General features: G+C 37.4%; 2 protein-coding genes and 1 long non-coding RNA gene across 3 annotated transcripts; 1 reads left to right on the top strand and 2 right to left on the bottom strand.

Annotated features, from left to right (window-relative positions):
- Positions 1-652: 652 nt before the first annotated feature.
- On the top strand, positions 653-10953 carry LOC580144 (NF-kappa-B inhibitor-interacting Ras-like protein 2). The gene is made up of 8 exons (XM_780216.5): positions 653-711; positions 2780-2897; positions 4228-4326; positions 5419-5466; positions 6703-6804; positions 8107-8200; positions 9887-9973; positions 10736-10953. Exons 2-8 carry the CDS (start codon positions 2799-2801, stop codon positions 10804-10806), a joined length of 600 nt encoding a protein of 199 aa, XP_785309.3. The 5' UTR covers positions 653-711; positions 2780-2798; the 3' UTR covers positions 10807-10953.
- A 10779-nt stretch (positions 10954-21732) lies between these two features.
- On the bottom strand, positions 21733-51183 carry LOC580208 (transcriptional enhancer factor TEF-1; the record flags this gene model as incomplete). The annotated part of the gene is made up of 13 exons (XM_030988251.1): positions 21733-22453; positions 23282-23434; positions 24471-24552; positions 25053-25111; positions 25875-25982; positions 26408-26470; positions 27759-27942; positions 28824-28867; positions 31447-31494; positions 36881-37045; positions 39754-39816; positions 41217-41279; positions 51097-51183. Coding segments are annotated over 13 exons (1233 nt in total), but the record flags the coding sequence as incomplete, so codon positions are not given.
- Positions 51184-53202: 2019 nt separating this feature from the next.
- LOC115924924 lies at positions 53203-55077 on the bottom strand. Its single transcript, XR_004064478.1, has 2 exons — positions 54206-55077; positions 53203-53943 (listed from the first exon to the last, which is right to left on the bottom strand). It is a non-coding gene; the product is annotated as an uncharacterized LOC115924924 (long non-coding RNA).
- Between the last annotated feature and the right edge of the window lie 17012 nt (positions 55078-72089).

Here is a 72089-nt window from a genome sequence, read left to right as displayed (position 1 = left end):
TCAGAAGCTCAGGGGTTTATACATCAATTTATCGTCAGGTGAGCATAATTTTATACCTTATTTGTGACACTGGCAGGTCACGAATTGGCGTGGGGTCCAGGGGGCGGAGCCCCCAGAAGCTCAGGAGTTTTAGGAATTTTATAACGGTCAGACAAGCATGCAGGGGCCCGCCTTAGTGCCCCTGGTTTGGTCGAGGAGGTGGAGCCCGGAAACTTATGGATTTTAGGCATTTAATTATGGTAAGATGAGCATATTTTGATACCTTTGATATCTTAACCCTTTTATTTCCTTCTTTTTTTTTTTCCTTCTTTTTTTTTCTTCTTTTTTTTCCCTTTTTTTTTGCCAGGGGGGGGGGGCCGGGCCCCCCTGTATCCGCCACTGCATGCACCCCCAATTAGTTTTATTTAGGGTACGCGTATATCGTATGCATGTTCCCTCCCTTTGAAAGAAAGCACCCCACCCCCATCCCAAGTCCGGTGTGTAAAGTCAATACGGGCCGATTTGTTGTGTATTAGGAGCCGGACTTTGTTGTGTGAAAATTACCCATTTACAGGAGATTTTGAGAACATGAATACGGAGAAGATCGAGGGCCGCCCCCGCCTCCCTCCCCCGCCTCCCTCCAGCTCCCCCTTGTACGCTCGGCGTACCGGTACCGGAAGTAGATCTCTGATACATCAACAAGGAGTGAGGCTGTGAAGTCCTAATGTGTTGGTACGTAACTGCCCAATTTTGTTTTGATTTGCTGAACACATATCTGACATGAAATTTAGAATTAAGTACGGTAGTTTCATTATATATCTATCTTAGACATAAAATGTGTTAATTGTTTACTGAAAATGTTATGAATGTCGGGTTTGCGGAGCTGATTAAAACTGGCGATGGCACTGAGCTGAGTGAGTGTGCTCGTGCGGATAGAGCACAGGCACAGCTTACTCACGGGATGGGACAGGCTCGGCGATATTGACGTGCGCCTGCCCTCTCTAGGTATGAGGGAAGCGAGCTTGGCGTTAGTGTACTTTCTTATCCATTTTGACCCGTAACTCCAGCGTGGAGATACCCTACTAAATCATACCCAAAAACCAACTTACCCCTTATCTTCATCAATTGTCCAAATAATGGTCTAGATATAAGGTCGTTAATTGTTATATTTCTAAACCTTTCTTGTGACAATTTTCTTACTTTCTTGGAGAATTTTTCCTAAAACCTAAGAGTAGTCTAAGACAATATTTACTTTCTCACAGATTTCACAGCAAACTGCTGCACAATTACACCGTACCGACGAAGGGGCGCGTGAGCGTGCATGAAACTATCGATTGGGAAGCTATTATCATGTCTAAAGTAATGTAGATCTATTACTGCGGTCCTACATTTTGCCTGATGCTGAACCAGAAAAAATAACCTGCAATGACTTCTGTTATCATTTATTTTAAAATCTATTTTAATATCTAGATCTATATGGGCCAAATATATTTGAAGAGCAAATGTTGATGATTTAATGAGAGAATTGGATCATAGATATATTGCTACTAAAGAAAGTACTAACACCAGGGAGCTCCGATTCAAACGGCAGGTTGGTTCACAGTTTTTCACAATGTAAAGAGGAAGTCGTTACAATTTTGACTTACAATGTTTTTCAACTCCTCTGGCCATCTTTCCAACCACTTGAGATTAAAATTTGAAGAAGTCTTCAATAGGAAAAAAGGGTGATTCTTCAACCTATTCCTAACCGGACGATTCATCATTCATCCATGTTGTATCGTCAATTCAACATGGCGAAGAGAAGGTACGCATGCACCGTAGTGGCGCAGCAATTATGAACAATCATATTATAGAGCGTTGTTCACTTCGAAAGTGCTGAATATGCATGAATCAACCTTCTCAACCTCTTGCATATTCAGTAATTTCTAGCAAACTTCACTCTATATCATGAATATTCATATTTGCTCCGCCACTACCGCACATGCGTACTTTCTCTTCGCCATGTTGAATCAACGATAAAACATGGATGAATCATTGGGTAGTACTAGTAGACTAGACTCTTATTAAGTTTGATAGACTAGGTTCTATCTAGTACTCATTTTCAGGCCTGATGAAAATCTGATTTACTGGTAAATCGGTTTCCTGATTTTGTTTTGGATTTTTTTTCCCGATTATAAAAAAAAAAAACTCCCTATTTTCTTTTTCTTCACGATTTTCCTGATTTTCGCCTGAGTTTCTATATTCTTCCTGATTTTTCCCTATTATTTCCCAATTTTTCTTACTCAAAATGGAGGGAATGTTGTTAGATGCCATTTTTTTTTTTTGCCTCTTTTTTACTCAAGGGGGGATGTTATCATAAGTGGGAAATATGAGCAAAGTTAACTTTAGGCCTAATAGTCAGCCTTAGATTTGTATTCATTAGAACCTGTTTATTTTGTTGAATATCAACTCAAATTGAAATGTGCATGATTGTCATGTGTCTGGCCAGTTTTCTCTACAATTTGAATTCCTATAAATACCTACACTTTACCAGTATGCAGAACCAATGAAAACAATGTACAGTATAAAATTTGCCTTATAGACCGAATTACATATACATTTATGAATATACCTTGAATATAGTCCACACCTCGCCATCGTGGTGATGAAGATCCCGTAGATAGTGTGGTGGGGCAGGGTTAAGGGGGTCCCATAGGACCCATTTAAAAACCCATGTAATTTATAAGCCTTTGAAAATAAAGAGTGTAGCTCATGACCCCTCCCCTATCATAATGCAAGTTTTCTTTTCTTTTCTTTCCAGACTTGAACTTGCATTGATCATGGGCAAGATATGCAAAGTCGTGGTGTGCGGGTCAGCGGGAGTGGGGAAGACTGCCGTCTTGGAGCAGGTCATCTATGGAACACACCGTGTCGGACAGGTAAGTATCCACCACGACTATTATTGCGATCATTTCATTATTGTTAAAGCATTTTATCATTATTATTAACATTAAAGGTAGAGACCAGTTTTGGAAATGCCCCCCTCTCAAAAAATGAAATGGAAGCTCTTATTACCAATCATGTGAAAGAATATGTTTTGACTGATACGTGATGATACAAATTTTGCCGGGAAACAGCCTACTAATTGATATATTTGGTAAATTATTACATCTATCAGGACTGGGTAGATAAAGAGTGGTCCCATATACATCTTTCTGTGTACAGTGGTTGTAACTTTACCAAGACTGGGCCAAATTTCTTATCATCTTGATGATTCCAGAACCTTGCAGAACCAATAGTTATATGCTAGATGATCAACCTTTTCTGATCAATTCCACAACGTTTCTTTCACAATGCAATCACATGACCAGAACTGGTTTATACCTGTAATATCGCTATCATCACCATCACTGTCATCGTACGCTCATCATCATCATTACATCATCCTCATTATATCGTCAGCATCAATATCATACCATCAATAATCGTCATCACTATCATCTTCATGTCATCATCTTCAAATCATCACCATCAGTGATCATCATCATCACTGTCATTATCATCATCATCATCATCATCATCATCAACATCATCATATCATCAACATCATCATCAACAACATCATACCATAATCATCACCATCACTCTCATAACATCATCATCATTACATCGTCATCATCATTATCATCGCCTTTTTATCTTTATCATAGGGGTTTTCATTAATCTATATACGGAGTCACTTTGAGGAGATAACCAATTTATCTAATTGTTTGAACATTTCTGTCAGCAATCTCTGACTAAGGATGTTTTGAAGCACATACTTTGTGCAAATATCAACACAAGGATTTGCGAATCAATTCAGCTTTGCTGAGTTTAATCTGGCCCCAGCTCCAAGTTAACAAATCCTTTGACAAATAATAATATGCCATACTTATATGGCGCGTATGGCTCGTATGTCCGTATGCAGTGTAGTGGAGAGAACGAAAATAAAAAAATAATATTGGGAAGAGTGAGACACTCAGCACACTCCCTGAAGTCCTTGTTAATAATTGGATATTTACTACAAAGAAATGTTCACAATTTTTAATATTTTCTGGCAATTTATGTCAAAGCTCTGCTGATTCAACCTGAAACGTGCGTGACCCAAACTTTGTGCTTAATTGAGGGGTAGTTAGGAGAGACTTTTGCGAGGAGCTGTAAGTTTTTGGTTGATTCTGTGAGAAATTTCAGAACAAACGATGAAACCATTTTTTAATATTTTTTTTATAGGAAACTACTTGTCCTACGATTGAAGACATTTACGTAGCCAACATTGAGACGAATAGAGGAAGCAGAGAAAGAGTCAGGTTTTACGACACCAAGGGCTTGGTAAGATACATGTACATGTATGCCACGCTGATTTTATGTCTAAACGAATGAAAACTGTTGGCAAGAAAAGTCCTCCGCATTTTCACAACTCTGTGTTATAAGATACAAAAATTTGAAGCATATTACAATTACATCATGATAAACCAGAATGAGGTTATAGGCTTTATTGTTGGCAGATCTTGCAAATTAAAAAATGAATTATTCCAATTTTATGATTATTTTTAAAACTCATGATTGTTTTTAAATAAATATTGAGAGAAGTTCTGAGGGTAGAATTGCATTTCAATAGAAACTGGCTAAATATTATTGTGATTTGATATGCAGTGGTTTGGATAGATCTGCAAAATTCTAACAAAAATATAGTGAAACACTAATGAAAAGTTGCCAGAAAATTTGCCAGATCTATCACGCAGAGTGGCAATGTTTCTTGCTGTATGACATGTCATTGTTGAATTCCTGAAGTTGAAATGTGTGTTGTGAAATCATATACCTTTGGTGCATTTGTTGTCATTTTGTTTTTTGATCTTGTTCTAGCCTTTGCCATGAACAGCATTATCGATAACGTCATTGACTGTGTCGTCCGAAATATTTCACTGCATTGACAATGTGGATGATAGTGCCATTATCAGTGTCATTACCTTTTGAATTGTCTTGTCATTCAAATCATAATAATAATAATTATAATATTCCGCATTTAATATCATAATAATAATAATAATATTCCGCATTTAATATAGCTTAATATATCGATGATGTCTCTAAGCGCTGTACAGATATATCATTACCCCAGTCATCGGATTCAGGCTTGCCCGCAAACATTGTTTTCACATTTTCCACTCCTTGGGGAGCATTCAAGCCAGGCACCATTTTACACATGCTCACATTGCTGAGCAAACTACAGTAACCTTCGCATCCTATCAGGTACCCATTTAAAACCTGGGTGGAGAGTGGCAAATGTAGATTAATGTCTTGCCAAAGGACGTTAGTGCCGGGCTGGGATACCATTGTTGATATGCAATATCACCCTTGTCATTGTTAATCACAGTGTCATTGCTATCTTCATTGTTATTGCCATTTTCTTTTTTTCTCCAGACTTCAATCAATCCAGATCTCCCCAAGCAGTATCTCAGCATGGCAGATGTAAGTTATACAGTGAAACCTGTTTATAAAGACCGCTCAAGGGAAACATGAAAAGCGGTCTTTATGAGCAGGTGGTCTTTATGTACAGGTTCCTATAATACAGGTGTCAATGAGAAACTATATTAGAGGGAAACAAAAAATGCAGTCTTTTAAAGACAGGTGGTCACTAAAGCAGGTTTGGCTGTTCTTCTGCTCTTTAACATGTCTCATATATTAACCCTTTGGATACATCCGTTACACTTTATGCAGAATCGTTTAGATATGTGTTAGGACAAAAATATGTGCAGTGAACAGATGACATAAAACTTTTGGAGAATATGCATTCAATATATTTTTCTGGCAGGATGTGGTGATGGTAGTGATTAGAGTTACAATTTGGATGTAGATTATGTGTGCCTACCGGTAAATATAAGTGATGGAAGTAGAAAGAGGGGTAGACCAACTAGGACACGTGATGATAACATCAAGCAGTGGATGGGTATGTCATTTGAGCAGCTAACTAAATCAGCTGAAAACCTGTGTCTCGAAGTCTATAGAGTACCGAAGCTGTGACGTCACAGGAGCCAGAGCATATAACAATGAGTTCCCATAGGACATATATTTATTCAGATGGTCATATGTCAGCCAATACTTAACATATTAAATTCTTTTTCGACATTTGGACATTATTTTTGGTGCTCTTTAGGAAAATGAAGACAAAATTGAGAATTTCTAAAAATAGATTTTGTTATGAGATCACACTTCACCACTCTATTTCTTTTGTTGCCCCAACAATGGCCTCCAAGCTATGGAACATAGATAGAAATCTAAGTCTAGACCCACCCCAGCCCCATGTCACATTTTGACCATGGTTCATCCATACAGAACATGAGAATTTAAACCCACATGCCCTACTACAATATTTGTGTGGAGATCCATGTAAATTGAGCTTTTGTTTTAACAATCTAATGGTAGCTTTTTGATACAAATGTCTCTTCCAAAATATGGGGGTCGTTTAAAGCCCCATTGTACCTCTTGTAGCTACTTGCTTCCTGTATATAGAAAACAATGCCTAATCGGTGACCATTGGTCCCCCATGATCCTCTTTTTCTTATATTAATTGAGAGCCGAGTTGATGAGATAGCCACCTGTCAGTGACCACCCTGGGTGGTCTAATTCCTCCTAGCCAAACTAATACCGTCGGCTTTTAAAGCTGTATGTCTTAACTTGGTTTCTCTGTGAATTATCTTGTTGCAGGGGTTCTTATTGGTATACAGCACTACCAGTCAGGAGTCCTTCAAGATGCTTGAACACATCAAGAAAGAGATTGATAAGCTCAAAGACAAGGACAAGAAGGAGGTATGTATTACATTTAAAGGGAAAGTCCACCGTGGTATTCTTTTGGTTTTAATAGAAGCATTTTAATAGAATATTGTCGAGAGCCATTTTTAGCCTTCAAAAACAAAATAAGTATTTTAGACTTTTCATAAGTTACACAGCAAGAACATGAAATCTCCTTGATATAGAAAATTTGAATGATTTGAATTAACATGTTATGCCTTTTAAAATAACTTTTACAAAATATTTTCAAAGATGCTAACGGCTTTTTACTATTGTACAAAACCTGAAATTCGGCTTTCGAGCCGCGATTGATTTTTATTTCAATCAACCATTACTACTACTTTCCGTAATTTTTCAGTCCAACTTAGAGTTAAGTTCAATTTAGGATATTTGTGAAACACCCCCCTGGGATGAAAATTCCAACAGTGTCTAACTTCAGACATGTAAAACCTGTGGGGGTTGTCAGAATCCAACACACATGCTATCGCTAAACGAAGAGCTGAGATTGTTGCATGGGGTCCTAGTGTATAGTTCTGATCTGGGCCCCGTCTTATAAAGAAGTGTGATTGATCCAAATCAATAGCAAATCCGCTTGTCAATCGCAAGTATACAGTTCCCTATCTCTTATGTACATAGTTGCGATTAATATCAACTCTTTATAAGACAAGGTCTGTGTGTTCTTTTCTGATATTTACTACAAAATTCACAGGAAATCATGGATGAAATATGAAATTATCTTGCACATGTAGATGTTGATACAAGAGAAAATGACGAGGCTAAATTTGACATGTTTCATGCCGATTTTTCTTTTTGACTCCTAAACTGTATATTGAGCACCTCTGGGATGCTGGAACACCATATATTTATAGGTGTCGTAGTCGAGTGGTTTAAGCACTTGCCTTGAAATGCAAAGCTTGTGGGTTCGATCCCCTACACTGCACTACTTTCCTTTGGCAAGGTATTAATCTACATTTGCCACTCCATACCCAGGAGAGAAATACTGTAATTGCCATATGCCCTCACAGTGTCATATGGTTAGAATACTCCCCAGGGAGTGGAGTTGGTGCTAATTGTGCGTGAGTGAATCCGATGACTGGGATAATGATATCTGTAAAGCACTTAGAGACAAATTATATTTTGCTATATAAATCCATCTTATTATCATTATTTTCCCCTCCATTTGCATCAATGGTCAACAATATCCCACAAAAAATCTGGCACAAGATCAAGACAAAACACAAAATCCCACCAAAGTATTGAATATATTTGGTTTCTGTCTCTCTCTCTCTCTCTCTCCCTCTCCCTCCCTCTCTCTCTTAGATATCGGTGGTGATGATTGGTAATAAAGTCGACCTAAATCATCAGAGGCAAGTAGAGTTCAGAACAGCCAGTGACTGGGCCGTCAAAGAAAAAAGTAAGTTAACCCTTTACATGCCACACGAGTAATCTACCTGTGCCACATTGTTTTGATCATTTTCCTATTTTTATTTCCTTGTTTTCTCATTTCTTAACTTTGTAAGTTGTCATTCCATAGAATTCAATGTGCCTGGCAGGACATACACCCAGTCAAAATGTTCATGTTTTTTTGTTTTTTTAATTTTATAATGAGATAGGGTAAGAAATTGTTGAGAAGTGTCACTGTAAACAATTTAGATGATGTTTGGTTAGTAGATTTTGTCTAAATCAGTAAATACTTCAACAACAAAAAATATATACCGTAAATCTCTGTGTATAAGACACACTTTTTTTCTGCCCGAAAAAATTTAAAGCTCGGGGGTGATCTTATACACAGGTACAGGATATTTTGAGTCCTCAAAATGCTACTTTTTAGTGGTTTTTTCGAAAATCTCTGTGTCTCGACATGAATTACATAATGCGAAATAAAGAATAGGATCTACTATTTGAAGTTTAAAGGGAAGAGAGTTTGTTTGATTTTGTTTTTTTCAGTCTCGATAAATTATGCCCCTACGCATAGCACTTTGTCGGCCGAAGCTCTCCCGTGTCTTCAGCTCACTCACCCGTATCATGCAGCTCACTTACACGGAGGAAATCGACTCACCACTCGAAATCTAGCCTGTCCAAATTTCTATTTAGACTCGGAGCAAAATTTCTCTTTAATTTTTAGTAGTTTTACTAGGCGTGTCTTCATCATCTCGAGATTGCCAAATAGCCCGCTATTTCTGATTTGGAAAATAATCCTGAAGTTACAAATCGCGTCTCCATCAGCTCGCGATTTGACCTCGAAAGCTCAAGATATTTTGCTCAGCATTCACGCATAGTGCAAGTCTTTGGTCTGGTGAAGACGCACCGGACAAATAGCTGGATATTTTGCCAAATAGTGGGATATTTTGCAAACTATCCCAAGATATCTTGGGATGACAATCCCGACCAAATATCCTGCTAATTGCAACTTCGGGCTGATGAAGATGCAAATTAGCTGGATAGTTTAGAATCAGGATAGTTCAAATAGCGGGATATTTGGCAATCTCGAGCTAGTTAGGACAGGCCTACTGTTATCCCAGCTTTACTGCTGTTGACCTAATAGCCCAGAAGACGATGGTCGAATGTTGCGTAACACTTGTCAAAATGACAACTATCGTACAACAACCAATTTTTGTTTCTGGTGGTGGGAGGGGGTATACATAGGTCCTGACAGTTTGAGGAGCTGAAAGCGCTCAAGAAAAAAATTCAGAAAATCACAGACTACGCCTGGGTGGAGAGTGGCAAATGTAGATTAATATCTTGCAAAGGGACATTAGTAGCAGGCTTAGACTTGAACCACGAGAAGTGTGATCCACCGTTCAGTGCGTTATCTATCAGACCATGACACCTCAAAACGTATACCATCTCAGGAACCCTTTTAAAGCCCCACTGCACTACTTGCGCCCTCTATATCAGAAACAATGCCTAAGCGGTGACCATTGGTCCCCCAAGGTCCCCTTTTTCTTATGTTAATTGAGAGCTGATTTGATGAGATAACCACCTGTCACTGACCTTGCAGGGAGGTCTAATCCCTCCGGGTCAAACTAGTGCAGAGGGGATTTAAAAGATTTTTATTGATGTGATTTTCATTTCCTTTTTCCTTCTATTTTGAATGCAGTCCAATTCTATGAGGTGACGGTAGCCAATAGGAGTAGTCTTGTGCAGCCGATCGTCTCTCTTACATCTAAGCTCACTATCCCTCCAAGTAAGTGGATTTGTGTTGTTTATTGCTCATGATAAGTAACCAAATCACCATTCACGTTGTGTGTTTGTGATTCTATGCTGGTATTTAAAATATCAGCTATACACCTGTAAGACCTGGGGCCCTCCAGGCTCGTACAAATCATGGTCACAAATCTACAGAATTTACATTTTTTGGACAATTCATTATGGAAGGAAAAAATATTATCTTAAGATCATAATAATGAGAGCAAACAGTGGAATGAACGGCCTGCCATATTTAAGTCCAACGTAAAGTCAATCTTAGTCTCTGTGAAACACTCCCCTGATGTACTAAAACGCTAAGAAGCTCATCTGTACTTCGGTATGATAATGAGCGCCAACTCGTGGCTACTAGCAGACAACTGGAATTCTTGATTACTGCTGACCTGAAAATCAGAGAGGAGGGCGATCTGTTTTGCCAATTATGACCTGGATTTTTTTCTCTTCCATTGTCCATAAAAGTAGGTAGGGTCGATATATGCTTTGGAACTTGTTTTACAAAGAGTTTGTTTAAAATTTATTTGATTATTTTGATTGCATTGCTCTTATTCATCAAAGGCATCTTGGACAACAACAGAAATGGATGCAATTTTCAGCGAATTTTACACTTTCTGCTTGTGTACAATTTGTAATTTAGAGCATTCTGGATCAAAAATTACAATATGATGTCACTATAAGGTGAGGTGTTTTAAAATTGTTGGTGGTTTCTCATTTTTTTCTCTTTCAATTTTGTTTTGCTCTACAGCCAAATCAACCTTCTCAATATCAGTGCGGAATTTCAAGCCGAAACAACTGCAGAGCTTTGGCGATTCATGACCACTGTCCCACCCCTTCATTTTGATGTCATGAAAGAGGAATCTGAAGCAAGAACACACTCACATATGTGTGTAAGGTTATAGATAGATAACTTTGCACATCTTACGTCTGTTTCGCTGTGACTACCTACGAGGCGAGTGTGCGTTCTTGATCATGATTGAGAGTTTGCAAATGAGTAAGATTGCCGGCCAAAACCACTTAAAATTCTAATTGATCAAAGTAATAGCAGTCCAGTTGTGTGGAAATAGGATATTTTATCATTCTACAGTGTAAAAGGCAAGTAATGTCTGAAAAACTTGTAGATTATTGTGGCAAAGATACTTCCTTGGCTTTGATGCGGAATGTGACGGAAAGTGACACAGCCCAACATGGGGATAGATCTATATTGAAGTGGAACAAGACTAGTGGTGTTTTAGTTAGCTCCATTCGTCCTGGCTCTAAAACTTCCACAGCACAAGCATGGAAGCAAGACCAGGACTAGAAAGAAGTCCTGGGCCCCCGTCTTATAAATAGTTGTGATTAAGCGCAACATATTTGCGATTTATATCAATTGCAACTATGTACTTAAAGGTAATACAAAGTTTTGGTATGGGGCAATGAATTTGGTTCAAATTAACATATTGGAAGCATATGCGATCTTACAATATTCAGTGATCGTTGTCGCGGTTGAAATCAAGTCTTAACTTATGAAATTGTAAATAATAAACTCTTTATGTTGTATAGCTCCCTCTCAAGGTCAAGATATTAATTAAGCTATAAAAAATGTATCTTGACTGAAAACGACCGATTAGCTATTCCCGTTTCAGAATTATATATCACAACTACACGTTCTGAAATGTTCATGGTCGCAGCTACCATCGTATGGCCGTAGGCGCTATTTGAAATTTATCAAAATTTACTGGGAGCACCAGTAAATTTGTATACTAAATTTTTCTCGAAAGCAGAAGTGTTTTAAGGGCTAAGTTTTCTAGAGCTTATAATACATCCACAGGGGCATCCAAATATATTAAAATTGTAAAGAATCACTATCCACCAAATTTTCAAAATTTCCCAAAACTTTGTATTACCTTTAAAGGGATCCGGTAACTTTGTCTCAGATTCTGAAACAAAATTCTGGATTTAGCTCATGGTGCAATGATAATTATAAACCTTTAGGTCAGTCAGGAACCCCATGACTTTTACAAGCCGATCGCCTGTCTGATTATCAACATATTTATGATTGGAATTACAAATTTTGAAAACCGTTCGCCTGACGGTTTTCATAACACTACAGTCTATTGGGGAAAACGAGTATGGTAAAACCGGTCACTCAAAGGTTTTTACTTTTTTGAGGCACTTCTTGATCATTTTGAAGCGCAATTTTTTTAGGGCTTCAATTTTACACCATATCACAGACACTGATAACACGTAGGGCCGTGTATCTCAGATTTAACATTGTTAAACGATCCCTTTAAGACTAGAGATAGGAGTCTGCAAACTTGCGATTGATTTGGATCAATGGTAACTCTTTGTAAGACGGGGTCTTGGTTTAACTGTGGACCAGATGTAACAGATCTCCTCAGTATTTTTTGCCTAGTGCAGAAAATAAAGACAAGGGATTCCTAGACCTGCTTTGGGGGCAAAAAGAATATATCCAAGATATACATATACACACACATGGGGCCTGGGCTATGCTGGACTTGGCCTGGACCAGACTTCTGCTCATTCATAGACTAAATTATATAGATGTGAGCAGTATAAACTGTTCAATCACCCAAAAATAGACTTTATATAAAACCTGTACTTATTGGAGAAGTATCAAAAATCATGTTTCAAGTACTGGTATAACCATTTGTTTTCCAGATTTTGTGTTTGTTTGAATATATAGTGAAAATAATTTACAGGTGGCAACTTCTCTAAAAATGACACACTTGTGGTGAGAGTTCCGTAAAGAAATAAAAAACCTGTCATAACATTTTACATACTCTTTTCTGGGAGGGGGGGGGCATCATCATAGCCTTTTGGCTTTTGATAGCCTTTATCTGTTGCTATCTTCAAAGTTTTTTTGAAGAAACCCTTGTTTTCAGGGGCGTTTGAATCGTTTTGTATTGTACGTTTGTAAAGTAGCACTGTTGTTTTCATCACAAGTTTACAAATTTATCTAATTATTATTTAAAATTATAAAATGGGCCTCCTACATAGTCACTTACGTCCACAGTAACTCTTATCACAAGGTTCCTCAAGTAAGGTCCAGAACCATGATATCACCAACACCACATGTATGAAATGCACTTCTTATTGTCCGACTAGGTTTGCAGTCAACTCTTGATATCGATTACTTCCTTTTTGTTTCTGTTCGGTTAAAAGTTTGTTGTCATAGTTGTAGAACATTCCCAAACCACTGCCAAAACCATTCCTCTACAAGCTCGGTCGATTGACATGGAACAGAGGCTTTGACCATATGTATGTATCAATCCAGTCAGATCAATATATCGGCCTCATCCCCCCCCCCCCCCCTCCCTCCCCCATCAAGAACATGCTTTCTTCTAAAAATGTCTCTTTAAAATTTGTTGTTGTATATATACTGTGCAATTGTAAACAATAGCCTTTCATACATTTACAGATAGGTAGTTGTTGACTGATGTTATATATCACTGATCTACATTATTTGATTTAGTTTTAGATTCACTATTATTTTTGGTGAAAAATTTACAACAAATAAAAGAGGTCATTTAACAGTTCCGTCCTGAAAAGCAAGTGACTCAAAAAGATTCAAATTACATTTTTTTTCTTCTTCAAAATGGTAATTTTGTATTGTTTTTCATCAATTTACCATAATAACCACCCTCTCTAGTCAAAGTAGGGAAGTGCAGTAAATACTTCATGAAAAATTGAAAATTAATCATTTTTGACAAAAACTACAAGAGATTAGTTAATTAACTATTTTGGGTGAAAAATTGAAACATTTAAAAAAAGGGTCGCTAAACAGTTCGATGCTGAAAGGTTTCTAGTAATGTTCCTCTGTGATATAACCGTTGCTTTCTTTGTTGGTCAAAATGTTCCAATTGATGTATGTTTAGTCCATTCTTGCCAAGACTGTATTCAATATGATTAAAAATTCACATTAAAAATATATGAATATCAAGCATATTAGGCAGTGTTTTACATATAGTTAACACAACTAAATTATTCATTCCCTTTGTAAATTTGAGGTTTTTTGTGTTTTTCATAACTCAAGAATGAAAGGTTGACACAATGAATTAGGACCTATGTTGAATACTTATAGGTGTAATCTTGAAGATGTAACATTAAGAAACTTTCACTTATGTACTTAAAAAAATTACATAACTTGGTAAGGGTATGAATAATTTAGTTAATCACAGTGATGACTTACTTTCACAATTTTATATCTTTGCTACTGACTTATGAAAACCATGTATTCACTTCACTACCCTTCATTTTGTGTACTTACAATTATATTATATTTGCTTGTAATATCTTGTTTGTGTTTGTATATTTTCACAATAAAATATTCTATAACGAGGTAGACAACAAAAGCGAGACGAAAGTTTTATTTTGTGTATTTCTGCAAACTTTTTTTTCTTTTATTTGTACAAAAGATGAATGAAAAGCATAATCTTTTGCAGTCTTTTTTTTTTGTACACTACATGGTACAAAAATTCACAAAAAACACAAAAGACTCACCAATGACAAACAAAAGCTATTATCTCAATTATTCCCCCAAACACATCATTCGGGCAACTTAAAAGAAACAAAATAAGAAATAACATATAATTTGTTGTTAAAAAATGTCTTAATTCCATAGTAAATCTTTGTCTCTTTTCAATTCTAACATATAGGCACTTGTGAGTCTTTTTGTCTTTTCCTTCCCTAAATAGAGCTTTTCTAAATTACATTTGAAGACACTGAATTTGAATTCACATTAGTCTAGCCTATGAATATTCATGAGGCAGTTCGAATTTGCATACTGGTCCATAATTCTTATGACATTATATGCACATCTGGTTCAATTTTCCTATTCATATTCATCACTTTAAAATATTAAATTGCCTATTAATGCCAACAATGACTCAAACAACAATTTAAACTTTGGTATCTTAAAGAAAAGATGTCAAATTTGAGAAGAAAATGGTAATTTTCTCTCAACCACATATTCAAAATGTATGTGCTATTCTCTGAGTTTGCGCCAGAAGCAATTCCTGTGAGAGCATACTAAGTCAATGGATGACGACTAACAATCATAAATTAGAAGTGAATACAATTAAAATCTGGTATTGCCTCTCCTCTACATAAAACCTACAGGTCATATAACAACTTTTGGGTCCTATTTTCCCTCGTTCATCTATCCATTTTAAATAAGATTACGTTCATTTACAGGTACTAAAATCCTTTTAAAATCCTACTTCCAAGAATACAAAGCATTTTCAATTCAGCTTGAAAAAAAAATTGGGCAGCGAAGAGTTTTTCTGTTTACTTTCATATTCCAAAGTATATATATTGTCAACTAAATAATTATTATAAGTAATGGGGAGAAAAACACTTACATCTTTTGTATAAACCAGTTTGATTGATCTTTTGAATTAAAGAAAAGAGTTGTCATCTTTTTATTGTTCATAAGCAATATATGAAGACCTTCATTTGGCAAGGTAAACCTCCATTCTGAATCTGTAATATATTAAATCTTTAAATTGGCATCTCTCCCGTACTTATCTGCTTCAAATATTTAGACTTTTGCTGCGAAAACACAGTAGTCCCATGAGATCAGGGACCCGTTTCACAAAGCCTTTTTTCAATGACAAATGACAATAATCAGTGACAAATCTGCTGATAACCAATCAGAAGCAAGGATTTCAGTAGCTTATAACAACAGCTGTCATTTATCACTGATGACAAGTTTTGTGAAACGGGGCCCAGAATCCTTCAAAAGATACCAGTTCACACCACCAATACATTAGTTGGTGTTAAAGAGAGATTTTTTTTAAATAAACAAATTGCATAATTTTAAATTGGCAACATCTTATTTTTGTGCAGCCATAAGGGCGTCGACCTGCATACTCTAGGACAGAGCCGACGCCCTTGTAGTTCCAAAGACATTACATTTGATTTTCAAACAAAAAACTCCCAATATGTCATCAAGACAGGTGTTTCTATAGTGTTTCTGTCAATCCAGAAACTTTGCAAACTAAAATAATAATTCTGAAATGAAAATTGAGATGTAAAATGCGATATCCTCATAATTCTAAAGGCAACTTTTGAGAAAAAATCAAACCATATATTTCAATATCTGATTCATGCAAGTGCTTCTGTACACTCTACAGTCAATTTAAAAGGCAATTTCAGTTCTGGCACTATGTGTAAATTAAATGGCGATTTGACATTTGTACAAAACCTGCTCTGGCAATAACGTCTTCATGGTCATTATCTTCTAGCACTCAGCAGTACAAACATTGTACAATCGTATTGTTTTTGCAGGGGGCCCCGACTCTTTATTTAGACCACCATCAAACGTTACTCTCCATGAATGCAAAGAGCTAGAAGGGCATTGCCTCTTCATGTATGTATATATACAGTCAAACCTGCTTTAGTGACCACCTGTCTACAAAGACCAAAATGTTTTGTTCCCCTTTAAAATGGTTTCTCATTGAAACAATTACTAAAGGAACCTGTCTGCAAAGACCACCTTTTGCGTTTTTCCTTGGGCGGTCACTACAGACAGGTTTGGCTGTAGTTATAAAAAGTTAAACAGTATGACAATTCGCCTGATGGTGGCCTGTACTGCAACTGAAGAAGAAGATCAACTTGCTGGCACTCGGCATAGATGGTTTTGTAGAACCTGTCTAGAAAGGCCACATGACTTCACTGGCAATTAGTTTTCTCAGATGTGACTGTACAGCACTTTCAGAATTGTGTATTGGTTCAAAGTGGGACACTTCAAAAAGAACCACAAAGTCACCCTTTTTTATTTTTGTTTTTCTTCACATTTCTTTTGAATTTTTTTTTTCTTTAAAGATCTTTGGTTGAATACTTTATTTCATAGTTAAACCAGTCGATCTTCTATGTATGACCACCCATGGAAAACAGAACAAAGTGGCAACTCTAGACTAGACTGGTGGTTTTTCTAGACAGGTTTTACAACACTCATTTTTTCATAGTGAAGACGATATAGGTGGCCATTATTAAGAGGTGGCCACTAAGACAGGTTGACTTCCTGTTACCTTTGAATATACTTTTTTTTTCATTTCAAACCATGACTTGAACATGAAAACTTTAATGTGAACCCAACAACTGAGGTTGCCTAAATTAAGGAAAACTTGCTTGACTTAATGACTACGATACAGTGTTTGGTCCCATGTTGCAGTGCATGCCATATACAAACACATCCACCCGAAAAAGAAAAAAAAATCATCCCTTAAAAACTTAACTGAACTTATTAGACGAAACGTACTTGCAAGCTCACAGGCAGTAAGTAGAAGATGAAACAATCAGGAAATCAAATAAAAGCATGAAATGGTTCTGTGACGACAATACTAAAACACTGTCATTGCATGCAAACTACACAACACATATAAACTAGTGGCTCTATAACACGTATAGAAAAAAACAACCCACAAATTTCAGAAAATATGCCATGTTCTTACACAAGTCCCAAGTAAAATTATATAAAGTCTCGCTTTACAAAAGCTTTGTAAAAAGTTTCTCTGGTAAAATATCTTACATTCTGTACAAGGTTTTTTCTTATTTTTTTTTTCTAAGAAAACAAATGAAGCATTTAGCACCGATGCGGTTTGAAATGATAAATGAAAAAAAAATGTACATTCTTTTAAAATCGAACTCCTCGTGATTACAGTATCGACAGGATTTTAAAAAGAGAATGAAGGATCTCGCGTCAGTACATATACGTAAGTACATTCAGAGGTTCTACGCTCGTTTCCAGGTTTAAAGAGAGGCCGCACAGAAAGGTCACCGTCCGTTTCCTACATATACTCCCACAATGCATCAATGATGATGTCATCAACATGTTCACACTGTATTTTCTCGAGTTCACTTGGTGATTATAAGACGAGCGATCATCGTCATGTCGATGAGGGCTCCCTTTAACGGATCCGAGATAACATTTACGAAAAAAAAGTACTTTAAGGAAAGTTACGAGTCGGTGTACTGAGAAGCAAGAAATTTCACCTTAACACAGAACGACACAGATGGCAGTATACATACACACGACAAAATTGTTTCACTGTGAATAATTACCAAACTAAAATGTGGAACTAAACGTGCCCCTGCATGCATCTCAGCCAACAAGGGTTGTCCACTATGCTGCCCTCTATGTCATGAAAGAGACAGTTTGAAAATGCCTCTTTGAGAGACAACATGCATGGATGTGGCGAAATAAAAACTTAAACTGCATTTTGAGTTTTTTTTAAAGTTGTGCCAAAGAGACAGGAGATGCTTATTTGAGTTACGTTTGTGCTTCACCAAAACATACAAATTAAAACCAACTTTGATTAGCACAAGGAAATGTCAGAATATTCCCAAACTTACTTGACAAATCGTCAAAGTAAGAACTAGAAAAGCTTGTATTCGGGTGAGGGCAAGTACTTATAGATATTTCTTCAAATTTCGGCTCTGAAAATCAAAACCCAGGGCTATATTTTGACGATTTCTCCCTCAAAAGGATGTAAAGAGGATAACTTTTGTTCACTTCTTGTTGAAACTTGTGTCAATATTAATATCTTTTGAAGTTCGCAGATATAATTTACAAGTTCTACTTCCTCAGAAACTTCAATCCCAGATTCAGAACATCAAAATATCTTTATTATAGATAGACCCACAAAATAATAGCAGCAATCAGAAAATTTGTCACACCAATGTCTTAAAGCCCGTCTGCACTAGTTTGGCCAGGGGGGATTAGACCTCCCTGCAAGGTCACTGACAGGTGGTAATCTCATCGATTACCATAAGAAAAAGAGGATCATGGGGGACCAACAGGCACCGATAAGGCATTGTTTGCTAAATAGAGGGCGCAAGTAGCTAAAAGTAGTGCAGTTGGGCTTTAAAGATGGATACAATGATTTATGCCTCTGTAAAATATAATCTGATTCTTATTATGACTTTTATTTGGGACATGCTTTCAATCATCTATATCATCAGTCTATATGACATATCTTTTTTTTACGTCACAGGTCCAAAAAGAAGAAATGACTAAAGAGTAAGACAGCATTTTTTGTTTCATTTGAAGATACCGTACACACAAACAACAATAAATAGTAAATATGGAATAGTATTCTTTGTACAAAAACATAAACAAACTTTACAACATCACCTCTTTGTAAGAAAAACGCATAAAGAGCAAACAGGACAAAATAGTAAAAATGTGAGAAAAACGTAGAAATAGTCCTCTGTATTCACAACTCTATACCTTTTTCACCAGTTTTTTGTATCAAAAATGTTTCTGCAAAGACACTACTTTCCCTTGTACGAACCCGTCAATAAAAGCTCCTTATTACAAAGGCCGAAGAGCAACCAAAAAAAAAGTCAGAACACCATCGCATTCTTATTTGGCTTAAGTACAACTATAAAAGTTAGCTTTGGCATTTCTGTGATGTAAAAGTTTAACAATATAAAACATCAACAGGCATAGTTATGGTGTATAAAAAATGAGAGAGAGAAAATTATTTTGGTAGTAGAAAATGAACATGTTGCTTGGGAGAATTGGTCAGTAATTTAAGTTTCTTTTAAAACCCTAGATAAGTGTCGGGGATCGGGAGAGAGATAGTTTCTTTAAGAGAATAATTTTTGGTGATAGAAAAATACTTGGGAGAACTGACTGGCCCTTGAAAACTCATTAAGAATCCACATCGACCTTTGAACTCAAAAAGGTCATAATTCCAACAACAACAATTCATAACCTGCAGTTCCTATATGCTGGCTATATTTGGTAGAAATGGCTTTTCAACAGATTTGTGTATCACGTCTTTCTGACCAACAGTGATTCCTTGTAAATTTTCGCATTTTCATATTTTGGCCCTAGTAACCATAAACCATTATGTTTAATATCAAGGCACATCTAGAAACCACACTAAGATATTAAAGGATAAATTGATTTAATTTCTCATAGAAATATATTAACATTTACATTGCATCATATCAATCATATCAATAATTTTATAATTTAATTAAGAAAGTTATTAGTCAACATTATGATACGAAAATAAGTCTGATTTTTGCAGTGATCGATACTGAACCGAATTTCTCATGTAAGGCATGATTTTTTGTGATAAATTAATAAGACTTAATCAGATTGAATTTAAATTATTTGTATTTGTAATCAATGAGGTATAAGAGAATCTATATTGATTCCCAAGATATTTTTAATTAGGGGCTCAGCATTCTTTTTAACATAAAACCAAGTTGTAGTTTAGGGGTACTTTTACTTTAGCGGCATAGAATATTTCTACGTGATATGTCATTTGCGCCGAGTGACTTGTTCCTATACAGTGTATATCTAGAAATATCTCGATATTGATCTAGAAATATCTCGATATTGATCTAGAAATATCTCGATATTGATCTAGAATTATCTCAATAATGATATATAAAATAAATGAACCAGATCAATGAGTGAGTAATGAACACACAATGCAGCAAACTTGTGTGTATGTGCTGTAAAAACTGCATTCAAAAGGCATATAAAAAGGGGGGACAAATAAAAGAAAACCTATCAAGATGAATCAAAATCATTTTTTTTTTCCTATAAAAAAAAGACAATGCCTCATTCGGGATAATACTGTCAACAGTAGATCAATAAAAGGCACTTAGCTTGAGGGCTAAAGAAAATAAAATGAGGATATTTTTGGTAAAATTTCTTTTATAATCATTGATGGAGAACGAAAAGAGAGAAAGAGTTATTGAAGACGTTGTATTAATGCATTTCAATAAGGAAAATTAGAACAGACTTCTTTGACATTTTCAATGACGTTTCTTTCCTAGAGTGACGTTTTCAATGAAGTTTCTTAAGTGTTGATAATAGTTTCATAAATAAATACGGTTCTGCGGACAATAGTCATTCACTCTCCTCATATAATTCACTTCCCCATGAAGTCTAAATGAGAATAAAAACTGCACTTTCAGATTTTATTTCTTACACAGATACAACCTGAAATGGCGCGGAATAATGAATACTAGCTGTACGCTTAAATCATGTGATTTTGTAATAATAACCATGGATTTCTCTGACCCTACATGACAAAACGCCATTTTGTGACCATCCATGTTGCTATCAATAATCAAAGAAATTATTACCTCTGATTGAACCCTTGTAAAGTGCGTTTGTGACTGTTAACTCTGAATACAAAGCCGTTCTTAATTAGGGCTGGGGGTATGATGAAAATGTGTGTTATACCCACATCACAGCCCCGTTTCACAAAACTCGTCATCAAATAACAAGTAGCATTAACTGTTACAAGCTACTGAAATCAATGCATTTGATTGGCCGAGAGCAAATTTGTCGTAGAATCTCAGCATTTGTTATCAATAATAAGTTTGATGAAACAGGGTACTGCTCCTCTCAATGGGTTAGGTTGTGATGTTGTCTGAAAGTACACACAGGTAAACAGTTTCAAAGAATACATTGCTTAGTTTTTTTATACGATAAGGCTCCATGTACGAAAAAAATGCCCTTGCATTGTTTAACAATCCTTTGCCTCAGAAATGACCCCCATTAAATATCTAGAATGTTGAACGATGAAGGAGACCACATCTTTTTGAAGAGTTCAAGAGAAGCGTCTCGTAGGCTCCACGGCATTGTTTCACGATCCTATCGAAACGCGAGTTAAATTTAATACAGGTGTTTCAATGGTTGACAGTGAACTTATGATGCTTGGTGGAACGCTGCCCTGTTCTCACTGAAGCAGAATAGGTCGCGAAAAGGCCTCGATGGCTATTTGGATAATAGCTCCACAGTATGTTGCAACGCAGAAGGGCACTAACGGGGCACAGGGATGTCTCGACAACTCAATCAAAGAGCGTGAAGTTGTGTCTGTGAAGAACTTGATGCTTCACATTGTCACTTTGCGTGTAGCACGGAAACGAAGCATGTAGAGTTAGAGATGTCAGAACACAGCACCTTGGAGTATTGGAGCACAGAAGTCGAGCTGTAGTGTGGACTCTTAGAATGTTTTGCTTGACGTATCATTCCTACTCATCCACCATTCTCCGGGTTTGAACACTGCTGCATTGAAGAAACAGTGCCAAGGACGCACCCCTTTGACACTTTCAATGAGGTTTCTTTCCAAGCGATCATCCACTCTCCAGTATGCCTCGAGCTCCATTCATCACAGTTATCCCACACAAAACTTCACAAGAAAGAAATGATACACTATCATTGAGATCACACTCCTCCCCAGCAGCGATAAAAAACGTTGAAAAGACGATAAAAACGAGAAGAGAAAAATTCAAGAATTGGCAGTTCTTGCACAGGTGGGAAACAAAAGTATAAAGCTAGTCTTCTCCCGAGTCTTTATCCAATAAAAGTGTGCTAGTCTTTGACAAGTCTGTAAATGTGATGTTGCGGCCCATGTTCACTTGTACACACTTCAAAGACAAAGGCGATGCATAGTAACGTCTCGTGCGTGTCTCTGTTCGTGACGACCTGGAACGGAATGGAATAAAATAAAATAGAATATCCATTATCGTTGCAGATGTAAGACAAGGATAACACAGGTATACTTGAAAAATTGAAATAACCTTGTGCCCAATGAAATCCTTGCAGTTAATTGGCTGTTAACAAATTTGTTACAGAAATTTGGCAAGGTGTTCAAATATTACCCCAGCTCAAGCTACGCTACCAACTTCGGTGCCTTCCTACCGGACCCCATTTTTACACCTGGGTGAAGAGTGGCAAATGCAGATTAATGTCAAGTTATTGACAGTTAAAAGGAGAGGGTCCTCAGTACAGAAGGTCAAAATTCTCTGACACCAGACTTGGTGGAAATACCATTAATGGTCGTACAAGTCTGCACACAAGCAAACCAATAGGCCAATCAAGAAATACTCCCTAGTCTCTAGTCTTCGGTTGATGTGAGATAATGATTTTACTATATGGGTTGTTAACAGAGCATTAAAATAAGGCCTGTTGGTCATAACACTAAAGTCTAATCCTGGTAATTGAAAACACCTGTTATTAGGTAAGTACGCGAATGGTGTCAAATTCCCCATGAGAGCCTACTTCTAAGTGACTTTAAAGCCCATCTGCACTAGTTTGGCCAGGGGGATTAGACCTCCCTGCAAGGTCACTGACAGGTGGTTATCTCATCAAATCAGCTCTCAATCAACATAAGAAAAGGGGCATCATGGGGATCAACGGTTACCGCTTAGGCATTGTTTGATAAATAGAGGGCGCAAGTAGCTATAAGTAGTACAGTGGGGCTTTAAATGAAACAGGGCCTGTTGCCTATGTGCAGTAGAAACAACACCTCACCTGTAGAATTGTGAAGTTCTCTAGAACACTGTTCATCATGTATTTCTCTGGGAGATGCTTGAGTTTGTGGATGAAGTTGATCATGTATTCACACATGGGCGACCGCGAGATCTCGTAGATGAAGTGACCGTTCTCGTACCTCCCGTACTCCGTCTGAAAAAGTCAAAGAGGGGGATCTCGAGATGATGGAACGTGAGCAGGTATACCGTCAACCCAACCCCATCCACCCAACCAAAAAAAAACAGTCATGTTACCCATCTACAACATGGATTTTTAAATTTGATCAGGGAAGCTATCTTGAATTTAATTTTTAAACAGTTGTGCCCAACTTACCTCTATCACCATTTATATATACATTATGTTTATAATAATAATAATATAATGTACTAATATTACACCATCTATCTAGTAAAACTATTCCGAGGTGCAATGTCATTTCTAATGTATTTATTTATATGGAATTAAATATTTTGTAGTCAATGTATTGTAAAAATTATTTTATATATAGATTGAATTGAATTGTATAAAATTGAGCTGAGCTGAACTGAATGGAATTGAATTAAACTAAATGGAATGGAATTGAATTGAACTGAATTCATTTTGTTTAAAGGTGATCGATGAGCTTTCATTCTTAAAATTGACAACACTAGAGATTTAATTATATTTGAAAGCTTTTCTAATAAAAGTATCGTATCCAAAAAAATCATACGTAGACAGAAATTAAATATGAAAAACTGCCAATTTACATGGTGAAAGAGTGAATTTTAAAACACTTTTCAACGCATTGAAAATTCAAGACTTAAAAGCATTAATTAAATGATTTTATTAATCAAAGACAATCATTGTCTCCTTTTGCTTATGCCTCTGGAATATATGTTTACTAGGGCCAAAATATGAAAATTGGTAGAAATTATTGAGCCCTGCCCCACCCCAAACCACACCCCCCCCCCCCCCCCCCCCCCCATTTGCTATAAAGTGTGTCAACTGTTTGTAATTTGGCAACTTTTATTTTTTTCAGGTTGTTAAAGATTTCAAGACATGATTTCAGTCCCCCACCCCAAAGAAAAAGAAGAACAAATTTCTAGTTCAAACACTGCGATGGGCATTCAAACGTGTCAAAATATGCCATCTGTGTTTCCGAATACAAAATTTGAAGCATACATACATTGTTCAGTCGACTTTGACTTACCTCTACTTTTTCTACAACTTGTTTGCCAAACGAACAGACTTTGGTTGAACACGTGATTGTCATTTTCTCTTCACTTTCGTAACTGCAGAGAGAAGAAAAATGAATTTGTGAGAAAAAGTAGAGAGCATTGATGGAGTTCATGGACAATTATTTACCTGTCAACTAACAGTTAAGAAAAGATCAGGGCCCTGTTTCACAGAACTATTATCAATCACAAGTTAGAATAACTGTTATAAGCTACTGAAATCGTGGCATCTGATTGGCTGAGGGCAGATTTGTCGTAGAAATTTATAATTTGTTATTGATAACAAGTTTTATGAAACAGGGCCAAGAGCCTTGAATAGTATTTTTAAATTCCAAAATCAAACCCTGTCCTACAGAGCTTTGCAATTGATCCAGATTGATTAATCAGAAACTTAGTTTTAAAAAACTCTCACATTCACATTCTGAATACTGAAATACAATTATACTTACCAGGCGAAATAATGAAATAAATTCTAACGTGGTACTTAACAATGATTTAAGCATTAAATTGTATAAAATTACGAAAATGGGTCTATTGTTCCCCTAATGATCACTTACTGGCTTGTGACTCCATAGAAGACATCTGTTTCGTCTGACATATTCGTGTTGAGGTCCGCCTGTCAAAATATATATTAAAAAGGAAGAGTTGATTAATCTCATAGCAAAACAAGGACGTCTATTACATTAGTTGGAGTGATTTGTACAAATAGGATAATTATACAATGCATTGTCTGGGGAGGGGGAGTTGAGGGGGAGGGGGAGGTGGAGGTGGAAAGGGTGGGGGAGGTGGAGGGGGAGGGGAAGATAGAAGGGGAGGGGAGGTGGAAGGGGAGGTGGAAGGGGAGGGGTAGGGGAAGGTTGAAGGGGAGGTGGAAGGGGAGGGGGAAGGGGAGGGGGAAGGGGAAGGGGAGGGGGAGATTGAAGGGAAGGTTGAAGGGGAGGGGAGTTTAAAGGGGAGGTTGAAGGGGAGTGAGAGGTGGAAGGGAAGGGAGGGGGAAGGGGAGGGGAAGGGGAGGGGAAGGGGAGGGGAAGGGGAGGGGAAGGGGGAGGAGGAGGGGAGGGTAGGGGAAGGTAGAAGGGGGAGAAGTTGAGGGGGGAGAAGTTGAGGGGGGAGGGGAGGGGAGGGGAGGGGAAGGTGGAAGGGGAGAGGAAGGTGGAAGGGGAGGGGAGGCGGAAGGGCAGGTGGAAGGGCAGGGGTGGAAGGGCAGGGGAATGGGGAGGGGGAGTTTGATGTGGAGGGGGAGGGGAAGGGGGATGTGGAAGGGGAGGGGAAGGGGGAAGAGGAGGTGAGGGGGCGGAAGGGAAGGGGGGGGCAGAAGAGGGGGCGGAAGGGGAGGGGGGCAGAAGGGGGGGTAGGTGAAAGTGGAGGGGCATACTCACCCAGAATTTGACGAGGAAGAAAGCTTCAGCAGGCCCTTTCTCATAGAGGTCTTTTAACCCGCCTTTCTTCTCAGGAAACTTGTCGTATATTTGCCTCACATCGACTGCCTGTAGCAAAAGAATTGATAATGAAACAAATATAGGATTGAAATTAAGAAAAGGAAAAAATACAATCTTTTCTTGGTCTGCAGGCACTGACTCTACATGGACACTTCAACCAAACGCCATAACGACTTAATACCAAGCCTAAATATATCAAATACATACAAACAATTTTTTTTTCCAGGTGATTTGTACACTTAAAGTCCAAGTCCATTTAGCAGGGAGCTGTAAAATATGAGATGCATAAGGCACTTACACCTAAATGGGAATCATAAAGTAAATGCTGAACTCATAGAAAGTCAGGTTAAGATTTTTGAGGTATATCTTATACTTTCTAGTGGTACACAAATTATTATTTTTTCAGGCGATTGGTACACTTAAAAGTCCTTTTAGCAGGATGCTTCACAATATGAGATGCAAAAGGCACTTACCTCTAGGAGGGGGTCGTAGAAGCTGACGTTAGGACCGAGATGAACAAAGAAATGCTTGTTATACTGTGGTGAAGAGAGAAGAGAAGAGAGAGAGATTCAGGTTCAGTTTCGGTCGTAACCAAAATCAGACATTCACATATTCAGAGATCTCAGGACAATAATACAGTCAAAACTGTCTTAGTGGCCACCTCTCTATAAAGGCCACCTGTCTGTAAAGGCCACCTGTCTGTAAAGGCCACCTGTCTGTAAAGGCCACCTGTCTGTAAAGGCCACCTGTCTGTAAAGGCCACCTGTCTGTAAAGGCCACCTCTCTATAAAGGCCACCTGTCTGTTAAGGCCACCTGTCTGTAAAGGCCACCTGTCTGTAAAGGCCACCTGTCTGTAACGGCCACCTCTCTATAAAGGCCACCTGTCTGTAAAGGCCACCTGTCTGTAAAGGCCACCTGTCTGTAAAGGCCACCTGTCTCTAAAGGCCATCTGTCTGTTAAGGCCACCTGTCTGGAAAGGCCACCTAGATAGTGGTGGTGGTTATTTTACCTGACAGCTAAGAAAGCAATAAATGCTTGTCAGTAAGTAACCTGTCTACAGTGACCACTTTTTCTCTTCTCATGGGTGGCAAATAGATTATTAATCACTGATTGACCAGTAATTCAAATTCATTCCGGACATGGCAAATCAATTTTTGCTTTAGAGTCAAATTCACTGAATTCATTGCTATATGACAGTTAGCAAACCAGAAAAGAATTTCAAAAATTGTTGAACTTTAACCTTCTGCAGTTAGAAACCCTTACAATTCACAATGTTTCAATATTGTGATTTCATGTTATGGCAGCATGAAACTTTAACGAATTTCAACCAACCACAAAATTCATGACAGTTTCTAGCACGCCAAGGATTCAGGTTTAAATCCAGTAATCACATCGGCATATCTGCCAACCTTCCAACAACAAAAATTAGGATTATCACTCAGCAAAATTTGAAAAGTGTATTTTGTATGCTTTTAAGTACAAGTTTCCAGAAAGAGAACAACATGTGCCTATAAGGCCGTGTCACACAGAAAAATCCCTTAAAAAAATCCCTTGAAAGGGAGAATTTTCTTGCTTCGTTAAAAGATTTTTAATGGGATAATTGATGACAGACAGCAATTAAGAGGATAACTACAATCTTGATAACTAAAATCCAGATTTTTGGCCTCTGTGCGACACCGCCGTATGTTTCACGACACATTATTCTTGAGGTTCGAAATAGGAATCCTTCCTCCAAAATAGGAATGGATGGCGACTATGCAATCAGTCACAGGTGATTTGAAAATTGATTAAAGATTCCAAGATGAATTGAAAAGAGGACTTACGCTGTCTGGTTCTCTCGTCCTCTCGATGAAGGCTTGGAACTCGACGAGCCGTAGCTTCCTCATGCCGATTGACCTTCCTTCCCACGCGGGTGTGGCCGACGCGTACTCGCTGACCGTCGTCGCCGTCGGAGGGTAAGGCTGGGCTGATGTGAATGGTTTGATGCTGGGGTAGAGAATGGAAGGGCTGTATCGGTGAAGATTGGTTTATAAATAATATACTGTTGAGAACTAGAAGGGCACTAGTCCTATCGGAGAAGGATAGGAGTAGACTCCATTCTGGCTCTCAGTGGATGAAATGAAAAGTGTGAGATAACATGAAAATATGAAAGATAACAAAGAAAGAAAGGAAGAAAGGGTGAAAGAGAAATAAAGAAAGAATGGAAGAAAGAAAGAATGAAAGAATGAAAGAAAAAAAGAAAGAAAGAAAGAAAGAGAAATAAAGAAAGAATAAAAAAATAAAAGAGAAATAAAGAATGAGAAAAAGATAGAAAGAGAAATAAAGAAGAATGAAAAAAGAAAGAATGAAAGAAAGAATGAAAGTAAGAAAGAATGAAATCAAGAAAGAGAGAGAGAGATGGGAGAATAGGAGAAACGGTCAGAGAAAGGGAGAGCAGAAGGTAGAGCGAGAGAGGGGAGTGGAAGGGGAGAGAAAGAGAGAGAGAAAGAAGAGAGAGGGAGAAGACAGGTAGACATCAAATCATGCACATAATTTTTTTTTAGAGAGAGATATATAAAAATATTAAAAAACAAAGGAAGAAAGAAAGAAAGAGAGAGAGAGATGGGACAATGGGACAAACGATCAGAGGAAGGGATAGTGAAAGGGGAGAGAGGACAGGTAGACATCAAATCATGCACAGAAAAACAAATTAAGAGAGAGACATGTACAAATCAAAACATTCAAGGAAAAAACAATGTTTGAAAGGATTCTAAATCATATTGTGACAAGCAATTGTTTGACATTGCACAATATCTTTGGCTACTCTTTGGAAAGTCTTTAGGTTCACTGATTATAGTTATATCCTTTATTATTTCTCCTTAGATTTCTTCAGTCCCATATATACTTACTCATGAGATGGTCCTGCTTGTGTGAGCCCGGGTTGCCATAATTGCTGTAGCAAAAGAAAAGGAAAAAGAATTCTTTGAAAAACTCATTCCAACAAAGACAAAACAGCATTCCTGCAATTCTGTTAGTACAAGTTTTATTTCCATTTTAAGAAAATAGCGAGAAGGGGGCAAATATATCAGAAAATATGTATGTTTCGATGTCTGTGAATAGGACTGACTGATCATGGCTCCCTAAATAAGTACAATTCAATTAACCAGTTGTCTACTGCATTGTGAAAGTCCTTAAAGGCTGAACATAGGGACCATGAGGCTCCCATAGGCAAAGGGTTAAATCTATAACATAGATGTTGTCCTGCATCGTCTTCTAATGTAATAATATAAAAAAAGAGGGAAAAAAGAGAAAAAAACAGCACTCTTGGTTCGAAGGAGCTCTTTTGGATTTACCTTTGCAAAAGTAAACAATTGTTGCAGTGATTTTTTATATAATTTTCATATACTTTTTGTTGCCGTTTTATCTTTTTTGAGCTTTCAAAAGCTAAATTGCTCTCCGCTCCCATGTATCTGTTTTTCACTATTATTTGTTTTTCACTGTTGCATACTTCTTCACAATGTGCTAACTAAAAGTAGTACTATGCAGACGTCTCTTCCCCAGATACTTAATATCTGAAATTGATATACTTATGATTCATTTCAAATTTCTGTAATTGACCCCTTCTAGTTATTCCCTTTAAACTGAACACCTATTTCTTCATTCTCTTTTTCGATAAAACAGGTAGACATACGTCCGGGGGCCATGCACATCCATCAACATTCAAAGAATCGGCAGAATGTGCGAAGAAAACAACACCCAAACAGAAATGTGTTTCCAATTTCATTGGTTTCCTTCACACCTGTAGATCACACCTGCTGGCGACACTACCGTTGTCTAAAATATCGCGAAAAGTCAATATCGATCCCTTTCATTAACCCTTCCACCGCTGTAACATGTTAGGGGTACAGGTGACAGAGCAACGTGGGGCATTTAGAGGGTTAACATGCCAACGTAAGTTTCAAGGTCTGGGGGAAGAAATTTTCCTTGAAGGAGATAGTCAAGATCGTCCGCGATGAGTCATGGTCGCGTCCCTCTGTGGTTTGCGAGGGGTGCAGGGAGGTGCTCCCTTTGGCTATTCGTCTGGTCTCTTAATCCTAGCGAGCCGAGGTGCTGCCATAGGGGACCCCCACATTACACCTGCCGTCTCCTCTTCGCGTCCCGCAAGCGCCCCCGACCCCGAATAGATCCCGCGGAGAGTCTACAAGAAATGTCTGTGTTTAGAATCCAGGAGGTTAAAAGGAGGTTTGGGTTTCTTTCGTATGATTGCCGTTCTTCCTTTTCATGTGTGATGTGAGGAAGGAGAAGGGGTTCAGGATAAATAAGGCATGTTGCGGGAAAGGTTGGGAAAGTGCAAGTTTGTGAGCCTTCTTGGTGGAGTTGCCAAAGTTGTACTTTTGTTTTGAGCTTGGTCATGATGAGGTGAAGAAGTGAGTGGGGTAGCCATGCTCAAAGGATAAAGGCTAAATGGAGCCCCCCCCCCCCCCCATCCTCAACAAAACAAAATTAGTCAAGTCTAGCATATACCAGGGTCAACCCCTATTCTTCCTGCCCCCAGGGGGGGGGGGGTAGAGAACCTTGCTAACAGGCTAAATGCAACCCATCCCCCTATCTCATTTAATATAGGGATTTTAAAAAAAAACAGTAAATGCTATCCAAAAAAAAATCTTCAGAGCTAGATGTTATTGAGAAGAGAGGATGGGGTAGCCTTGCTACCAGGCTAAACAGAGTGCCCCCCCAACTCTCAACTAAATAATTGTGTATATTTAAGTCACCCCCCCCCCCAAAAAAAAAAACAAACAAACAAACAAACAAACAAAAAATCCCTCAAAATCCATCCCCTCAAATTAGTTTGTGGATTACTAATTAAAAGTACATTAACCCCAAAAATCTGGTGCAACTTTAAGCTTCTATCAAATGCTCTCATTCCATTTTACTCATTTTACTTGCATGCATATCAGACATTGATCAAATCATTATCACAATGCTTTAGATCATCTGGGATAGAATTTGAAACATGCTCCATCCCCCTGTTACAGAGAAGGTTGAGTTCTGGCAAAGATGACAAAATAGTTTGTGAGCATTCTCAATTTTTCATTATTTGTTGTTGTTCAATTTGGAAGAATATCACAGTAGAAATGTCCCCTAAACAGGATTGCTCGTCATATGCCCTCATATTCAAAATAAGAAATAGCTGAAAAGTTTGGATGGGACTTTCATGCTGTATGTTCGTGTAGTCCCATATATACATTTTTTGTGTGATTTTCATTAAAATTGAGTCAATCATGTCAGCCATATCATTCCAAAATTCACAGTATATAATTATTCATTCTTTTTTGCAACATCATCAGATTTTCCCCAATAATTCCCATCACCATGTGCGGTAACTGCATGACCAGTACTCAACTTTGTCTTTCACAGAAATAAGTGTAACCAAACTTTAAGATGCAACATGATTCCAAGGAAGCAGAATTGAAATGCTTAAATTAATTATTCATCATCATAATGTCATGCTAAATCATTCATCATCAGTACCTTTAATTCTAACTGATTTTGTCCCTCTAGCTCCCATCTCCTCAAAAACTGAAAAGAAAAATAATATTTAAAAATAAGGTCGATTCACAATCAACAGCACCATTCAGCCACACCGGTGTTTAGTCAATTGCACATGATGCATTATGGGGAAAAGTCGACAAAAATATAAGCCGTGACTTTTGTTATATACCATTGGTGAAACAGGGATTTGATCAAACATTTTGGTAGGGGTTTGTTCGAGATAAAATGACTGTTTTGGTCATTATGGCAAATTTTTGACAAAATGTATGACTTGGAGAGGGGGTTTATAACAATTTCGATCCATAATATATTTTGAGTAGTGCCCCAAGGGAGAAGGCACTTACTAGAAAATCATAAATTAATATTTTTGTACAGGAAAATAAAAAGTTATCAGCGACTACGTCATACTCCACTGACCAAACTACTAATTTGAGATTCGCATAGACTTAGTGATCTCACATTTCAAACGTTCAAACATTCATAACTTTCTTATTATTGGTCTGATTTATTTCATACTTACACCATCTAATTTTTCTGCTTTCATACAAAATGAACTTATTACAAGGGTATATGGATTGCCCTTTAAGCCCTTTACAGAGAGAATTCAGTATTCAACCGGTTAATATTCATGCAAATGACAACTTAGGCCAAATTTTAAAAAAAACATGCTTAGCGTCCTGTTTTTTCGAAAAATAGGAAGGAGGAGGCCCTTTTTTTCTTTTCTTTCAAAATGGCCGCTCAAAATGGAAGCTCGGTAAATTTTCCCTGACAGTCGGGCTATTTTTCAAGATGGCCGCCAACAATTTTTTTTTTTTTTTTTTAAATCAGAAATAGATCCATTTTAGCAGTGTTTTTCATGTTTTTTTTCTTCAAAAAAAAAAAAAAAAAAAAAAAATTCAAAAAATAAATAAATAATTAAAAAATTTAAAAAAAAATTAAATTTAAAAAAGGAGGTGGCCCCCCAAAAGGAAGCGGGCAGGGACGCTAAACATGTATATTTTTTTTAATGGCCCTAGCATGCCAGAGAATATCTTAAATAACACTGAAGGAATAAAAACAGATTCTGTATATTCCAATCTGGTTTAAAAGCAACACATGAGACTGTAAAATACACTGAAGCGAGTATTAATATCATTTAATTAATATGCGATGTCCTATAGGTTTCATCTAACGTTCTTTATTGCTTAGCCTTCGACTATTTAAACATTTGCAGTTTGGGTGATGGGATGCAGGCAACAGTTTTATTCTCCCCGTTTCATCACCTCACGACACTAAAACTTCAACTGGGCCGGACATAAAATTCGCAAAGGAATTCCATCCTATCTTATATCGCCTCGAAAAGGGGGGAAAAGCGAGGGGGAAAACGATAGTCGATGACGAAGACATAGACAGTTGTCAGACGAGGAAAGACTTAGAGGGAAAGTAAGAAGGCAGCAAAGGGATTTTAATTGATGCAGACGATTTGCTTTTATCTGGAACAAGACAAGAGGATAGAGAAGAATGAGAAATCCCAGGTTTAATTTGACACAATATAGAGCCTGGAAGATCATGAAACATTCATGAGTATGTAATCCAAAGGGATCGCATCTCCAGGTAGTAATATTCATTTCATCAAGTTTGCCTGGGTTTTTCCCCTCCATAAACAAAAAAAAATGCAAGGATGATGTGCTTTTATGCAGTGCATGATATCCTACCACCAAAAGAGAGAGAAAGTGAGAACAGAGAAACAGATAGCTACTATAATTCCAATCATGGACAATATCATGAGATAGTTAAAATGTCTGAATAGAAGAAGGTATATTTGGGGTAAGAAGTGCTCACATTATACAGTGTATGGTTACCTGCTACCAAAAGAGAGAGAGAGAGAGAGAGAGAGAGAATAGAGTAACAAAAACTATTGTAATTCTAATCATGGTCAACATCATGAGTCTGAATAAAACAAGGTATAATTGGGGTAAGAGATGCTCACATTTGTCAGGGGCGACTGAAGTACTGGAGTACATGTAATAATAATAATAGTAATAATAATAATGATAGTGGGCTCTTGTATAGTGCTCTTGACTATGACTATTCAGAAATCGACAATTATTACCCCGGCTTTAGCATGGCTTTGGATTTGTATCGAGGCACTTCACAAAGATGTATGCATAAGATTTGGTGACATTACGAAAACGGTCTTTTCCTGCCAACTACCCGTACCCATTTACCTCAACTCGGTGGTGTGGAAAATGTAGATAATGTCTTGCCAAAGGACATTAGAGTTGTGGTGGGACTTGAACCCCTAACCATTTGATCAAAGGTCCGGTGACATATCCACTAGACCAAAACACCTCCAGTGTACTAGAAGTGAGTTAAAGCGGGACTGCACTACTTGTATCTACTTGGGCCCTCTATATAGCCAGCAATGCCTAAGCGGTACCCGTTGGTCCCCCATGATCCCCTTTTGCTTAGGTTAATTGAGAGCTGATTTGGTGAAATAACCACCGGCAAGTGACCATGCAGGGAGGTCTAATCCCTCCTGGCCAAATAGTGCAGATAGGCTTTATCTAGTGTAATGAATTAATCATAAGTCAATTGTCGAAAGACGTTTACACATACTAGGGTGTTTCACAAAGATCCGAAGTTGATCTCTAAGGTGAACTTAACAACTATGGAAAGCCGTTAGCAATAGTATCTATGAAAATATTTTGTAAAAGTTATTTTAAAAGGCATAAAATGTTGATTCAAATCATTCATGTTTTCTATTATCAAGGAGATTTCATGTTCTTGATGAGAAATTTATAAAAAGTCAAAAATACTTCAATTCTCACTTTTAAATGTTTTATTCTAAGGCTACAAATGACTTTCCATAATTTTTAAGTCCAACTTAGAGTTAAGTTTGACTTAGTTTCTTTGTGAAACCCCCCTGGTGTGGTGGTCTCACAGGGATAAGGTGGGCTGAAGCCGACTATCTGGGGTAACATCTCGACTCCTTAAGACACCTAAATGTACAGAAAAACTCCTCTACGTAGGATCCACCACCCTCCGCCTAGTTGAAGATGGGAGATAGTGGGCAGGGCTTTAAAACAGGGGGCGTTTCACAAATCTTGTCATCAGTGACAAATGACATTTGTGTTATAAGCTACCAAAATCCTTGCGTCTGATTGGTTATCAGCAGATTTGTCACTGATTTTTGTTATTTGTCATTGAGAAAAGGCTTTGTGAAACGGCCCCCTGGTGTTCTTAGGTAAGGTGGTCTAAGGAGCTGCCCCAGGTAACCCCAAGTCATCCTATGATACTCAAATATAAAGAGAGAACTCCTTTATCATAGGATACACTAAGGGTGCGTTTAATCGACACTTTTTCACCCTAGAATCACGGTTTACAAAGACATTTAGTTTAAAACGCAATGCCTTCAAGCGATTTTTTCGTCGGTCGTAAAAATAAACGTGTTTGAAAACACAAACATGAAACGCTGAAAAAGATGCGTTTTGTATCATGATTCTGCAGAATCACGGTCGCTAAAATTTGATTGAACGGACGGAGTTTTCAATGATGATTGTATGACGGAGCCTGTTCCGGTTTGGACAAAAACCGCACGCCTGCTTTCATGCAATTTGCGTTTACTATACCATGCTCTTTATCGTGGCCTGTTCCGTTATGTTATACCTTGTTTTCCTCTTTTTCTCTTTCTGTCTTTCCTTATGTTATTCTTTGTTTCTTCCTTCTATTCTTATGTTATTCTTTGTTTTTTTCCTTCTCTCACCTTCTCTTATGTTATTCTTTATTTTTATAATTCTATCACTTTCTCTTTTGTTATTCTTTGTTTCTTCCTTCTATTCTTATGTTAATCTTTGTTCTTTTCCTTCTATCAGCTTTTCTTATGTTATTCTTTGTTTTTATAATTCTATCACTTTCTCTTCTGTTATTCTCTGTTTCTTCTTTCTATTCTTATGTTAATCTTTGTTTTTTCCCTTCACTCAATTCTCTAATGTTCTTCTTTGTTTTAATCATTCTATCACTTTCTCTTTCTGTCTTTCCTTATGTTATTCTTTGTTTTTCCTTCCATCACCTTCTCTTATGTTATTCTTTGTTTTTATAATTGTATCACTTTCTATTTTGTTATTCTTTGTTTCTTCCTTCTATTCTTATGTTAATCTTTGTTTTTTCCCTTCACTCACATTCTCTTATGTTCTTATGTTCTTCTTTGTTTTAATCATTCTATCACTTTCTCTTTCTGTCTTTCCTTATGATATTCTTTGTTTCTTCCTTTTATTCTTATGTTATTCTTTGTTTTTCCTTCTATCACCTTCTCTTATGTTATTCTTTGTTTTTATAATTCTATCACTTTCTCTTATGTTATTCTTTGTTTCAATCATTCTATCACTTTCTCTTTCTGTCTTTCCTTATGTTATTCTTTGTTTTTATAATTATTCTATCACTTTCTCTTTTGTTATTCTTTGTTTCTTCCTTCTATTCTTATGTTATTCTTTGTTTTTTACTTCTATCACCTTTTCTTATGTAATTCTTTGTTTTAAGCATTCTATCACTTTCTCTTTCTGCCTTTCCTTATGTTATTCTTTGTTTCTTCCTTATATCACCTTCTCTTGCGTTATTCTTTGTTTTAATAACTCTATCACTTTCTCTTTTTGTCTTTCCTTATATTATTTTTTGTTTCTTCCTTCCATCACCTTCTCATTCTTTGTTTTATTATTGCGATCTATGCTCAAAACAGCAGTCGACAGTCGGCCGTAAACAATTCCAAAAAGCGCGCGCCGAAGTTGACCTATACTTCCTGGGTCAAACTGCGAGGGTGATGCACAGTGGCTGGGCTCGAAATGAGCTAGAATCAGTGTTGATGAAAAATCGCTTGAACGCTAACCGCAATGACCTTGTTTTTTGTAACGGCGTTTTGAATTGTGATTCATGTTTGTGATTCTAGCTTCGAAAATTCGATTGAACGCACCCTAAGTGCGTCATCTCCCAACTAATAGAGTGTGGCTCAAATACATCCCCCTGTTCCTAGTTGGGATGGTCCGAGAGGGGCCATTCCTTATAAAGGTAACCATAATCTATCCTACAATGGTGATATTATTATTATTATGTAAAGGAGAGCCCCCCCCCCCCCCCAGCCTCTTTCTTGATACAAAATTAAAAATTATTATTATTATTATACATTATGTGCACAATCTCCCTAATAATGGACAAGATACATGTATTAAGGGTGTGGTTAAAAGACATAGCGGTGTTCCTGGATAGAATGATCCGAGAGGGGTTGCCCCCGGTTACCCTAAACCGTCTAAATTAATACTACTCATATATACAGCAGAATCGCCTTCACGTTAAGATACCGGTATACTATGGGCATCCATTCGCTATGAAAAGTCCAGAAAAGGGGTGTGGATCAGAAAAGGGGCGTGGCTCAAATACTTACCGGTGTTCCTGGGTAGGGCGGTCTGAGAGGGGCTGCACCCGGTAACCCTAAACCCCCAAGCCCCATGGCAGCAGCTTTGTTCTGTAAGGCAGTGGCCGAGACGATCTGCGCTGATGACATCGCTGCCATGCTCTGTAAGGCCTTGTCTTTTGTCGCTTGATCCTGCTGTAATGGACGAAGGAACAACAGGACCAACAAAAATACATTTGTTAAAAAGAATATTTAAAAAGGAAAAGGAAAAGAATGGCGGACAGGTCTGGCTCTGATTCATAAAACTTGTTATCAACAACAAATGCTATATTCCTATGACAAATTTGCTCTCAGCCGATCAAATGCCACGATTTCAGTAGCTTGAAACAGTTAGTGTAACTTTTTATTGATAATCAGTTTTATGGAACAGGGCCACATGCCTGTGTATGATAAAAAGTCATTATTATATGTATCTCCCCCGAGTTAATCATTTCTCCTTCAATAAATTTTGACTTACAAGTAATAGTGACTTCTGATTATTTTTTTTTAGTTACAGTTGCAGTTTCTGGGCACAGGCCAGTCAAAAGTGTATCTTAAACAAGTAAGGACTAACCAAATAATTTCCACCACTTTTGAATAAATATAGAAGTGGTTGAATTTTACAAAAGTCTGCTTGAAAGAACGTAACTGCAACCTTTAACCTTGCAACCTTTAACCTACCCCTAACCTTAAACATAGCTGCAACCACACACTTTATCCTAACCTTAAACCCAACTGCAAGCCTAACCCTAAACCATACTCAAACCTACCTGCGACCCTAACCTTAACCAAAACCTAACTGTTTCTCTTTACATAAAACCTTTCTTCAACCCTAACCCAAACCTAAAACCTAACTGCAACCCTAAACCTAACCCTACCTTCACCCTAACTCTAACCCTACCCTAACTCTAACCCTAACCTAAAACCTAACAGCAACCCTAAACCTAACACTAACCTTAAACCTTACTGCAACTATAAACCTAAATCTGAACTGCAAAGCCTAACCCTAAACCTAACCTTTAACATAACTCCAACTCTTAACCTAAAACCTAACTGCTAAGCCTAACCTTAAACACAACTGCAACTCTTAACCTAACCCCAACCTTAAGGAGGCGCGATGGCTCAATAGAGCAGTGGTCCTGAACTTGAAACCAGGTCAATGCGCTCCTGCCCTATGGTAAGGCATTAATCCTCATTATCAAGTCCCTCAGAGAGGACTTCTAAGCCATCAGTCCCCTGGTAGATTACCATACTTACAAGCATATACATGCTTTCTTACCAGTCAGGTAAAACAATAATCAATCATCATCTATCTAAAATCTAACTGCAACCTTTACCCTAACCTAAAACCTACCTGCAACCCACACCCTAACCTTAAACCTAACTGCAACCCTAACCTAACCTAACCTTACCTAAAATCTAACTGCAACCCTGACCCTAACCTAAAACCTAACCTGAACAGTTAAACCTAACTGCAACCCTAACCCTTAACTAAAGCCTAACATAAAAAGCGAAACCTAACTGCAACCCTAACCTAAAAAGTTAAACCTAACTGCAACCCTAACCCTAAACTAAACCCTAACCTACAAAGTTAAACCTAACTGCAACCCTAACCCTAAACAAAAACCTTACATAAAAAGATAAACCTAACTGCGACCCTAACCCAACTTAAAACCTAACTGCAACCCTAACCTAACCTAAAACCTAACTGCAACCCTGACCCAAACCTTAAACCTAACTGCAACCCTAACCTAAAACCTAACCAAAAAGTTAAAACTAACTGCAACCCTAACCCTACACTAAAACCTAAACATAAAAAGCAAAACCTAACTGCAACCCTAACCCTAAATTAAAATCTAACATAAAAAGTTAAACCTAACTGCAACCCTAACCCTAAACTAAAACCTAAACATAAAAAGCAAAACCTAACTGCAACCCTAACCCTAAATTAAAATCTAACATAAAAAGTTAAAACTAACTGCAACCCTAACCCTACACTAAAACCTAAACATAAAAAGCAAAACCTAACTGCAACCCTAACCCTACACTAAAACCTAAACATAAAAAGTTAAACCTAACTGCAACCCTAACCCTAACTTTATATCTCTGACAAAATAAAGCCTGAAGCAATTGTCACAGGAGCAAATGCTGGATCATAAAACTCTTTTAAACTCCTCAAGTAATTTCTGAGCGCACACCAAATGCGTGCATATAAACGCAATGCACCTCCTGCCAACTGTAAAGGCGTACGCACGTCAGACCTTCCAGGATACGATTTGCTAATTGAGCGTTAATTGAGAGCTTTCAGAATACCCACTGCAATACCGGTAGTATTTTTGCAGACCACCGGTACCTTTAACATCCCCTGGGATGGATGGATATGTGCACAATATTAAAGGGGGTGTCGCATGACTAGATTACGTGTCTTCCCGTGACCTGACTCGGGCCAATCGGGTAATCATGTGCGTGCAACATACGCAAATCGAAGCGCGAGGGAACTTCCGTCTGTTTCGCGAATGCTAGTGCGCTGACCGTTAATTAAGTCCATTCATATACGTCCAAAATAAGTCGTAGATGGCGTTAACCAGTATTTGCCATGCTACACCCCCTTTCATGTAGCTTATTACTATATCGCTATTATTATCATTATTATAAAGCTCAATCATAACCCTAACCTCTAGCCCCTATCTTTGATGAAATGAAGCAGACCAAATATCGCCGGAGCATGTGTTGCATTACCAAAGAGAAATTGTGTAAAAACGCTAAAAATGTTGAACAAACATTGAAGAAAACGTTACTTTTTTAACAGTAAGCCCACCACCTGAACAAATGAATGGTTTTGTGTTTTTTACCTGGGTACCTACCTTGAAGGTCTTCGTGATTTCTCGAGCAGTTCTCTTGGCAAGAACCTGTATATGACTCGAAACCTAACTCGCAACACACAAACAAGAGGTGGAAAGAAAGAAAGAAAACAAAACGTTGTTGCGAGCGATGCGAGGATCAACCCGATTGCGTCTTGCAGAGGTTGGGATGGGCATGTGCGAACAGAACTGTTTTACGTATTTAGCACTGGCGATTTTTTTCATCGATGTCAATGTATCTAAAAGCATCACTTATTTTTGAGAAATGCTCACTTGTTACTATTTTTTGTTTTCACTATCACCATTTATTGCCCCAAAACAGAGAGAAACACAATTTATTTCTTTTTGATGCACTCTTTATTAGTGTTTATCAGTTTTGACAGGAATGTTAACTTAAAAAGTCAACCATTTAAATTGTCAAGAATGCAGCTACCGTTTCATTAAAGTGAGCATTAGATGAAGTGACTTGGAGGTTTCCTTTTAAAAGCAGGGAAACAAATTGGTTTCACTGAATACAGAGTAGACCTATAAAAATGACAAAATCTTTTGGAGCAACAGACAATATGAAGCCTGGAGACTGTCTGAAATCGATCAAAACCCTTTAAAAATGCCATCTCTGTCAAGGTACAGATCATACATGTACAAAGCAATGCATTTCTCCTGACTAATCGAGACAGCTCTGTTCTATAATACACATCCCTATCTCCTGCACAACACAGGGATCCTTTGGTGCCACACTGCCAGATATCCCGACAACACACGACCCTTGACACCGGCGTACAACCTCTCCTGTTTGAGTGAACATAGTCCTATTTTAACCACAAAACACTAGAAATGTGGCATTTCAATAGTTCAGCGCATAAAAGAGAAAAACCCATAAATTCAATAGGTAGATTTTTGGTTCATAAAATGGCAGAATTTTTGGTAAAGATTATCAGATTGGCAATACCGGTACATGGTATTTCTCAGACCATCTGCGAATAGCAGTGCAACAGCTGAAATTAAGAAGAGGAGTTCCATGTTTTACAAGACAGAATCTATAACTCTTTTCTCCCCACTGTATTAAAAATGTCTTGGTTTACAACATGAAGAACTTAAATCCTTCTGCCACTGAAGATACACTGTCGACCAATTTTGTTTTCACCTGGCAAAAGTCTGCTGAGAGCCAGAAGGATATTAACTCCAAATATTTCACATCTATGGTTAACATCTTTCTGGCTCTAAAGCATACAACACCATCCTTTCTTCTTGTGCGCATTAGCAATTGAGTCCAATGACCGGGTCATAATAATTAAAATGTAAAGCACTTAGAAACATAGTATTAAGTGCTATACAAATGTCACATCATTATTATTATTGTTCACAAAATTGACAAAGAGAGGTTGTACACACGCTGCTTAGGGTGGTGCGTGCGGAACGCCGATATCTTGGCAATGGGAACAAACTTTTTGGTGTTGATAGCGTACCTTACATAGTGCTTGGAGTTCCCTTGCTTTTCTTCTTGCTAACACCTGAATATGACTTGACACCTGTGTGAAATGGGAGGCAATGAGGACAGCACGTTTGGAGTCTTGCACACATTGAGATCACAGATTTTTTTTTTTTAAAGGAATCTTGACTTTAAAATTATTCGGGTCAATCATACTAAGGTACAAAACAAAATCTTATTCTCAATATCAATATTAATTTTAATAATGTTGAATACTTATCTTCTCTTCCTACACGTTGAACTCTAACATTTTCACCAAAAAAGATTGTTACAATATAAGCCAAATTGTAGTAAATTCCTAGTACGGTAGTTCAAATGTTACAATACCTTTATCATCGTATTACAGGACGCTCTCAATATGAAAATATCATGAATTGACTAAATTCCTTTAAAAAATGAAAAAGCAAGCCTCGATTATAGCATATTTTTCTGGTTAAATAGATTTTACTAGAGCATACAATACATGTATGGATGTTTGCAACTTGGATGTTAGATGCATCATGTATGATTGATGTAAAAAGTTCCAAGGGGGCTAAAAGTTCTGGATCCCCCCCCCCCCCTCTTCTCTTTGGCTCTTCAGACTTTGGAGGGAACTAGACCCCCCCCCCCCCCTCCTCCCCCACCTCCCTCATTTTTTTTTTATTTGAGAGAAATGCATCATAATTCATGTGTGCATTACAATCCCCCTGCCTCCCCCCCCCCCCCCCTCGCCTACATAAAAAAGAGAAAAATTGAAGCGTCTTTTCACAGCAGTGTACTGTAGCACGACGGCATTGGTAATGAAGCAAATTTCTCATCAAATAATGAACCCATCAATTCAACATATATCTGAAGAATTAGGACATATCTGTCTGCCGCATCAATTATGTATATTTTGATCACTCAAAAGAATTGTAGGGATATATTTCATGCACTTTAGCAGACCAAAGTGCATTAAGATATTGCTATGGCCCTTTGTCCGGATGGAGTGTGAATGATGAACTCCCCCATGTTCATTATTTATTCATTTTTGCCATCTGAATCAACAAGTCCACTTCCAGTTCAGATTATTAATATGTCAAATTCCATGCAATATCCTTAATCAATATCTCCATCTCTCTTTACAGTACTGGGCTTGTTATTTTCCCCCAAAAAAAGACATTTTCAAGCCATTTCCTTTTTTTAGGGAAAATGCCATTAGAATTTAACCTTTTAATTTGTTTGGCCTGCAAATGGGACATAGTACCTTTAAATCAAATTTTGGGGTGAGGTAAGTACATTATAATTATAAAATATCATTGTGTGTAAAGCCCACCAAAATTATGCCTACCTTGATCAAGGCAAATACTTATTCTAAGAAGGGTAAATAGACTTACCCCCTGGAATTAAATCATATAAGAAACAGAAAATTTATGATTTTCACTTGTCTTAGTTCAAGTTCTATCATGAAGAAAATAAATTTCACCAGGTACTTCTGGAAAAGTTTATTTTTATGCACTAATAAAACATAACAACTATCATAGGCTTAACTTTTAACTTTTACATACTATTATGAACTGTATTAATATCAATAATTTATTCTAAAATTATTTTCTTTTTACCTGGACACATACTTAAAACATTGAACTACAGTGCTGTTGTGTTAACAACTTTAAGAAAAAGAAACAATAAATGAAAAAAAGGAAACAAAAGTACATCAAATACCACATGCCACAAAACAATAATAAATTAACTAAACATCAGGCAAACGTGCTACAACTATTAAACAAAACAAAGCTAAAACAAACTAAAAAATAAACTAAAAATGAATCAAATGGGTGAGGCACAAGAAGCTATAAAGAAAACAGTGATCTATGGAACTCAAATGTGCAAAACTCCAAACAAACTTCCTCATGTTGCCAGTGGTTTATACCGCGAGGATAAGAATGCTTGCTGTGATGACGGTGTCAAGTGCAAAAATTATTTTAAAATGTTACAAAGAAAATAACATCCATGACTAAAAACCAAGCACATGCAAAGTCTGCTGACAAAACCAAAAAGTGACAGAAACATCGATAAAATGTGAGAGAAAGCATATCAAAATCATAAAGATGATCAAAAAGTAACTGAAAACAAATAATATTTAACAACAATATCTCACAAGGAACTTATCACCATTTTTGTCTTTGTAAGGAATTACTAATAATCTGTAAATCAAGAAAAAACCTGATATATAGTATGCAAAATTCATATGGGGTATCAAATTCAATTCAAAAGTATATGAAGGGTCCAAATATTTAATGATTTGAAAGGATTATAGGAAAATTTGTTGAGCAGTAAGGAGATTAAATTTGGAGTTTGAACTTCCATACATGCTTAATATTGTGGACAGTGGAAGTGCATTTAGTTTTGCAATCATAGGCTTTGTTAGATTATTTGAGATGCATTTTCAATCTTCTTTTAACTATTTCTTATTTCATTCATATTTTCCCCTTGCCCTGTAATAGCTTAACACTTCAATGTCCCTTATAGTTTACATGGGGTGGTTTTATACCTTCTAACAATTTTTTTTTTTTTGGGGGGGGGGGGCAGGAGGAGAAGGTGTTTGGTGATTCATCCCTTGTAAAGTGAATGCACAAAATAATATCAAACTAAAATCACTTGCATATTATAAAAACGTGCAAAAACATGGCAACTGAAAACGAAAACAAATCATTCAAACGAACATAATGAAATATAAAATTTGATGTCTCATTGAAATACCAGATACCAACAAGTGTGGATGTGATTCAGTGTAAATTGTAGTGTGTTATTTAGAGTAAGTTTCAGTGCTGGCGTCATCCGGTGTAAGTTTCAGTGTCAGCGCAATTCAGTGAAAATTTATGAGTAAGTGTAATTCAGTTTAATTTTAATTTTCGGTGTTGGTGGGATTCTGTGTAAGTTACAGTGCTAGTGTGATTCAGTGAAAGTTTGTTTATCTGCCCTATGTTTAAATACTGGTATGTTCAGTTAACAACAACTATTCATACCACATTACCACTTGTAAATTTGATGTTTTTAGTGTTTTGTGTAACTCCAAAATGTAAGGTGGATTGGTTGCATTACGGCCAATGTTGAACACTTTTAGATGCAAGCTTTGCCATATCACATTCTCAAGAAACATAAACCGGGAGAAATCTATTTTTCACATACTTAAAAATTAGTCAGGGAAAGAATGATTTATTTGTTTTTGTAACTGTACATCATTTAACAGGCATGTATGCATAATTAGAATATCCTAGCTTCTTTTTTCATTATTGTCTACTGATGGGAGAGCTTGGCTGTTCCTGCATTTACTAAGCTGATGGCAAAGAGGGATTTTAGTCCTCGGTGAGTTAACATTACATCTGTTTGTCAAGCATTTTGAGATGCCATTCAGAGTTATTAATGGACGGCTATTTGACCATTTGCAGCCTTCATTATCCAATCATCACCCCACTCCAGCTCCATCTATCAAACCCAAAATGACCCATTTAGCGGCCGGACCGCACCCCGCATCGCCATCGTCTTCGGCAAACATCTCGCCTGGCGTATTAGCTGACAGCAAGAGAGAGCTGGAGTAACGCATTGATAATGGTCACCTGGGCAAGGCGTTGCCATGGAAACTGAAGAGTGTGTATTATTAAAGGCTCTGTGCGAGCCATCCAATTAGACGGGCACGGTGGAGATTTGGGCAAATTGACAGAATTTCTTGCGTATCAAACGTAATGATTTCTACGAGTCTAATCCTTCTTTTTGAAAGCTAATGGATACATGTATGCATGCGGTTGACATGTACATGTACATACGTCCATTTAAACTAAAAGCTTTAATGAACAGCTCCCATTTATATCCATCTATTTCTTACTAACTTCTGTATCATGGGTCCTTGCATTTCATGAAATCAAAATTCTCTCATTTCTCCTTGATTTTGAGTAATTTTTTTCTTCAAAATTGCTGGAAATCACATTCGCTGAAACCATGCGCTACTGCTCCACATTATCTGCCTATGGTAAATGGATCTAGCATCATTTACTTGGAGCACTAAGACAATCAATATCAGTTTCATTGGAAGTTCCTGAACCTGTAAATCTAGTTAGCAGATATCATATGTATATATTTGAAGAGGTCAGTTTGCCAATCAGTGTTTATCAGTCGGAAGCTGTCAATTCTATCATCTATCTTCATAAACCAGACTTCAATAGTAGCTTTTCGAAATACAATAACATAATCTGGCCATGTATCAGGAAGGCATTCATAATTTTACTTTATTTATTAATGTTTTTTGTGTCTTTTTAGTAGCATCTTGGCTCTCTTTTTAGGCTGGAATTTGCAAAAATGGACCTGAGATGCTGGTCATTTCAGCTTCACGTTACCACGGTGACGGATAAGTGTGAAAATGGCAGACCCCCTCACTATCAGAAAAGGCAAGAAAGAGAAAATACAAAACGTGCCAATGTAGAAAGGCAGATATTCACTTGTGAGCAACCCTAGTTGCACATGAACATGACATCGCCATGGAAACGAGGGTAAATCATCTCGACCGTTTGTAATATCTAGGTCGCCAGACAGATATTGAATTAAAAAATATGGGGTAAAAGAAAAACGGTGTAAAAGGAGGGAAAATGTGAATGGTCTTCCACAACTGCCAGTTTTCTGGCATTTTGATGAATCATTAATGTACCGTAAAGGATTCAAAATTAGAACCTTAACCGCCATTTTCTGATAATTGCATGTATTTGTAATCCCATTGAAAATGTTATGATTTGATTGAAATGTATGCAGTAAAATCTGATTTTTGCCCAAAATATGATTTGTTATACGTTGGGCTGAGCTTGAAAGAAGATGGAGATAGAAATGGTGAAAATAGGGGAAAAAAGGAACAGATCGAGAGTAAGATTCATGTAAATTTACATAGAGGGGAAAATCAAGAAAAAAAGTAATTCAACGACTTTTTGAGCCAGTGTTAAAGCGTATGAGGTACGCCCTGGCTCCATACAGATTACAGTAAAAATGAAAAAGGAATATTAAATGGAAAAGGTGTTCAAAATATCTAGAGATGTTGGGAAACCTTTAAAAAGAAAAAGATAAATAGGGTAATGGGAGAGAAGTGAGGGGAAGGGGAAAAAGGAAGGGGAAAAGGGAAGGGGGAAAAAGAGAGGGGGGAAAAGAGAGGGGGAAAAAGAGGGGGGAAAAAGAGAGGGGAAAAAGGGAGGGGGAAAAAGGAAGGGAAAAAGGAGGGGGAAAAGGGAAGGGGGAAAAAGAGAGGGGAAAAAGGGAGGGGGAAAAAGGAAAGGGGAAAATAAGAGAGGGGAAAATAAGGGGGGAATAAGGGAGTGGAATAGAAGGGAGGAGACATATGGAGAGAGAAAGAAAGAGAAAGGGAGATACGAGGAGAGTGGAAGGGCCAAGGAGAGAAAGAGGGGATATACATGTACATGAATTATAATAGAGAGTTAAGAAAAGGACAAGGAGAGGGACACATAATCATAATATGAACGTGATAGACAAATAATAGAACGAAAGAAAGATAAAGGATCATTAACAGAAAAGGGAAGTGAGACAATGCTGAATGGGACCAGGGCAAATATAGACCATTGTTCCATGGCGTATATAATTAGCATTCTCTCCGCTCTATAACAATCGCTTTAAACTGTCAGTGATTTTATGCAGAGCAAGCATCTAGACATAATGTAAACAGTCTGATGGAAATTCATCAAGCTCTCATCAAGTTTATGGATGACAATGAATTCATTACGGATAACTGCTAGCAAAAGCTATTAGCTATGTTCAAATGGCACCATGGTAGTTTAAAATTAAAGTTTGCGAAACGTCAAAGTTATAAACAATGATCCACTATTTAAAGGGATAGTTGAGTTTTGTTGCAGAGGGCGCTACAGAAAATATTTTTTTGTGAGAAAATGAAAAACTGAGTGTCAAATTTTGAAAGTCCATACAATTCAAATGACAAAATCAATTTTGTTTGACAGGGAATAATTTTCCTCAAATTTTTTGATTAGCAATTTCAGCCGATGGATAAATATTTCAAATGAAATTCTGTACATTTCTATGGAAGAAAACTGCTACACAAAAGATATTTTGTATAGCAGTCATGCAAAAATGCATAGCAAATTGCGATGCGATACCAGGAAAATTATTCCCTGTTTGATCTGAATTGGTTCAGAGACGGCTGAAATATCCATAAATATATTCCATTTCTAATATTTGTGTACCACCACAAGTATTAGATAATTTGAAAAAGCCGTTGAAAAAATGAAATAGCGCCTTTTACGTTTTATTCCAGCCAATGCAGATGTAGGCTTTTGGTGGCTTTTTCATGTTAGTTTTAATATGCACAACCAGCCGGCCTATGTATTGTTATTATTAATTAATTAATTAATTATTTAACGGTCACCATATTCTTTTTTAAAGTAGAGCTGAATTGGTATGATCCTATTGGCTAAATTTCACACATTTTGGGTCTAAAATTACCTTCATAGCAATTTTAGGTCCTAAAAGGGTACCAGAAATGTCATAAATAAGAAGAAGTGCAATAACCATGCGCTTTGAAGACATTTGCGATCTGATACAAGAACTCAACTATCCCTTTAAACCATGACAAAGGTTCACAGGAGTCCGAAACAAGTATTCAAAGTCAAATATAAGCTGGGGAAAGCATTCATTTTAACTACAAGTGGTGTAACCTCAGGATTTATTTGCGTTCTCATAGCACATTACTTTGCGTGAGGACCCCCCCACTGCTCGTGGTTATCGTGTTTACTCAAGATCTGTCATATTTGGTACCTTCAAATAAATTTGAATATTTGTAACCATGAGTGCGTTTGTGTGGTTGATAACTACATGATAACTTCCAAATTCATGACCAATTTCAGTTCAATTCAAATGAGGTTTTATTCCAGACTTGTCAAAAAGTCCAAAGACTAGAAATGCAAGTTTATATCAAACATACAATCATATAAAAAAAGCATTCAAAAACACGGCCTTAACTTCTAGTTAAATATTGGACTGTGCGTGTGAACCTTACTATTGATGTTTTTTCTCTCTCCTCCCCCCCCCCCCCCCCCTCCTTTTCTAAAGACAAACAATTTCGCCTCATTTTGGAATATTTGAAGGGTTTACTAACAGGTGAATTGCCAATTGGTCTACAACCAGTTCTAATAAATATTTGATGATTATTATCATTCATGATTCAATGATTATTAGACCATATGGATAGAAGAAAAAATGGGCATTAATTAGACAAACTGGGAATTTAATAGCCTAAATGGTAATTATACAAAATGGTAAGTAGACGAAAAGATTATTAGACCATGTGTGTAGTAGACGGGCTGGGTATAGACCATATGGGAATAGACCGATTGGGAAGTAGACAAACCCACTGTAGACCAAACAGCAATAAACCAACTAATAGACACTGTCTGATGATTACCGCTCAAAGATTGTATTGAAACGAAAGCAAGTTTATCAGAACTCTCCAACGTGATGACAATTCTCACTTCAGAAGAATATTTTGAAAAGCAAATGTCAATGACTGAAATTAAATGACAAAGACAACTTTCAATTGGATTGATAGCTTCACAATATCTAAAGAATTATTAGCAATTTCAAAGTAATTGTCTTTTTGTAGTTGTGAGTATTCTTGACACAATGGGGTGGCTTTACTTGTTTTATGATAGACTAAAGCCACATTTTATCTTGAATTGTTTCAAAAGTAATACATTTTATTGAAGCTCTCAATTAGACAATTGTTTCAGAACCAGCACATACATAGGCCATTCATGTAGTTCTAAGTGGCCTTCATCTTTTATTTTCAATTGTTTAATTTGAGTTTAAACTATTCATTATTTTCTTAATTAAAAAACAGAAATCTGTCAAAAAAAGAGGTTTCTATACATGAATAACAAGCTTTATTTCCCTCAAAACTCAATTGTTTAAATGTCATCCCTCTATTAAGTGAAGTTCTTTATCAATTGATGATTTTTTTTTTTTTTTCATTTTCACATATGTTGTGTAAAGAGTTGGAAAGTTTAACCCATCTAGTTTTCTTTATTCCTTACAGAAAAAGGATTCATTTTTCTGTCATTTGAAAGATTCACATGTTGTTCACATTCGCATGGTGCCCTGGAGCTGTTTAATGATACAGCAAAGTTTTTTCATCAAAGAATGCCCTTGAAACTCAATTGAACTCCACGGGTTCACCCACCCACAATGGTAGAGAAACAGAGAGGGCACGAAAATAGGCCAATTGTTTCACTGGCATCCTCACTTTATGTTATTTTGAGTAAACGTATCTCTCTCTCTCTCTCTCTCTCTCTCCCTCCCTCATCTCTGTGTCTGTCTGTCTCTCTGTCTCTCTCTTTCTCTCTCTATATATATCTTTCTCTCTATCTCTCTCTCTCCCTCTTCTCTCTCCCTCTATCTCTCCTCTCTCTCTCTCTCTCTCTCTCTCTCTCTCTCTCTCTCTCTCTCTTCAGTCTAATTCAGGCCACCTTCCTCGCTGTTAGTCTGCAGGTTCAGACTTTAATTTGACACTTTTGTGTTTCTCCTGAAAAGTCTTGAGCTAAGCCTAATGTCATCAGTCACTAGTTGCTATGCCAGGCGCAGCTCACACCCACAATACAGGGCCTTTGGACTGCAGTCCATGCATAGTATCCCAAGCTCAAACTCTCCGTAATGCGTTTCAACTTAAAATAGTTTACGACTGAAAAGAGTTTGTGCCTGCAAACTGATTTCAAGCCCCGTACTCCTGGCTGCCACACAGCCTTTGTCTCCGTGGTAGTGAAAAGAAGGAAAAAACATACGATTCAGATCAATCGGCCAGGTTGGTTGGGAGCAATCACGGACGGAGGGAAGCCTTCCGTCTGTAATAACTTCCTAGAGTAAACACTCATCCCTTTCAACATCTGACTGAGTTTCATCAATTGGCTTTGCCACGCTTGGTTATGTCGTTTTTGTCCAAACGTGGCCGGGTTCCCACAAACGTCGTCACCATGGTGATAAGTAACTGTTATTTTTCAAGTTTTGTGTGTGGCGTTTATGTTGCCCAACCCCTTAGATATGGCATGTGAAATGATTTGCAAAATTAATGTACACCTGTACATGTACATAACGTTGGAAATTTATTCTAGGACTTCTTATACTACTATGCATATAATCTGAAATCGAACTGTATATTCACTGATTTTTAAGTCTTTAAGTCTTCATTTTCGAAGATAACCTATTTGGGAATTTGTTAAAGGACTCCTTATAATACTGTGCATGTAATCTGAAATTGAACTGTATTTTTACCGTTTTAAGTTTTTATGTCTTCATTATACTCATTTTGGCCGTTTCTATCATAAATTGGTGCTTTAAACCATGATTAAGGATCAAGCATTTTGTTGAAGGCATTCTTTACATCTTCTTTTTCATTTTTTATACCATCATTTATTTTATTTTTATTTCATTCGAGATTGCCTAAAGCGAATATAACTCATGTCTCAAGAGATGATTGACTGAAAAATAATTCTTATATAAACATCGTCCTCTTCAACAGGTTGAAGATATGTTTCATAAAATCTTAGTTGCTCTCTTAACAATTACTTTAGACATTCTTTTTGTGATAGGTTCATGCTTCTCTCAATATTTCATCACAAAATGTCTGAATTCTGGCGACAACATTCCCTTCGCAAACTTGAGAAATCATTTTATAATTTTTTTGTTGTTGGAGTTGTATGTTTGTTTGTTTAATGCAGCATGTTGTGTTGTTGTGGACTTGAGTGATGTATTAATGATACTTGACAGAGACAAACCGGTAACACGTGCTGTGCAGTCACATGACATTCTGTGGACCATTCCATTGTGCAGGGAGGGGTGCTTACCTGTTTTCTTGTTCTCGTCTTCCCCGTTCTGAGTTTGATGTACCTTGCGATGAGTTCATTACGACCTAGAAAGAAAAATGTGAAGAAACATTAGAATTACAAATATATATGCAAAAAATTGTGATCTCACAAAACAAACCTGGGAGAGAGAGAGAGAAGAAAAACGTTTCGTTTTATAAGTCAGATGAAAATTTTGAATGCAAAAGAACATTTGTTCATATTACAAATCTAGGTTCAGTTGTTACTTCATCTACATGTTACTATAGCAACCTCAATCTGTCAATCCGTCATCTCAAAGAAGGTAAAAAAAGGGGAGACAGAGAGGTATTTAGTTTTATTTGGAGGTTTTCTACCTTTCACTTTGCAGGTGAATGTATACAGTATATGTCTACATTGTAGTTTGTCTCGCATACTGAGATTCAGGTGAATTGTTGTACCACACGTGGGGGCCAAAAATAATCCAGGTAAAAAGGATTTCTAAAAGTTTCATGTTATTAAGTTATGCAGAAAAATTTGCAGAACTCTTTTTCTTTCTCCTATAGAACAAACATAAACCCCAGCAACTGCAGTAATACAAAAGATATAACACAGATTGGTATTAGTTCTGCCATGGGATTATTTTTTGTCTGTCTCTCATTCTTTCTCTTTCTCTCACTCTCTCTCTCTCTATCTTTCTATTTCTCTTTCTCTTTCTCTTTTTTTCTTTCTCCCTCTTTCTTTCTCTTTCTCTGTCTCTCTCTCTCTCTCTCTCTCTCTCTTTCACTTTCTCTTTCTCTTTATCTTTCTCTCTTTTTCTCTTTCTCTCTCTTTCTCTTTCTTTCTCTTTCTTTCTCTTTCTTTCTTTCTTTCTCTCTCTCTTTCTCTTTCTCTCTCTCTCCCTTTCTTTCGCTTTCTCTCTCTCTTCTCTTCTTTCTTTGCTCAAAATATTTTAAAATCTGGTAATACAATCACCTCATGACAGGGTCAAATAAAAAATAATTTCAATTCCCCTGTCTGTTTTATCATCCAAGTCGGGATGAAAGCAGGCTAGAGTTATCTGGGAGAAACGGCATAAATGTACATGTTCTGCCCCCAGGCTACCCCCATACATGTTCATCTGTATGCATGAGGGTACATGTAGCTTGCATGAATATGAAATCAATATCAAATCAATTCAATGTTAACATTCGTTTGGGTGAACTCATGAACTCATCCATCTTTCTAAAGTACAATGTGTACTCGGACAATAATGAACCTTACTGCAAAAAAGTAGGAAAACATATTTTGACTACCCACGTCTTCTCAGCTTCATAAAGCAGGCTTGATGACGAGACTAGAATAAATATGGTCATTTTCACAGTAAAGGGTGTAACTTTTCTCAAACAGGGTCAAAATTTCAAAATATGTTTTCATAATCATTTCTACTAAAATTATTACAATAAATGTCTAAATTATGGATTTTTTTTGGTTCTGGAGCTTAAACTAAATGAGAAACCTGGAAAAATAATGAACAACTGTGACAATTATGATAAATTTGAACAAAAACAACATTTTAATTCTATCAACTTAAATGACAACATTTGTTCTCCAAACATAATTCAATTGCAATTTTTCATTTGCTATACTAATGTACTTGAAGGCTTATAAAGCTTTTTTGGTCAAACTTATTTGGTCTTTAAAAAATTTCGATGCGTTTGTCAAATTCAAGACAAAATATGAATTTGACATTTAATTTTTCAAATTTACCTATCTTCCAAGAGGGGGAGGGGAGCAAAATAAAAATTATTCTACAAATACCATTCAGTGAGGGCTAATTACAATGCAAATTTCAAAGAAATCGCATTTCAAATGAGGAAGTTGAAAATTTCTTATGTGTGTGTTTCGGAGGCTTCAGGTTAACAATAATGCCTGTTTCGGAGGCTTCAATCATGTTAACATAAAATGTTGTCCATTACTTAGGTAACATATTAAGAAAAATTCAACTTAAACTGTTAATGATATGTTAAATTACTAATATAACACCTAAAACATTTGTTTACAGAGTAAAAATACTTGTTAATATACAGTACGGTACATGTATGTTACAAATTATCTTTACTTAATACAATGAGCTTTTTGTTCAGTACGCAAACATTGCAAAGTCATTTAATAGAATCCATGAGGATTTCAAATCTGTGCTGATCTGTGCTGAAATATATTGTCCAGTATGTAATTTCAAGGGAAACCACTTTTCTCATATCAAAGTTGAAACATTCTGGGAACATATACATGTATAGGATCAGTTCAAAGTAGTGTTTCGGAGACTTCAAACATGTTAACACACTATATCGTCAACTACAAAGGCAATATACAAGGCGAAATTTAAACTTACTTTTGAAGTTTTGATAAAATGTTGAACTGAAAGTAAAGTACTTAAAATAATTGTTCACATAGAAACCATTTATGTTAATTCATAGCAATGTATCATTACCCTTCACTTGCTTCTTTGTCATCATTTATTCTCAGTGTAAAGAATTACATTTTTGCACAGTGGCTTCCACAAACTTGTTTGGTATGTGTTATAACATTTACACAGACATTCATATATTTGAAACCAATAGCATGGTAAGTATTTACAGGTTTTTGTCCTAGAACACAATTGTGTTCGACTTCTTATTTCGAAGAAATTTGTCTGCCAACATGTCCAGTTCTCGTTCTTAAAAATTATAAAGGTAAGCTATGTCGGCTGGGGTCCTGGTTGGTAGAGTCATCTTCTGTATAACATCTTTTAGGCTGATGGGCTTCACAGTCCTCTGTAAATTCATACAGACCATTGCTGTTCCGGCGTATGAATTTGACTTTGACATTGTCATCAATCACTGCTTTTACCTAGTAGCAAAATAAGAATATAGCAAATACAAACTTTCATTAAAACATAGAAAAACAGCTTTCAGAATTCATTTCACTTCCTTGAAATATCTCACAGTCCCTTATTTTATTTAATTCAGCCTGTTAACTTTGTTCAGTACCACAACACCTGCTCATATACATTTTAGAAAAATCTTTTTGTCTAAGTATTTCTCAAATAAAGAAAGTTGATCCTGTTAATTTTTTTTTTAATAATCCGAGATCTAACATGAGTAATACTTACAAGAGCCATGAAAACCATCCCATTTGTAGTCCTGCTGTTAGATGAAGGTGCATCAAAATATATGGCCACATAATCACTCACATTGATCCTGTAATTGGAGAAGAAAATAGGAAATTAGCGGTTTGTACTGGACAGAACAATGTTAATACATATATCTGAGCTTGGACACTAAAAACAATCATTTATTTTTATTTTAGAAATGCATCTTGAATGTTTATTTGCATGTGCATTACATAATATTTTATTATTTATCCATGTGTTGTTTAAGAATTAGTTCAGTAGTCTATATGGGCACCATCACTAAGGATGCTTAATGTGTACATTACACAAATCTTTAAGTACTAATTAATGACAGACTTGTTTTAATCTGTTCAAAATTGTAATATGTACAAGGATTCCATTCATTGTTACTGGTTTACCATTGTGCATAGCCATAGACCTGTACATGTACACACATGTATATCAGGAGTCTAATTTAAACATTTGGTACTGAGGCAAACCTTATGGGGTCAGGTGACATCCAAATATAAGTTGGTTTATGTTTATGTGCAGGGCTGCATACAACTCATAATTTGTTTTAAATATATTTCATAGATTTTTAAATATTTTACAATAATTTTCTCAGACCTGCTAAGCTCCACCCTAAATAAATGCTCCAGATTTCATTCATCTATCTGTTAATCATTAGTGAGCTAACAAGAGAAATTGTTATGTAACTTTCTCCAGCTCAGCACATGCTCACAAATACCTCCATGTTACCTTTCTTTACCTGGTGATGCTACACCACTTCTGACATAGCAACTCATATGTTGGTATTGTATGGTCTATTGTAAACAGGTGATCAGCTCTGGTTAAGCTATTATACATACCACTGTCTCTTGTTAGCTTACTAATGATTTACAGATGATGTCACAAGATGAATGAGATTTGGAGCATTTTTCTAGGCTGCACATCAACAGGAATCAAACTATATTTGGATGTCACCCGATCTTTAAAACCACAAACATTGATTATGATAAAGGTACATGTACAATGTACAATACAGATCGTAACTAGGCCTCACTAATTTTAGTGACAAATCTAAACTTTAAAAACTTTCACACATCAGTTCCATTACAATAACCCATTAAAAAAAAAGTACAAGTTAAGTAATTTAAGGACAAAATTCTTACCTCTATATTCTTGTGGATAACAGTAAGGAAATGAGAGAACTGTCTGCAGTGTTCATGCCTGTCTGGAAGAGATGCTATCTAGTATCAGATGTTGCTAGCACATGTTGCTGTAACCTTGTCAATATCTTTATGATCTTCATGGTCTGTTGTCGTGGACAAGGTCTGCAGTTCGAGTCCTGCTGCGGCACTAATGTCCTTTGGCAAGACATTAATCTACATTTGCCACACTCGACCCAGGTGAGGTAAATTGGGTACCTGGCAGGAATTAATTCCTTGAAATGCTTAAGCGCCGTAATGGAATAGCCATGCTAAAGCCGGGGTAATAATTTCCAAATTTGGAAGCGCATAGAGACGTTCAATATGTGCTACACAAGAACCGAATATTATTATTATTATTCCATTGTCTTAAAAGGGGTTGTACACACTGCTTTCCTAACATTTCTAGAGGGTTCTTTGCCCACCAAATTTCTCTTCTACTGTTACAAATGGTCCTTGGATGGCATGGCCTATGCTATTTGATCCTAAGGGGTTGGCAAAGAGCATGATACATGTGGTTAACACTAAATGAAGCCTCCGAAACAAATTAGATAAATATTATGGATGTCTTATAATTTGGGAAAATATAGTGATTCATTTTAATACTTTATATATTAAAATATTCATAAAGCTTGGAAGATTTATATGTATTAACTTTTTTATTATTTGGTGAACGATTCTTACATTATCAAGGTTTGAAACAGGTGAATACTCCTATTACTGGTATAAAATTTCTTTCTGAAATACTGACTACTTGTAAATCATTAAAAATATAAAAAACCAATAACATCTAACACATTCCTGTACTTTATTAGACCAAAACCAAACATAAAATAGGAAATCTGTAAACGAACCCCTATCTATAAAACCACAATAGCCAAAAATATGGTGTTAACTACAGTTTGAAGCCTCCGAAACAAGTTTTTTTGGTTATTAGTAAGTCTTGAAAAAATTAAATGGATATCTATTTACTTTCAACTTCAAGGGAGCCTGCACATCCTAACATATGATTGCCATGCAGATTTAACATGAACACATTGGTCTAGGTATTTAAAAAATGAAAAATAATCTTTTTGCTGTTTCGGAGGCTTCAAGTGTTTCGGAGGCTTCAAGTGCTAACGGAAAGTTTGTATTGTCTGTTATTCTTTAACAGTGGGGAATATCTCGGCTATTTATTGACAAGTGATTTAGGGGTCCTAATGCTACATTTTGATATAATGATTGGATAAGTTCCTATATTCATATTTGTACAAGCTGTCTGAATAGTTTGTTTCGGAGGCTTCAATTCAGCTAACGGAAAAATGGCTCGACTCAGTCAAGCTTTTAAAACATTCTTACAAGCAACATGATCAGACAAATTTTGTCATTAGTTGGAAGTATAGATGTCAAGTGTTATATCAAGAACAAATGAAATGGTAGAAAGCACTTTTCAAACCAGAGCTCTTCCCATGAAGTTTGTTAACTATTGTTAACGGAAAATGAAGTCTCCGAAACGACAAATAACAACACTCTGTTCTCAAAAATAGAGGAGCCGTCACAGTTTAAACTTCTTTGGCACTTTACATTGAACATCTAACTTCACATTCTGCATAACAAAAACAATCCTCACTGTTCCTGAAAAAAATGCAGGGCTTTACAAAAATGTCTATGTATTTTGTGTACATCAAAAGGGTCACATTTAGGGTACTTATGTGCCTGCCAAAATTTAACGAAGTAATCCCTGAAGAAGTTTATGCTACCCAAGGTAGCACCCAAGTAGGTTACTCATATGCCAAAATATCTTTGAATTCTGTAGCTTTATGAGATCACCAGAGAAAAAAATGTCCAAATTTCAAAGTTACACCCTTTACCGTGAAAATGACCGTATGCAAAGATTGTAATTCAAGCAAGACTCTAAAACAAAATGCCAAGAGAACAAAAAGTTCTTTTACTCCTCTTCAGAAACTTCCAAAACCAGCATCTCTCAACACGAGATTTAATTTCATCTCTGCCGTTCTCTTTCTCATATATCTATTGTCTCTGTCCACAAATGCCTCCGTCGTGCGGCAGCCCAAATAAAAAGAGAAAACGAAATAAACAAGAGGCCCCATCGTGGGAAATCTGGCCCATTGTTAAATTCCAGAGACCTGCAAAAATGTGTATGCTAGCAGTCGAGGTATTGCAAGAATTTGGAACGGAGCGGTTGCTTCTGAAATCTGGAGAAAAGAAGCAGGATCGGGGAGATACTGGGCATTCTTGAGTGGTGCCCGAGCTATCTCGTTTCTGGGTTGTGCGTTCGGCGATACCCTCGGTTTTCTGGCTGCGTCCCTCCCCCCACCCCCCAGAGGAGCGAGAGAAGTAGGCCGTATCAATAATGGATTGAGACAAATGGGGAAATAGACATGGAGATTGAGAGGAGAGCTCTCCAGCTCTCGGAGGTAAGGTCAGGTCTTAGTCTGAAGAAGCTAAACCCGTATGGATTAGAATCGCTCCTGTGTTTTCAAATACATGTAGCACAAGGAATTGAGAAATACACAGGGAGAGGGGGTAGAGAGAGAGAGAGAGAGAAAGGGATGGAGAGATAGAGAGAAGGGGATAGAAAAAGAGAGAGAGGCAGAGTAGGATAAAGAGAGAGATAGAGAAAGAGAAAGAGGAAGAGGAAGAGAGAGAGAGAGAGAGAGAGAGAGAGAAGGGGATAGAGAGATATATAGAAGGGAGAGATTGAGAGGAGTCTAACTCTCAAAGGTAAGGTCAGGTCTTAGTCTGAAGAAGCTAACCCGTATAGATTATAATTGCTCCTGTGTTTTCAAATACATGTAGTACCAGGAATTGTGAAATACACAGGGAGAGGAGTAGAGAAAGGGGATGGAGAGATAAAGAAGGGGGTAGAGAGAGAGAAAATGGGGATGGAAAGATAGAGAAGGGGATAGAGAGAGAGAGAGAAAGATAGAGAAGGGGATAGAGAGAGAGAGAGAGAGAAGGGGATGGAGAGATAGAGAGAGAGAGAGAAGAGGATGGAGAGATAGAGAAAGATAGAGAAGGGGATAGAGAGAGAGAGAGAGAGAGAAGGGGATAGAGACAGAGAGAGAGAGAGAGATGGATGGAGAGAGAGAGAAGGGGATAGAGAGAGAAAGAGAGAGAGAGAAGGGGATGGAGAGATAGAGAAGGAGATAGGGAAAGGAAGAGAGAAAGAGAGATAGAAGGGGATAGAGAGATATACATTTGTAGAAGGGAGAGATTGAGAGGAGAACTCTCGGAGGTAAGGTCAGGTCTTAGTCTGAAGAAGCTAAACCCGTACGGTATGGTATGGATTATAATTGCTCCTGAGTTTTTCAATAGTACCAGGAATTGTGAAATACACAGGGAGAGATAGGGGGTAGAGAGAGAAATAGAGAGAGTAGGATAGAGAGATAGAGAGAAGAGGATAGAGAGAGAGAGATGAATGCCTGTAGCTGACTGTGTGATGCTAATGAAGTTGGTAACTTGTGGAGAAAATGTGCAATACCATCGTTTTTTACAATCGATCTCCATATCATTTGATTTCAGTTGAGATTTGAGAATGAATTACATGTGATTTGGCAAACGGAATGGTTTTGTGATAAAAATGATGACAACCACTTATCAGGTGTAGACATACGGTGTAGACATGGCGTAAAACTGCCAAAGTAACAAGCGCTCAAGCATATCAGGGTGGAGAGTGGCAGATGTACATGTAGATTAACGTCTTGACAACGAACATTAGTGCCATGGCAGGACTTGAACCCTGTACCTTGTGATCTGCAGTCGGGTGACTTATTCACTAGACCACAACACCTTTATAATTCATAACTCATATCGATGATGATAATGGTAATGATAACGATGATGATTATGGTGATGTAGATGATGCTGCCAGTGACAAATTACAATGACAAAGACAATGATGATTTGATGACAGTGAGGCAACATCTCCACATCTAACTTCCACCTGTAATCTATCGAACACCATGCCCCAGATACATGCATTCCTATCGGAATAGTTTTAGCAGGTTAATGTGAACATGTGGGTCAATGGAAGCTTCAGCCTGTTTACTTCTCGTCTTCAGGCAAGGTATCGAGGGAATTGACCCGACATGGCCCCCTGTCTTATATCTGTATCAACTGGCTGCATTCACACACAAAATATCAGCAGGGGTCATGCCCCGTTTTATATCTGTATCAACTGGTTGCATTCACACACAAAATCTCTGCAGGGCTCATGCCATGTCTTATATCTGTATCAACTGGCTGCATTCACACACAAAATCTCTGCAGGGCTCATGCCATGTCTTATATCTGTATCAACTAGCTGCATTCACACACAAAATCTCTGCAGGGCTCATGCCATGTCTTATATCTGTTTCAACTGGCTGCATTCACACACAAAATCTCTGCAGGGCTCATGCCATGTCTTATATCTGTATCAACTAGCTGCATTCACACACAAAATCTGCAGGGCTCATGCCATGTCTTATATCTGTATCAACTGGCTGCATTCACACACAAAATCTCAGCATGAAGTTCATAAAACTTGCAGAAGGAAAAAGGGGGGTACAAGGGCTGTCTTTACCGAAAGTTGGCGCAATTGAAAAAACATTACAGCAGTGAGAGCAATGTCAAGATAGCCTGCCTTTAAAATGAATTCTGTTGCCTTCCCCCCCCCCCCCCCCCTACTTACAGTATTTTTTTAAAAAAGGGAAAAAACTAGGGAAAAAAGGGAAAACTTTCCTATACCAGGCAGTAGTAGCAGTCAATGAAAGTTCATTCTTGTTTACTCACGATTTCTAAACAATGAATCAGGGGGAATTAACCTCAAATGACCTCACACCCCCCCCCCCCCCCCCCCCCCCCCACCATCTGTAGTCTTACCCTCACAGACACAGTTCACGAAAAAATGCTCAAATACCCTTGCATGCCTTTAAAAAGAAACTGAAATTTCTATTAATAACCATTCTACGACATTACAACAACAACAACAACTTTCTATACTGTTTCCTCCAATTACAAACTTTCAGAGGGTCCACCTGTATATATAATTTAATATATTCATGGGGAAATGCTGTTGTGTAGCAATGGCTTTTCATCCGAATCTGGCAAGAGTGGGGATAACGCAGAATTGGGACAAGACGAGGGTTTTCTCGTTAAAAACTCTCAAATACTTGGATTAAAGTCAATCGATTCTCTGCTTAGACACTTCAAGCTTGTTAGGCTTGAAATGATGCACCAGGATCATGCCAGGGGATTCCTTCTCAGAACACCCGTACCCGTATCTTTTGCAGACGAGAAAAAACTTTGTACAGATGAGAAAGAAGAGTTTGGTCGAGAAAAAAATACAAATGGGGTAGAAGTGAAACAAACAGCGTAATGCGAGACGGCGAGTATCGCAGAATAAAGATGGTGATTTTGACACCATTTGTCTCACTTATGCAAATCCAAGCCATGTGGAGCGGAGGAGCGTTGGGAGCAGGGCAAGAGTGGTGGCTCCCGGGGTTAGTGGAGGGGGGCGGAGATGTCTGGCAAGCCCGAGGACGAAACATTAGTTTCACCAACAAGTTGGTTGAGGGTTTGTGCACTATGGCAGACGAGAAAAGAGCGTCTAGTTTCTTGAAATACATGAAGCCTTATCGTATCAACTTTTGTTTTAAAGATTGAGTTGAATTCTGGTCAAACATTCTGAAACAGACTGGCTGGCAAGCCTTAGGACGAAACATTAGTTTCACAAATGAGTTGGTCGAAAGTTTATGCACTATGGCAGACAAGAAAAGAGACTCTAGTTTTTTTCACATACTGTACATTATGTACATCATGTACATGTCGCCTTCTTTCAACTTTTATTTTAAAGATAAAGTTGGTCAAACATTGTGAAGAAACTGGCTAGAAGCAACAGGGAAATGTTGATGGTGAGGTACATTAGAGAAATGCTGTATAGGGTACGTTTTGGAACCATCATAAACAAAGAAATTGACCCAGTCAGCATACAGAAACATATACAGTTATCAAGTAAATTATTCATATACTCTTACCAAATTTTGTAATATTTTAAGTGTGTGAAAAATTGAATTATCCTGATTTATGTTTCTTGAGAATGTGACATATATAATCAAAGCTGCATCCGAAAGTATTCAAAGAAAGGTCCTAATTCAACCAGTCCATCTTTCATTCTTGATTTACGAAAAACACAAAAAACATGAAATTTACCATGGGTATGAATAATTTAGTTGTTAATTACATGTATATACATGTATATAGGACTACACACACATGTGGGATAGATGTTTGGTCCAAACTTTTCAACAACTGCATGTACATCGAGTCTTTCACGAGGGTATTTGAAGAGCAAACCTTAAGAGCAAACCTGAAGAGCAAGCCCCTGGGAAATGCTACTATCACATTCTTCCAGACTGTCTGACACATTGGTTTTCATCTCTAACAGAACTCAACCTTCTCTTGAAATATTGATATTGTGTTTAATAGGGGTGATTTGGGGACTTTCACTCTCGGACTCCATTCTTCTTTACAAGATAAGTTTCAATTGAAGAGGTTGCTGTAAGCATTTCCGTGCAATTGAAAATATCATCAAAACTTGTCTTGGACTTCAAAATATAATGTGTATGACAATGCTGAGAGAAAAGTCAGGAAATAAACGCAGGGTTCAGAACGCAGCGTTTAGACTACTAAAATTCATTGTATGGCTACCTGAAATTCATAATGAGTTATTAATTTTTTCTCGTTAAAACGTTGTTTAGCGGAACGCTTCTTTGACCATCGTTTTGAAAGAAAACTTAAAAAAGATGCAGGGTCCTGTCTACTGTAGTCTAAACGTTGTATCCTACGAAAACTGTATAATTGGGTGGGACTTATCGTGAGCATGCATTGATGATTGGTAAGTGTCATGACGACTGACCTTTTCAAAACAAGTTTCTTTTTATGTTTCTTTATACATGTTTCAAACATTTTTTAAACGATGTTGTGACACAGTCTGTACACCCATTTCCCTATATACCATGATTCTTTATACTAATTTCATAAAGAGTTTCTCTTGTCTAAACAGGATATAAGTCAAATGACTCTGGCTACTGGCCCTAGTTTCTATGCATAAAGCTAGTTTCATTACTTAGTAAAGAATTAAAGATATTAAATCTTTTTATGATAGGACTGTTTAGTTACTGAAGTACACAATGAAAGGATGTCATGACAATTCTCACACGAGGCGCGTCTTCATCATCTCGAGATTGCCAAATAGCCCGCTATTTCTGATTTGGGAAATAATCCCCAAGTAACAAATCGCGTCTTCACTATCTCAAGATTCGACCTCGAAACTTGAAACTTCACCTTGAGAAATTAGCTCGAGATATTTTGCTCAGCGTTAGCGCGTATTGCGAATCTTCGGTCTAGTGAAGACGCACGGGACAAATAGCTGGATATTTTGCCAAATAGTGGGATATTTTGCAAACTATCCTAAGATATCTTGGGATGACAATCCAGAGATATTTTGCTCAGCGTTAGCGCGTATTGCGAATCTTCGGTCTAGTGAAGACGCACGGGACAAATACATGTAGCTGGATATTTTGCCAAATAGTGGGATATTTTGCAAACTATCCCAAGATATTTGGGGATGACAATCCTGACCAAATATCCTTCTAATTGCTACTTCGGTCTGATGAAGACGCAAACTAGCTGGATAGTTTGCGATCGGGATAGTTCAAATAGCTGGATATTTGGCAATCTCGAGATAGTGGAGACAGGCCTACGGTTACAGTAGCAGTCATTAACTCCCCTCTCATGATACAATGCAGACCTACTAATCAATTGAAGTCTGATGGGAGAATAATTAATATGAACAATTAGTTTTTATGCTCAATAAAGATGTCAGAATTGAGGAATGAACTAGACTGGATTAAAGTTAATAGCAGTCTATTAAAAGCAAAGGGGGTGGACAATGGAATAAATGGATTAATTTATCTTACATGTAGACCTACATGTACATGTACCTGTCACTGTACACATGTACACTCTTCAGTAAGCCGACATATAAATGGGCCCCGTTTCATAAAACTTGTTATCAATAGCAAATGCAAAATTTGTATGACAAATTTGCTCTCAGTCAATCAAATGTAACAATTTCAGTAGCTTATAACAGTTATCAAAGCTTGTTATTGATGACAAGTTTTATGAAATGGGGCCCTGATCTCTTCTGCAAAATGATAACGCCAAAGGTGGGTCTAGTCCAGGGGGGTGTTTCACAAAGATCCTAAGTTGAACTTATCTCTAAGTTGGACTTATAGAAAGCTGTTAGCATCATTGACAATATTTTGTAAAATTATTTTAAAAGCATAAAATGTTGATTCAAATCATTCATGTTTTCTGTTATCTTGCAAGATTTCATGTTCTTGATGTGGAATTTATGAAAAGTCTAAAATACTTGGATTTTGCTTGTGAATGTATTTAATTATAACGCTACAAATGGCTCTCCATAATATTTAAGTCCAACTAAGAGTTAAGTTCAACTTAGAATCTTTGTGAAACACCCCCCTGGTGTTGCCAATTTGCCAAAGAGACTGTTGGGATCGTGCAATGCTGAAATAGTCACCAGAGAAACAGATGGATTTCTGCTATCAAAACATAGCTGTTGTTCTCAGGGTATTATGATAATAGCGACTCAAAAAACAAAAAATCTAGACATTAAAATTGGACAGGTACTTGAAGTAATATAAATATCTACGGGTGCCAAATCAAAGCTTGGAAGTGGTCTAGGAGTCAATCATAATTTCATCATTAAGACATTATTCAGTCATTATATCCAGGGCTGACCTTACAGGCAGAGGTCAAGGTAGTCTTCGTTTTCAGACTCAAATCATGAACAGTATCAGCAAATCTGAGTTCCTGCAAAGAGTTAACGTCTAGAATCTTGAGGGTAAGTTTTGTAACACTAGGCCTGTCCTCATCAGCTCGAGTTTGCCAAATAACCCGCTATTTTAACTATCCCGATTGCCAACTATCCAGTTAATTTACATCTTCATCAGCCCGCAGTTGCAATTAGCAAGATATTTGGTCGTGAAAAGATTCCAATAAATCTTGTCCGTTTCCAAAATATCCCGCTATTTGGAAAATAGCGGGCAAATTTGCACCCGTCCAAGCTAGTTTGTGATGAGCGTATCGGTCTGGTGATGACGCAATTTCTAGCTTCGGGATAATATCCTGAGTCTGAAAATCGAGCTGATGAGGACAGGCCTATTTTCTCAAGCATCTTAGGACATTGAGATTGATAATAGTCTTGATCCTAGACCCTGTGGTGGGCAAAGCAGGGGTTTTCGACGCAACGGAGGCATCAAAAGGTTTCCTTCTCTAGACTAGAGGGAGTTGGGGATCATGGCGTGCACCCGAGGGTCCACGGTGCAGGTTGCAGGAGAGCAACTCTGCTGACACTTCCTGTTGAGCCAAGCTTTTGTTGCCGCCGGTAACCAAACACCTGTGCTTGAACACAGTAGGAAGAAAGGCTATTCTTGGTTCAAGAAGCTATCAGTGTAAATCTTCAGCTCCAAAAGTTACGAAGATACAAAATTAAAAGCAAAAAGTTCTCTGATTCACAGAAAACTTCCTAGTGGTGGACCATCATCTAAATCATGAAGCAAAATAACATTTTCTTCCACAATCCACAAACTTTATTAACATTTTCAAAAACATATTTTAAAAATCGATTTATCAATCGACCCAACTGATCAACCTACCGACTGACCTAACAACAATAAACCAAACTATAAAATGAATCAATAAAATGAATAAACAAATTAATTAATCAACCAATCAATCAACTGGGTCAACCAACTAACCAACTAATCAATCAATCAATAGATGAATAAATAAATTACTGAGAATGCTAGCAAAGTCCATTATGGCATGAAAAGCCCCATTTTTTGCGTCACCTGGGATCTGATTTTTACTCTGTATTGCAGTTCCACAAAGACTAAATCGAAGTTGAACTTTGCGTAGGAGGATACAGTCTGGCAACGCCAAAGCTGGGATTGACCCTACGAGGGCATCGTGGGTATTAGTGATGGGACCCTCCCACTCCCCCAGCCCACAAGTCTGGTTTTGGAGGATTCATCTTCAGCTGATTCATCAGGGTATTAGGGTACAGGGAACAATACATTGAGAAAGGCTTTCTGATAATGGGCTTGCCTTTTCTGGTGTCTTATTGATGTACTTATTCTTACTTTTTCTTTTCTTTGTAGTTTGGTTTAGGATTCATCTTCTGTTATTCACAATCAGGAGTAACAGAAGAATACATTGTGAAATGCTTTTGGACATGGGCTTGTATTTCCTGGTGTCTTTTCTTTGTTCCTGTTCTAATTCTTCTTCTTTCTTTTTTTTTATCTTTTATTTTTTTTTTTGGGGGGGGGGGGTCTTTTTAAAGCATTATTAAGATTGCCTTTGAGGTCAAATGTTAAGCACTATTTATTATTTGGAAATCTTCCATAGTTCAGTTTCTGGATTACATTCTCTCTCTATAAATATCTATTTTAGATTTCTTTATTATTCTTTGAATCCTTTCCAACATTCACTTCTCTTTCAATCTTGCTTACCCCCCACCCCCCCCCCCTTTGTTTCTTCTTCTGTCTCTCTGTCTCTCTCTTTCTTTCTCTATTGCACTTTGTCTTTCTGTCTCTCTCTTCCCTGCACTGTCTCTACATCTTGCTCTTCCTCCATCTCCTCTTCAAATAGCTCTAGGTTTCAAACTTTTTTGATTGAACCTCTGTCTAGCAATCCCCATGATTTTCACCAGGCCCTTGACAGGTCTGGGTTACAATGCAAGATGTTTGTTCATTTAAAAAAAACTTGTTTCCAAGTAGGGATGGTCTCTCACAAACTCCATTAAGAACAAAACTCCAAATAAATCATGCGTACAGTGGGACATCCACATTGCACAACTCAAACGTCTGCCACTAATTTAATCCATCCCCACTTGCATCCACAGGAGATACAGTCCAGGACGCATCACAAGACGCTTCACAAGATGCTTCAAAAGACGTTTCAAAAGTAGAAGCATTCACACTGCAACCCAAAACCCTGGGTTTGTCATCAAAATTTGCTAGGCGACTACCCTTAAACACAAGAAAATACTCAAATAATTTATTTTTTTAACACTGACTGGGATAAGGTTTGTTTTTAGTTTCTACAATGGACTCTCAAAATATAAGTGAATCAGGAGTGTCACGTATGACAGACATGAGTGCTATATACAAGAACCCATTATTATTATTATTATCATTATTATTCAGGTTTTTGCTCATGTGACTCTCTACCCTGCCTCGCGACACCAAAGGGGAAGCCGCAAGTCGCACATGTACACTACTCACAACAACGACAACAACGACGTTTCAACAGCAAGCAAACATCAACTGTTTATAACCAATAAAGGCATTTTTTTAATAGTGTAAATAGGCCCATATCTTCAGCAATATCTGAAAGGAACTTGCAAGGCCAAAGCAAGATTTCAAAAGGCCTGTCCTCATCAGCTCAAGATTGCCAAATAGCCCACTATTTCTGATTTGGGAAATAATGCCGAAGTTACAACGCGCGTCTTCATCAGCTCGAGATTTGACATCGAAACTTGAAATTCAAGCTCGAGAAATTAGCTTCGAGATATTTGCTCAGCGTTGGCGCATAGTGCAGGTCTTCGGGCTGGTGAAGACGCACCGAACAAATAGCGGGATATTTTGCAAACTAGCCCAAGATATCTTGGGATGATTATCTTGACCAAATATCCAACTAATTGCAACTTTGGGCTGATGAGGACGCAAATTAACCGGATAATTTGCGTTCGGGATGGTTTAAATAGCGGGATATTTGGCAATCTCAAGCTGATGAAGACAGGCCTTACGAGAGCGGGAGGGAGGAGAGCATGTTGGGACGTCGGAGGGCTTATGTCTGTCACTATACAGACTCTTCTGCTTCTCAGACTGGCGCTGTCGAACCCTGACACTGGAGTTAAAAGATGACTTGATATTCTACCTTTCTTAGGGTATTCACTCTCACAAGATTTTCTTTCATAATGATTGAAAGAATATAACGGGAATGGACAGACTTGAGGAAGCATGCCGCATGGTGGTTCAACGGTAAGGCCACTAACAGTCTTGTAACTGGGAAGTTAATGGTTCAAAAGCAAATCTGTGAACTAGTACCCTATGGTAAGGTACCGGTATTAATTCTCATTATCAGATCCTTGGATAGGACTTGTATAAAGGGCATCAAGGCAACAACTGACTTTATATACATGCACATTGTAGAGATAATAGAACCTGATAAATCTACAATGTCTCTGAGCCATTTAAAGATAAACCTTTACCCGAAAAACACCTCTATCTTGCCCCCACAAACACCCTTACTCCTCCTCCCCCCCCCCCCCCCCCCTCCTCCCCCATCTCTACCATCTACAATGTACTCACTTTCTCCTGATGCCTTGTCAATGGATGTACAGCTGACCAGTAACAACCCTACCCCTCCCCCCCCCCCCCCCTTTCCTCCACCAACATCTATCTGCTCATTGTCCACTGATGCCTTGTCAACTGATGCCCGGCTGACTGCTACGATGGATCAAATTGGGTTACGATGGCACAAAAAGGCCTTAATAATGCGCATACAGGATGGATGTGCCGTGAAAAGTTGCTCAAAGGTTGCGACTTAACACGAGGACTAACACAATATGACGACCTTTTCTGGTAGTCTTAAACACCAGACCCTTCAGATCACCAGGAGAGATTGCTCATGGGCAGCAGTATGGAAAGAAAGCAACTGAACATATGAACTGGCACAACTTTTACGTACAAAAATACCTGAAAACTCATTTAAATGAATTGTACACCCTATTCAGCTTTGTCCAAAGTGTGGCCAGAGTCGATCTGAAAACTACAAAGTCCTCTAAAAACGATGATTACATGTAAACTACATATTCCAGAAAATTAGATGTTTCTATTAAGAATTATATCTCTTTTAATCAATCGTGAATTTATTAGAAACAGGACAATTAATGTTGTGTTACAGACAGACCCATGGCACGGTAAGATACAATAAATTGCAGCAAGATTGGAAATACATTTAATGTTTAAGATTAATTAAAGTTAATTTTTATGTTACAGGGCCTACATGTAGGTAAATCTTTAAAGAACGCCGCTTTTGCCTTTCTCCTTCTTCCCTTAATATTTCCAATTTTCCTTTATGACTTTAACCCATTCCTATACAGTTCATAAAGGAACATTATAGGGGTTCACATTGAAGACTAGAATCAATAACCCCATGTTTCAGATCAGGGTTGACAGCTCCTTCAACAAAAGAAGAACGACAGGAGTGATTAGATAATGGAAAGAAAATCAGCATTTCCGAAAGCACAGTGGCATGCAGGAATCGCCTTGCCACATTCGCTGCCCCGCCCGAGGGGGCATCCAAGCGTCCGACCGACGTGGTCGCAATCTGCACCGGGCCGGGGACGTCACCGACTCTTGACACTAATTCCTCCACTCCCCTAACTCAACCCTTCTTCCTGGGGCATCGCCCAGCCGGCCCGCTCCCTGCCCCCATCTGCCCATGCTGCTGGTCTGGAAGATCTCCAGTCGTTTCTTTGCTTGCTCTTTAACTTGATTACACCCAGACAAATCAGGCTGACTGGCTACGCGTACTCTAGATATTTTGGATTTGTGGTTGTCATGAAGAAAGAGGGGGGGGTGATGTCTTTAGCTGAACCACAGGCACCTGACAGGTGATGTTTTTGTTTTTGTTTTATGTTGATTCATTGTTTTGGATATTTGTTCATTTGAATCACAATTTTCTTGTGATCCACTGATGACAACTTCTAAAATTCATAACTTTCCTATGTTTAATCGAATATTGCTTAAACTGTCACTATTTTTCACCTCATTTTCTGCTCTTATTAAAACCAACTCAATATCAGGGTGGACTTTCCTTTTAGGGGAACAGAAGAAAATATGTTATGAGGTTAAAAAATTCATTGCTCCATATTCTACACAATGTTCATAAGAAATATTGAACTGTTGTAAGATTTGTGTTTTCAACTGAACCTTAACTTTCATTTTCTGTTTCCTATGGTAGATGAATTTGAAGTAATCTGACAAATTATCAATTTGAAGTGAAGCTTTATCAAAGTTATCATTCAATCAATGTACATCATAAACTTTAAAAGGCTGCATAAGTTTTAAAATGTTGTAATTTTGCTAAAAATTAGAACACAGACATATTCGCACAAGCATTGTTTTTTCTTCTGTTGCTTGACTGAAAAGTGATACTGCAATTTTTCCAACTTTTCCTCCTGTCTCTCAAGACTGTACCACCACCTCCTTCTCTGTTTACATTGTCTTTCAACACCTACAGCTAACAACACATGTAAGGAGAAATCATAAGCTCGTTCGTTTACACCACAATAGCAAAAGAAACACAGGAAACGACAATACTGTAATTAGAGTAGTGCAAAGGTTTACAGGACAAAGAGATTTACAGGGCGTATCTTATCTTAGACTTGACATTTAATGCACTATTGATGCTGTTGGGATACCCTGATCTATCACTTTTTAGATTTAGATTTTTTTACTTCTTTTATTGGTTCAATTGTTCTTGCTCTTTAGCTTTAATTAATAATTAATAATTAATAATTTAAAAAATTACAATAAATGTAGAATAATTAGTCCAAAAGATTACAGAAGGCCAGATTCTATGGGTGGTGACTATGACATGAGATTCCTACGAAATCACTTAAGTTATATTCATTTGATCCATGGCACAAATAGAATTCTTCTTAGTGAAAATCAACATACTGAACATTTTAAGGAATGTTTTCCCTTTTCCTTACATTCTACGAAAGATTACAAATTATAAAAGCAGACAAAATGATTATTAGACCGTGTGGATAGAAGACAGGCTGGGTGTAGACCATATGGGAATAGACCAAATGGAAATCAGACCAAATGACTATTAGACCAAATGACTATTAGCCTAAATAGTTATTAGTCGAAATGATTATTAAACCATGTGGATAGTAGACGGGCTGGGTGTACTGTAGACAATATGGGAATAGACCAAATGGCAGTAGACGAACTGGTTGTAGACCAAATGGCAATAAATCTCACAAACGAAAACTTGACCACTATCTACACCAGTGTGAACTAGGCCAAGAGAGACAGTGGAGTACACCTCCAAATTAAAAGGCGCAGAAACATACACGATGACAAGCACGATTGTGCCTCTCCTTGTTCCCAACCTGATTGAAAAACCAGGCAAAAGAATCTCAGGAATGTTGAAAGAATGCGTGGAATGCCTGACTGGGCCCAGCCACCAAGTCCATTAGTCAGCTTGGGGGGAGACGCTTTTGTTGTCACAGATTTCCATCATCAGTCCGAAATAATGAATCATCTTGCATCTTGGGAGACAAAGCGGGCAAGTCCAAGGTAATTAATTTGACCCATACCGTTGCTAAAGTCATCTATTCTTTTGATATATACAGGATCCTTTATTGGACAAGTATTTAAAGAAAGTAAAGATAACTTTGACTTCTTTTGATTGGGTTTTTCCAGTAGCGTAAATTAAATTCTTAAAAAATGGTTTTTCCATTAGTGAAAAATTGTTTTTCATGTAGTATAATGGACATTCTTTAAAGGTAAAAACAAGTTTTGGAAACGCCCCCCTCTCAAAAAATGAAATGGTAGCTCTTATTACCAATCATGTGAAAGAATATGTTTTTACTAATACGTGATTATACAAATTGTGCGGAGAAACCGCCTTCTAATCGATATATTTGGTTAGTTATTATATCTATTTGCACCTGATAGATATCGCGCACGTGTCGTGCACGTGTCACGTAGTCCCATATACATCTTTCTGGGTACAGTGCTGGTAACTTTACCAAGACTGGGCCAAATTTCTTATCATTTTGATGATTCCAGAACCTTGCAGTACACACCAATACTTATATGCTAGATGATCAACCTTTTCTGATCAATTCTACAACGTTTCTTACACAATGCAATCGCATGACCATAACTGGTCTTTATCTTTGAAGAAAAAAAATTCCAGTAATGTAACTTAAATGTTTTAAACTGGTTTCCTGCAGTGTAAATACATGTGTAAAAGCCAGAGATTCTTGTCTTAATGACCCGAGCCACTCAACAGACATCCGACTGCTATTATGTAAGAATGCACGTGCTTGAAGTAACATGCTTCAAGTAAAACCTGCAAATTTTCTTCAAGTTACAGCACAGTTGTCCTCATGTGCAGACTGTAATAGTGTATAGTCGAACGCACGTGACAGGAACAAACAATCTACAACATGATTCCGTAATTCATGGAGCCCGTTTTAGTTGTTACGAGAAGGTACATGTTAGTGTACGCATGGCAGAAATAAAACGTCCAGACGTTTTCTTACATTTGAATCTACCAAATATTTTGTTTTATAAGAGTAAATATGGCAGGCATAACAAATTATATTTCTAAAATCCTCATTTCTTTCAATATCAGCATACTACTGCAGGAGGTAGTTTTAAGAGAAGTTTTGAGAGAAGTTTTCAGAGAAGTTTTCAGAGAAGTTTTCAGAGAAGTTTTCAGAATAATTACATCATCGGCCACCTGATATAAAAATTGGATGTTCTATGATTGATTTGTATAGCTGGGCCACTAAA

The sequence above is a fragment of the Strongylocentrotus purpuratus genome, unplaced genomic scaffold, assembly GCF_000002235.5.
Source record: "Strongylocentrotus purpuratus isolate Spur 01 unplaced genomic scaffold, Spur_5.0 spur5_scaffold_17, whole genome shotgun sequence".
Taxonomy (NCBI): Eukaryota; Metazoa; Echinodermata; class Echinoidea; order Camarodonta; family Strongylocentrotidae; genus Strongylocentrotus; species Strongylocentrotus purpuratus.
The sequence above is the reverse complement of the archived record's forward strand: the minus strand, read 5'-3'. Positions and strand labels throughout refer to the sequence as shown.

Coding starts and splice junctions, on each gene's coding strand:
- LOC580144 (XM_780216.5), top strand. CDS start 2,799: ATGGGCAAGATATGCAAAGTCGTGGTGTGCGGGTCAGCGGGAGTGGGG. Junction 4,327..5,418: donor TTTACGACACCAAGGGCTTG/GTAAGATACATG, acceptor TTTTTTCTCCAG/ACTTCAATCAATCCAGATCT. Junction 6,805..8,106: donor AAGACAAGGACAAGAAGGAG/GTATGTATTACA, acceptor TCTCTCTCTTAG/ATATCGGTGGTGATGATTGG.